The sequence below is a fragment of the Drosophila takahashii genome, chromosome 2L (genome assembly GCF_030179915.1).
Source record: "Drosophila takahashii strain IR98-3 E-12201 chromosome 2L, DtakHiC1v2, whole genome shotgun sequence".
Classification (NCBI taxonomy): Eukaryota; Metazoa; Arthropoda; class Insecta; order Diptera; family Drosophilidae; genus Drosophila; species Drosophila takahashii.
In genome coordinates this window covers 10001568-10062515 of record NC_091678.1, presented here as the reverse complement: position 1 = coordinate 10062515, position 60948 = coordinate 10001568, and the positions used below count along the sequence as shown (strand labels likewise).

The 60948-nt window shown below is 40.2% G+C and overlaps 5 protein-coding genes and 1 long non-coding RNA gene across 13 annotated transcripts; 3 read left to right on the top strand and 3 right to left on the bottom strand.

Moving 5' to 3' along the window:
* Nucleotides 1-406: 406 nt before the first annotated feature.
* On the bottom strand, nucleotides 407-11419 carry nrv2 (nervana 2). 3 transcript variants are annotated; one of them, XM_017144669.3, is made up of 8 exons: nucleotides 11269-11419; nucleotides 8164-8498; nucleotides 6288-6804; nucleotides 1739-1879; nucleotides 1557-1676; nucleotides 1050-1342; nucleotides 818-986; nucleotides 407-753 (listed from the first exon to the last, which is right to left on the bottom strand). In XM_017144669.3, the coding sequence occupies exons 3-8, from the start codon at nucleotides 6430-6432 to the stop codon at nucleotides 650-652; spliced, it is 972 nt and encodes a 323-aa protein (XP_017000158.1). In that variant the 5' UTR covers nucleotides 6433-6804; nucleotides 8164-8498; nucleotides 11269-11419; the 3' UTR covers nucleotides 407-649. The 3 variants fall into 3 exon arrangements, with proteins under 3 accessions (XP_017000158.1, XP_070074311.1, XP_017000159.2); XM_070218210.1 differs by lacking the exons at nucleotides 8164-8498; nucleotides 11269-11419 and adding an exon at nucleotides 7599-8019; XM_017144670.3 differs by lacking the exons at nucleotides 6288-6804; nucleotides 8164-8498; nucleotides 11269-11419 and adding exons at nucleotides 3100-3285; nucleotides 4223-4343.
* A 213-nt stretch (nucleotides 11420-11632) lies between these two features.
* On the top strand, nucleotides 11633-12263 carry LOC138913763 (uncharacterized). The gene is made up of 2 exons (XR_011419602.1): nucleotides 11633-11907; nucleotides 11968-12263. It is a non-coding gene; the product is annotated as an uncharacterized lncRNA (long non-coding RNA).
* Nucleotides 12264-12389: 126 nt separating this feature from the next.
* On the bottom strand, nucleotides 12390-16021 carry LOC108059405 (male-specific sperm protein Mst84Dd). Of its 5 annotated transcripts, none has more exons than XM_070219687.1 (5): nucleotides 15898-16014; nucleotides 15796-15839; nucleotides 15405-15734; nucleotides 13034-13226; nucleotides 12390-12600 (listed from the first exon to the last, which is right to left on the bottom strand). In XM_070219687.1, exons 2-5 carry the CDS (start codon nucleotides 15820-15822, stop codon nucleotides 12590-12592), a joined length of 561 nt encoding a protein of 186 aa, XP_070075788.1. In that variant the 5' UTR covers nucleotides 15823-15839; nucleotides 15898-16014; the 3' UTR covers nucleotides 12390-12589. The 5 variants fall into 5 exon arrangements, 3 of the variants coding, with proteins under 3 accessions (XP_070075788.1, XP_017000140.1, XP_070075787.1); XR_011420661.1 differs by lacking the exons at nucleotides 12390-12600; nucleotides 13034-13226 and adding exons at nucleotides 14770-15034; nucleotides 15091-15208 and having other exon boundaries at nucleotides 15452-15734; nucleotides 15898-16013; XR_001770025.3 differs by lacking the exons at nucleotides 15405-15734; nucleotides 15796-15839; nucleotides 15898-16014 and adding exons at nucleotides 12657-12820; nucleotides 13302-13449 and having other exon boundaries at nucleotides 13196-13244.
* Nucleotides 16022-16336: 315 nt separating this feature from the next.
* Daao2 (D-amino acid oxidase 2) lies at nucleotides 16337-17854 on the top strand. Its single transcript, XM_017144653.3, has 4 exons — nucleotides 16337-16561; nucleotides 16617-16829; nucleotides 17111-17407; nucleotides 17472-17854. The coding sequence occupies exons 1-4, from the start codon at nucleotides 16359-16361 to the stop codon at nucleotides 17782-17784; spliced, it is 1026 nt and encodes a 341-aa protein (XP_017000142.2). The 5' UTR covers nucleotides 16337-16358; the 3' UTR covers nucleotides 17785-17854.
* A 247-nt stretch (nucleotides 17855-18101) lies between these two features.
* On the bottom strand, nucleotides 18102-19324 carry LOC108059407 (uncharacterized). 2 transcript variants are annotated; one of them, XM_017144654.3, is made up of 4 exons: nucleotides 19124-19324; nucleotides 18957-19067; nucleotides 18728-18841; nucleotides 18102-18671 (listed from the first exon to the last, which is right to left on the bottom strand). In XM_017144654.3, exons 1-4 carry the CDS (start codon nucleotides 19201-19203, stop codon nucleotides 18170-18172), a joined length of 807 nt encoding a protein of 268 aa, XP_017000143.1. In that variant the 5' UTR covers nucleotides 19204-19324; the 3' UTR covers nucleotides 18102-18169. The 2 variants fall into 2 exon arrangements, with proteins under 2 accessions (XP_017000143.1, XP_070072261.1); XM_070216160.1 differs by having other exon boundaries at nucleotides 19120-19261.
* Nucleotides 19325-38801: 19477 nt separating this feature from the next.
* On the top strand, nucleotides 38802-57821 carry sens-2 (senseless-2). The gene is made up of 5 exons (XM_017144671.3): nucleotides 38802-39966; nucleotides 49105-49903; nucleotides 50425-50820; nucleotides 51429-51610; nucleotides 56665-57821. The coding sequence occupies exons 1-5, from the start codon at nucleotides 39519-39521 to the stop codon at nucleotides 57021-57023; spliced, it is 2184 nt and encodes a 727-aa protein (XP_017000160.2). The 5' UTR covers nucleotides 38802-39518; the 3' UTR covers nucleotides 57024-57821.
* Nucleotides 57822-60948: the final 3127 nt, after the last annotated feature.

Here is a 60948-nt window from a genome sequence, read left to right as displayed (position 1 = left end):
ATGTACAGAGCTTTCACGTTTGACTATGTTAATTATAAATATGGTATATTCTGAAGCTAGCTGTAAATATTAGATTGTTTTTTTTGGTTGACAAAATTGGTCTGTTTTAGTTACATGTATAGCAGACTCAAAAATGAAATCTTTAAATTTTCGTTATAAATTTTATTATCTAAAGATTCGTTTGTTGATTTATTGGAAATGGCAGTTTGGATAAATTGCTGTAAATTTGTTGCATTTGATTGGTTTTATATTCAGCACTAAATGAGATTCAGGCTTGGCTATTTCAATCCTGTACATTGAATTCCCATCTTGGTGTTCAGCTTTATAATCTTAATGTGTAACTTTCATCGTAAAGTGCATACAAAATGTTTGGAATTTAAAATTTGTATATTATAGGCAATGCAAGTCTTGATTATACTTTTTTTTATGTTTAATAACTTGAAGAAATAATACATTAAAACGATTTTGAATTTAAATTACATTCGGAAATCTGAACCTTTCACAATTTTTACTACAACATGTGGTGGTTTGCCTCTGGTAGGATTGTCTTAGACGATTTTGAACGACGTCCTTACCCCTCTGGTACCGAGATTCTTGCTCATCGGAGATTCTGGTTTACATTATGTTATAGGTAATAGTGTGATACATATTAATCGATGAGGAGCTCATAGTGCACCGATCCGATCCGCTCCTTGCGATCGTGTATAATGTTGCGAGCCCAAGCCTTGCACTCGACGTTGATGATGATGCCACCTGGAAAGTAAGGTGGAAGGTATTAGTTCAACTTAATTCCGTTTAAATCTCTGAGTTCACTCACGTTTGGGGCGCTGGAAGTGCACGGCCACCAAGGGACTCAAGTAGCCCTCGGAGTTCTGGTAGGGGTAAAAGTAACCGGGGAATCCCCTGATTGGCAGGTAATTGACAGCTCCAATGTTCTCCTGATCGGCTGGATTCTCGCCCTCGCACGAAACCCAAATGGTGTTTAGCTACAATTTAATAGGAGTAATTCAATTAGTCTGAAAATCGGAAATCTTCGAGCATTAGCTTACCTTTTCTGGCTGTGTCTTCTGGACCTCACCGATGTAGGTCTTCAAGCTCAGGGGCATGGATTCGGGCAAGTCCCGCGAATCGTTGTAGTACTCGGGTATCCAGCCGTAGATCTTGTTCAGCTTGAGGAAAATGCACGGCGCACTCTTGTGGTAACTGTAGTTGTTCTCCTTGGTACAGGGCGACCAGGACTTTATGTCCACATCGCACACCTGACCCTTCGGCGGCGGCTGGTTGTAGTCGCAGTTGTAAATGTTCTGACCACGACCGGGAGTTAATCCAGGTACTTTGTAAACTGAAAAAGGTCCACGGTAAAAGGTTAGAAATGGTCAATGCCTCGAACGAACGGATATCAATTATTTAAACGTTCAAAGTAACTTTAATTGAAAAATATGGAAAATATAATGCATCGAACATAAAATTAAGGATCTGACAATCTAATTAATCCTTTATCGATATACAATGATATATTAAACTATGATAATAGATCCTTATTTTCGAGTACTTACCCGCAAGGAAATCATCCAGGGAGTCTGTCCAGTGTTTGTAGTTCTCGTGCTGAGTCCCCTTGTACCAGATCAAAGTGCTTTCCACATTGTCAACAGGGGGCAGGGGGCGAAAACCCAAACCTGAGATCGTTAAGCTCGATTAGAGATGCAATTAGCTGGTGATTGCGCAACTGACGACTCACCTGGATTTGTGCCAATCAGGGAGCGGTCTAGGGTCCACTTCGGAATGCGAGGATCGAGGGTTTGGAAGAAGGCCCACATGCAGATGGCCACCAGGGCGGCGAGGACTCCGTAGAAGGCCACATAGAAGATTCCGATTTTGGCTGCGAAAGGAGGAGAACGGGAAATGCTTATTGAATTACACCGATTAAAGCTGTTCCCAACGATCCTAAGCGATCCCCAGTCAATTGAACCGATTGAATTAGTTAATTGCCCAGTGGCCCCTCGGTTGGCATGGGTTAAACCGATATAATTGACGACAGCCGGCCCAAGTGGGCTATATAAACAAATGGGGAACCAACCCCATGAGCTGTGCTGCTTCTCAAGTTCGGAGTGGACGGCAAAATGACGCCGAGCTTCTCCACTGAATCATCATCCAAACATTCGCATATGTCTATATATTCTCCGTAGCGCCGCTCTTAAGATTTGAGAAGAGAATTCCCCTAAATGAGTTAATTGCACTCAAGAGCCAACTGGTTGTTACCCGGCTCATGGGTGTGTGTGAAGAGATCGCTCTTAGATCACAGATACTCGTACTTCCCACCTGACATAACCTCAATTTGTCTAAGAAGTTGGTTATCAAGAGAATTAAAGAGTATTAAAGACCTGGGTTCGATACGATACGCTACGTGCAATTGGGTTGGGAAGTTTTAATAGGTGTGAATTTCAAAGAATTCTTGGAAGCCATTCAGAAGTCATGCTTTATTAATATACATTTATTTCTGGCTAAAAAGATATTTGGATTAAAGCTGAAAAATGTGGAATAAAATTTACCATCCGTTCTTTGCCAAGATCTGACCAATGTAACATATTTCCATTTTCATTCTGCTTTACCCCCCATTTCAGCATAATTGCATTGTGCATTTGCCTATATATAGACTCACAGGGCCTTGGGCTTGCCAACTTTTAAATGCCAATATTGGCGTGCCGAGGAAAACCCTTCCCGTACAATTGATGATAAACGCTGAAGCGGACAGCTTAACTAGCGGTAATTGAAAGCGAACAAAAAATAAGATGCCGCCCATCCCCACCCCAAATTGTCCCCATTTCCGAGAGCATCGTTACATGCAGATGTTAATTTGTGCGCCGCCTTCCAAAGCCTCTACTCTGATTTTTACGAATAAGTGCAACTCTCGACACTTCGGGCGGTCTAATGGGCGAGATATTTTCGCGGTGCCGTGCTATTAAAACCCGGCTCGAATTGGTGACAGCGAAATATAACTTATGGTCTTGATTTACAGCAGGCATATGCGAACACAAAAACAAAAAAACATTTTCCTCTGTCAGATTTATGAGACTGCAATAAACACTGCAATAAACTTACCCCATGACGAACGATCTCGGCCCATCACAGTGCCATCCTCGGAATTATATAAGAACTGGGCGAAATTGAACGGTTTGGGCTTCCTCAGGTTGTGCAGATCCTCGTCCACGAAGGACGGACTCATTGGTACGGGCTTGGACATATTTCAGTCGTTGCTTTCGGTGGGTTTTCTTTGGATCTAAAGGCCTGTGTGTACAGTTCGGTTTAATGCATTACATGGGTTTTAAGTTAGTTTAGTAATTTAAGGAATAATTTTTGAAAGAAGTGAAAAATCCATGTAAAACATCTAAACTGAACTGTAAACAAGTGGCGATTTTTATGCCGATATTCTGGCAAGCACTTGGTTTGTTTTTAAATCGTAAATATTTGTGGCAGCGCCAACGAGTTGTACAGATGTACACAAATAGTATTTCACACACACTTTTTGTATATATATTTTTTCTTTTGGTCCTTTGCTCTCTTAAATTCTCTCGAATCTCCTCGCCCTTCCAACCCTCTGGTTGTGCAGAAAAGTTGGCGCCTTTTTTGGCGCTCCTGGGTGAATGAAATGGCTGGCCAAAGAACAGCAAACAGAGAAGTGCATCCGTCAGATACAAACTGCAACTGGTAGGAGGACTGGAATGGGCCCAAAAGGGGGCCGAAAAGGTGGCCTAAATGGGCGTCTTTAGACGGTCGGCGACATGTACGCATTTCCGCGTCTGCAATGCTGCTTTTAATGCCGCATCGGCTTTGACCCGGCATTGAACAGATACAAGAGTACATATGTACATCTGTTCTTTATTTAAGCACATATCCACACCGAATGGTATGTGCATTTTCTTTTATTTTCGCCTCGAAAACACCACAAAACAAACCGTTGCCCTTCTCTTTGCTAGTGAGCATTTGTATCTTTGTATCTCTCTTAGCTGGCGCTCTTAACGCTTGGCCACATACAAACAACCACACCTTTTTGAAGAAATATCGGAGCGTTCTTAAAGACTGTGCTTGGAATTAATTCTATTCTTTCACAAAGAATTCACTACTTTAGGGGCTTTTCTGCGAGAGATGCGTGATGGAATTTTTCACTACTTTCAAGGACTCGTTTATTCCTAATTCACAGGGGAAACTTCACTGAACAACGGACCACAAACTCTGGTGATTGTTTGCAAACGAAACGCGTTTCGACCACGTTACGAGCTGCTCTCCGTGACACGTTTGGTCGCCGCTCAAAACAAATTTCAGACTGAAACCCGAATCTGATGTCTGTCGATACGCAGCCCAAACAACACAGACTTGGCTCGAGTCTGTTTGGCGGGTTCTGCGTTTTTTTTTTCGTTTCTGGTCCGGTTTCTGTGAGTCAAATGCGAGGCTGCTCTCTCGAGCCGAGTTTGTTTTGAGTGGAAAGCGGGCTTTTGGCAGCACTGCACTTTTGCCAACCCAACGACAACGCCGAGTGGAATCGGATCTGGGATCGGTCGGGTTTTCCGGACCGAGATTGGGTTGCGTTCTAATTGCCGTGGAAAAGCTGCCTCCTTGTGCACTCGTTTTAATTAGGCGGTGCCGCCGATTGTCGATGCTACTGCAGTGCATTTAGTGCAAATTGCCCGGGGTTCGATACCAGACCCACGGCCACACTGAGAGAAACGGCAGAAGGGGTTGCCTTGTGGGGCAACTCTTCATTCTTTCCCGTTCTCAAATTAAATTTTATGTAAAAATAATTTTAAAAATTGAAAACGGATAGGTTTTTATTTATATATATTTAAAAAAATTATAATTTTAAAAACCTTTTTAGTCCTTATATCGATTTAATACAACCAATTAAAAAAATGTTCGGGGGAAGGCTAGAAGAGAAATGGCTCATTTAAATATCGCTGGCACGCAAATGAAAGCATTTAAGTGATTCCGCTCAAATTGGCGGACCGGGGAAAGAACTGGTTTAAATGCGGCCACAGGATATTCAGAGAAGTGGGCCAAGCTGAGAGTTGCTATACATACACGCACAGGGGTGGGTTTCGCAGAAGAACTCTGATGAAGTTAAATGTACGATGGAGGGCATCGCAATAGAACTGGATTCATGTGGACAATACAACTCAATTATAAACGATGCTTAACTAACGTCGCTTTAATTTGTGTGCAATTGAAATAAAGATTTTATTAAAAAAATTGGGCCAGTGGAAATTTCTGATTATATCACTACAAAAATGAAGGTATTCTTGTGCTATTGCATAAGGTTTTTGTTGGATAATACTGGTCGACAAAAAAATAGCCCAAGAATAAAAGCTACCAAGCCTGAAAGGATTTTTGCTGTAGATTACTACCTCATACTTGGAAACTTTCCATCACGTTTTGAGAAATACGTAGTGAAAGTTCCAAATTTTCGATTTTTAGGCACTTTTTGCGACTTAATAGCAAGAAAACCCTTCGTAGCCCAGAGCCACTATTTAGCGGAACCTTTTGTTGCATACTTTTTGAATACCAAAATTCCTTTCACCCGAGTGGGGGCTGATATCATCCCCCGTTCATGCTACAATTATATTTGTTTCTGTAAACAATTGAAACTAGATTTTTTAAGTACAAATCGGGATTGCCTGAAAGCTATACTTCCAAGGTATAATCTGGCGACTGATTTATAGAATTAGGGATCTTGAGCGTCAAGGACGAGTCTCTCACGAAAGTCGAAAAAGAAATTATCCAGTAAGATCTTTATACAAGAAATTTATAATGGAAAAAATCTGTCTGCAAGGGGAATTATGGAAAAATGGACATCCCTGACCCGACCCTCCATAAAAGCAAATCCTAAGGGAGGCCTGGCTACGACCTTCCACCGAAATCAGAGGTGGTTCTGGAGAGCGCTGGCGGGTTCACCACGGGCTGATTGCATAATGGCATAATTGACCGATATTGCGGCACAAGTGCCCCCGGGCACACAGATCTGAAGCGCAAACGCCATTGGGCGGGCAATAAAAACACGGACACGGATTCAGACTCGGACTCGGGAAAACGGCGGGAGGCCGGTAAATAGATACATCCACCCACATCCACAATAATCTGCATTTGCCATCAGCGCTAATGCGACGACAAAAGAGATTCTCTTGATTAAGGTCAGACTTTTATCAAGACTCTAGACTGGCGACAGGGGTCGTCGTTTACGTAATCCAAGAAATAAGCTATAAGATACAAGATACTGCATTCTAGATTCCAGAACTCACCCCAGCTATCCATCGAGCGTCCGAAGTAGGAGTTGTCCTCGGAGTCGTAGACCATCTGCTTCAGGGACTTCTTCTTGGGCCTCTCCGGGGGCCGCGAGTAATACTGTTGGAAGCCATCTATGCAATCCTCGGTTATGGTCGGCATTCTTCCGCGCTTTGGCAGCTGCTGGCGCTTCCTCAGTTCAACGGGTAAACGGTTTGAATGGAAGGATCGATGGGCGGGGATCGCTTGGTTATCGGTTCGGTATCGGCAAAGGCAAACGGCAAACGATAACGGTAACGGTAAACGGTAAAGGTGGTATCCAAATGAGCTCCTGTGTAGATCCCGGGCAAGGCTCGGTCGGCGTTGGTCTTGGTCTGGGCTTACACACTGGCCACGATGATGGTGATGATCTGACACTATGAATTTGCGCTGCACACTACAAGTTGACACCGCTGTGCGCCGCGCGACACTGATCTGAATTTGACAAAGAAAGACCAAGCAACGCCGAACCGGGGGTTATGTGTCTGAAAAAATCTGAAATCCGAAATACGCAAGTGTCAGGGCTTAATCAAATATTTTGTGCATGTGTGCGGAAATACGCGCTGCGGTACCGAAAACGGGGATGTGGATGCGAATGGGGAATGGGATTGGAAGTGGGATGCCAGCACTAAGCTCTCCATTTTCAAGTCGGGAAAGACGCAAGTCGCGGCGCGTGACACAATTTTTCATTTAATTGAAGTCTAAGATCGCGGTTGCTGGCTGGCTGGCGGCTGACAAATCCAAATCTAAATCCCGGCTCGTTGCCGAGTGGCTGGCGAAAATTAACTATGATGATCGTTCCACTAATTGCCGCATGAAATATGGCTTCCTTTGGCACTGAGCGCATTTTACACTTTAAGTTCGACCCCACCGATGGTTGCATTTGGACAGGTGGAACCGCCATTGGAAGATATGCCCTCCGATTGAATTGGAAATGAATCGGATACTAGGGCTAGACTCGCTCGGAATGCGTTAATGATCGTCAAGTACCATTTCCCGTCTTACGCCCACTAAAATTCATAGACATGTGCATTAATTAAAAGCCCTTACGTCAGGCCGAGAAGAAACAATAAAAATAAACAAATGCCGCTGCATGGCTCAGTAAGATTTCAAGCGGACAACATTCAAATACGATAGCTATCGACAATTCCGAATAGCTTTTATCGGTTTGCAACTCAGCTAACGCCACCCGACAGGCAATGGCGGTACTACCGACGAAGGTTCGCGTCCCCGCTAGTTATCTCTGTTCAAAAAATGTTGCCTAACCAAGGAAATTTGTTGGTACTTACTAATACAACCATCTATGTTGTTTTGGTGGAAGTCCGAACTTGAAGCCCCTTGTTCCTCTATAGATAGCCATTGGAATTAACAATAGCATCAAGGTCACCAGAAACACCGTTATGACCAGGAAGATAGTGATTAGAGTCGTGTTCTCAACCATTGCGCCAAATCGGATTGAGCTCCTTCTCGAATTGTCGACAAATTTGGAGACCGACGATTAAAAACCGACAAAAAACCCTAAGCCAAGTGTAGATTTAGTAATTCGGCGATCGAAATTTAGGAACACGTAAAATACGATCATAAGCGCGAAAAACAGAACTAATACAACGACAGTTAGGATAAAGGCCAATTGTTTCGTTTCCATAACTTCTTACGTTTTGTAAGTTTAAGTTATGTTACACGCAATACTCGACGACGGCTGCGATAAGACTGAATGCCTGACCGATCCCGACGCCCAAACGTATGGGCACTAGATCGAAATTTAAGTCAGAGAACGGTTGATGCCTAACACTGAAACTCACGCAAGCCCGAAACTTTTCAAAGGTTACTTAGATTTCAAGTAAAGAGACTTACGATTTTTAGCCCTCCGCTGGGGGTGCATCCTCGGGACCACCCTCGACAGGTTCGAGGTCAATCGCCTCTGTTTCAGGCTCTATATAATCAGTGATTTCCATCGTAGTGGGTGCTTCGGTCGTAGTTGAAGTTGTTGTTGATCGGGTGGTTAGGTAAGGATTGTCGATTATAAAGTAAACAAAGAGCAAATTCATTATGACAAGGAACAGAATTACTGTTATGCCTATAAGAGCCAAGACAAGTTGCTGATTCATGATTTACTTGAACAAACTAGGAAAACTAGGTATCACAGGAGCTGGTTTTTCTGGAAGAGGTAAACTTCCTTCAATGGGATCCTAGGAAAAATTGAATTTATTTTAGTTTTATTTTAATATGCTGGTAAATAAAATATTTGTATCGCCTGAATAAAATGTAACAACGTTATGTTACTATTGATTTGATATAAAAGTCAAGGCATTCTTGGTTTTAGGAAAATTTCGCCTTTTAGAAATCATATTTTTAAGTTATTATTTTTTATGAATAATATGTGTAGACTAACACTAATAATACTAATACTTTACAAAATATGAGCTTTGTAAGTTTTTTGCTTTTTTCGTTTTTCTTTTGAAAGTCCGTGTTCATCGTTATTTCTAAACACCGATCGTTTTCAAGTTTGTCGCCTATTTTTACGTTAAAAAAAAACTCGTCAATGCACAGTGGACCAAAAAGTTTATTTTTTGGCCAAAAATCTGTTTTTTCTTTCCTAGAACAGTTAGAAGGAAGCAGTTTTTTGCGTTTTTTTCTTAAAAGATTGAACTTTCCAACGAACTAAAAGTAAAATTTTTTGGAAGTTTATATGATGTAGATAATCCAAACCAAAGTCGGAAAATTTTACGTACTTTTCGGTTTATTATTTTTAAAAAAATAACTAGAAGGCGCACTCAATCCATTTTCAATCACGATAAAGTAGGAGATAAAACAAACTAAAAACAAGAGAGAACGCTATAGTCGGGTTGGTGTCCCGACTATTTAATACCCGTCACTCAGCTAAAGGGATTGCAAACGCTGTACTCGGGTTGGTGTCCCGACTAATAATCGCAACTCAGCTAAAGGGAGTGCGAGGGAGATAGATATATATTGACAATTTTAAATGAGTATAACTTTTTAATGGATGGTCCGATTTGAAAAATGTCTTCTACATTTCGATAGGTATAAATATACACAACAAAAATGCATTTATACTTCTCGGAAATCTTTAAAGATGTCGGCGCAGGACCCATTTTAAAATCGTTAGTGGGCGATTGTGGGCGTTAGAGGGGGCGTGGCGCTCGGCTAAAATAAACTTGCGCTGCGTAGGAAGCCAAAGAATATGTGTGGGAAATCTCAACCTTCTAGCTTTTGTAGTTTCTGAGATCTCAGATTTCATACAGACGGACAGACGAACATGGCTAGATCGACTCGGCTAGTGACCCTGATCAAGAATATATATACTTTATGGGGTCGGAAACGCTTCCTTCTAGCTGTTACATACTTTTGCACGAATACAATATACCCTTTTACTCTACGAGTAACGGGTATAAAAATTAACATCACTAAAAAATATTATGTCGTTTAAGATTTATGAATCGTTAAAAACTGCAACTTTCGGAGGCTCCCACATCAACGTTTATCAAACAATCGATTTAAAAAAATGTATATTTTTTTTCTTGTTACCTCTTAAGTTTTATATTTAATTTAATTTATTCATTTGTTTTATCCCGATGCGACAAGACTAGGTCTTATAAATTAATAATATTAATAATAGGGTATTTTATAAAACTTAAAAGCTAATACAAAATTAATAAAGAGGAATACAAAAAATAAACAAAAGAAAAAATAGTTACATTTAACATTAAATAATTAAAATTAAACAGAACGAGTGTAATAGTAATAGTATTATGATGATGTTTTGTTTTGATTTGTGTTTTGATTTGTTTAATGTTAATTTGACGTACTCTGAAGTCATCACAAAAGTATGCTACATTTATATTTGCATAGTCCAGATTAGATAGATAGATATAGATTTTGAAAATACCATGATCGATTAGTAAAGTAGATTTAAGATGTTAGTCACACTAAAATCAAATTTTTTCGCGCAAAATGTTTACTAAAACCTGAAGAAAAAAAAACGACATACTTTTGGGCTCTCTCTTAAAGCTCTTTAAAACAGCTCGACTTCGAGTTAAGCCTTCAATTAAAACTTAAATTACCGAAACTAATTTGGGGATGGCACTCAAAGGCTCTTAAAAAGCAACGTACTCATTTTTCAAAAAAAGCCGTAAAAATCAACAAATACATTTATTTTAGGAAACAAGTAAGACATACGACCTATATATTTATATCTTTCTTTAAAACTTTGGCATAAATTAGTTTAATGTATTATGAAAAGGAATTCAAACTTAATTAGGTCGTTTTCTTAAAAAACAAAAACGTATTTTTGGCCAAAACTTGGACCGGCTGGCCCAGTGTGCAATGTGAAAAATGTTTATTTTTTTTAAACTTAAAAAGTTTTTTTTGGAGCGAATTCGCGAATTCGACACGATTTTTTTAGTTAAAAACGCATTTTAATTTTGAAAGATTGTACAAAATTCTTAAATTAAAAAATTATATATCGAGCTTCCAAGGGGGCGCCTTTTTAAATTCTTAAATTAAATATAAAAACAAAATGGAAATCCGATCATTTTAGTCGGAGATACAGTGAACACAACAACACTATTTTTTTTGAAAGTGTTCCAGCTATCGTTTTGACACCGATACATATGCCGATAGTATCGGCTTAATAAATTATTGAGTGTTATTTAAATGACTCTTAGTAATATGCAAAAGGTTTGAATGAAATACATCTAACCAGTTTTTATAGAAAAACTCGCAAAGTTAGTTAATTTTTGATGTCAAAAAACCCTACAGAACCTTTAAGTAAATCCATTGTGTTCAGAGTTATATTTCGTTCATTTTTTTGCATTTTGCAAGGGGCTTAATTTATATTCGTATACTATTTCAAAAATGCTGAAATTACGGGTTAAAAAATATGTTTTGTCTTAAACAAACAAAAACATGGGTGCCTATTTTTGGGTTAGTTATTCTTACCGGGCGCCTGCCGAATTTACGAACATCTTGCCTCCATTCTACGTCTAAGCAAATATACGCGATTAGAAGAATGTCAACAATAACAACAATGCCAATAATAATCGAGAAAATTATTATTATATATTTTGCCTCCATTTTGGTACTCAGTAGCGTATTATGATTTATATAATTTTGAAGCGAGTTTGAATTTCCTTGTATCACCAGTTTCTATTTTACTGTTCCACTGACTAAACGACTTTACCGATTTTGACAGGAAAGTCATGGAACTATTATAGGAAAAAGTAAGCTTGTTATAACTTATAATAAGCAAATAATTCCCAATCGCATTTAAAAGAATAGCTATACATATTCGCTGAAGAAGTTAAATTAAGAAGGACTCCAAACTATAACTGTGTTGAAACATATCTATTTACTTTTAAATTTTTTCAAACACCGTGTTCCTTATAGTAAAAAACTTGTTCTTAAGTTTAATTATCCCAAAAAAAAGGCTGAGATATAGGAAGCTATGATCCTACTGAAAAGCCATTCAAATGTTTAATTTTTTGTCACCAATCAGTATACTTGTTACTTTCCGTTCAAAGGGTTGTGCTTTGCTTATCTGTAAATTTGAAAATTATAAAAGTATTTTAGGAATATTTTGTAAGTATTATATATCCATAACATAAAGCAAAATCCACAAACGTGTTCTTTATTTTGCAGGTGCTGGTGGCGCTAGTATACTTTAACGATGACGGGCCCTCAGGCAATCGTCGTTTATGGCTTGATTGGCATTCTGATCATTGTTATAGTAATCATTTCTATTATTTTGATCGTTGGATTGTACATAAATGATCCGAATCGTAGCACAACTTCAAATATGACGTCAACTGAGGATGACTGGAAAACTACATGAGATGCGGAGAAGGACGGATCACTACAATAATTATTTTTAGATTGCAAAATGTTTGTTGGATTTTAAATACATAAATATATCAAATTATTTTTTTCCAACGTCAGCTCCTATCAATATTTTTTGCATTCTTGTGGTTCGCTTTACAATTTTACAAAACAAATCTGGGACCAGATTTTCACATACATTTTAACTGGATACCCAATTTGCCCAATTCCCACCGAGTAACAACTTATTATCATTATTATTCAAGACATTTAATTTTAATTTAAAGCCTAAATAAGTCCAAAAAAATATCACAACTGGAGGTGTTCTTGTCTGGCCTTTCTGCAACTTTATCCATTCGGTTACCAACCAAAATACGGCGCCCGAAATGTCTGGACCCACTTCCGCACTTTCAGCACTCCATCTGAAGGCTTAGCCAGGACCCACTTAGAAGCCACCTGAAGGATGAAACGAGTAAGATTTGATGAGAAGGGCAGCTAGAGCAGGTACTTACACGACAGGGAAAGTGTGGAATGGTAGGGATTAGTTTTAGGTCAGATCTTTCACGACCCTAGCAACAGCATTTGGGCGGAGTATTGTAGCAGTGGGCCTTGCACGGAGCACACCAAACACAGGGCGCGTTATCCTTGTTCACAAGGTAGCGTCTGGGGCAGGGGGCTTTAGGAGAGGTTATAGGTTATAGCTTACAACCTGGACTGATCGCAGGGATACCAGATGCTGTGGCTCGCACAGTTGCCCCACATGCCACGTGCTCCTCCTTTGATGCCTCTACATTCTCCAGACTCGCAGACGATGGGCAAACAGACGGACGGACGGATGGGTGGGTGGTTGGATGGATGGATGGATTTGTGGGCTCGGGACCAGACTTACATGGATACGTTGGGGGCGTGTTATAGTAGTTCCAGACACGCGGATCGGGAATCCCGCCCTCGGGAAGAGGGGGGCAGCACATGCCCGGGGCAGGGGAGCACGGAATGGGCGAGGGGGCTCCGCAGGGCGGACTGTGCGGGCCACAGCAGGGCGTTTCATTACAGGGTCCACAGCATCCACATCCGTTACACATCTTGGGTTCTTTTTAAAGCTGCATGCAAAGAAATCTAAAGATGCTCATACTTATAAGAAAATATTCCACACTTACTATTTTGGTTGAGTAATATTCGAAAGGAAAAATACAATTTGGAATTTTGATAAATTTAGAAGCCGAAACGACTGGTCCGAGGGTTTGATATCGAATGAGGCTAGCTTCTCACCGGGCCTAGAGCATGCGTTTGACGTTTTCGGTTCGATTTCCTCTGAAAGTCATGGCCAACTTTATGGAATCTCTTGGCCTACTTTTATTAGGCCAAAAAGCAAAACTCTCGCGAGGGAACAATTGCATTTCCCTTACCTACCATTATATTTTAACCATTTAAACCATTAAATGGTCAATGCACTGTAATGAATATAATAATATGCAACCATATGAAATAAGTAAAATAACCAGTTTTCATTATACCCTTGCAGAGGGTATTATGATTTCAGTCAGAAGTTTGCAACGCAGTGAAGGAGACGTTTCCGACCCCATAAAGTATATATATTCTTGATCAGCATCACTAGACGAGTCGATCTAGCCATGTCCGTCTGTCCGTCTGTCCGTCTGTCCGTCTGTCCGTCTGTCCGTCTGTCTGTTTCTACGCAAACTAGTCTCTCAGTTTTTGAGCTATCGGGACGAAACTTTCGTAAAAGTCGTATTTCTATTGCAGGTAGTATATATGTCGGAACCAACCAGATCGGACAACTATATCTTATAGCTCCCATAGGAAGGATCGAAAAAAAAACGGAAAAAAACGGAAAAAAAATTATAGCTCCGATGTTTTTTGAAATATTACCTTCTACTCTTGGGAATATTTTTTTTTATATATTTCTGAATTTCGGTTTTTTTGTTTTTTAAATCGGAAAACTATATCATATAGCTGCCATAGGAACGGTCGAAAAATTAAATGGAAATTAATGGGAAAAAAATTATATCTTTGTTGGTTTTTATTACATTCCCTTCTAGTCTGGGATATGACTATTTTGAAATATTTCCGAATTTCGATTTTAATTTTTAAAAGATCGAACTACTATATCATATAGTTGTGATAGAAACGATCGAAAATTTAATGTGAAATAATAAGAAATTTAACATTTTTGCGATTTGTAAATTAATAGAATGATCTGCAAGGGTATATAAGCTTCGGCTTGCCGAAGCTAGCTTCCTTTCTTGTTTTTCATTGATTTTAGTCACATGAAGAACAGCCACAATTTTCTACATCAACGATCCAAAACTCATTTGAACTTTCCGCACGTGAAGTCCAACTCGCGATTACATTTATAAACATCTATATAAAGAAATTGTTCTGGTAATTCTCCCTGCTGAAAATCCTTTTGATCAACCACCCAGGTCTTTTATTTTCTTTCCCAATGTAATATTTGACGTCATAATCAAATTTGAAAGTGTATTTCAACCCAAATTTAATTTTAAACGATAGCCATTAATAAAAATTCAACAAAGATATATTTATTTTAAATCTTTACGAAGTGTCCTTTTTGCTGGGCCACCAGCTAACAGAAAATCACAAAATATGTTTATTTTATTTTACAATTTATAATTTATTGCCGAAGAAAATTCCAAAAACCTACAAATGATTTTGCGCTTAAATCAAGACAGACGAACGTATTTTACACTGTTGCGCCACATGTTTCCAGCCATTCGATGGTTCCGGGTTTTCGCGCTCCGAGCTCCATCTTGATTTAAGCCACCTTCAGTTTATGATCAACCAAAAGAGCGCCACACAACATGTCCCGTGAGGATCCGATCGCATCACTTGCCAGGAACTACTTAGAAACCACCTGCAGGATGAGATAGGCAATGGGTAGTGAATGGGGCAGATGTCACAGCTACTTACACGCGACGGAATGTGGAGGGTTGGGGGTCAGTCATGGACTTGGAGCCTGGCTTCGCTTTGATCCCGACTCGGGGCATGCTATCCTTGTGGACGGATCAGCGCTGTGGGCATTAAGCTTCTGCAGGAGGACATAAAGCGTCACCAAGGGTGTTATTCTTCCACTCGCGATGTGTGGCCCGCACAGTCGCCACTTTACGATTCCCCAACGGACGGACAAGCGGACATATGGACGGACAAGGACTGGAGATACGGACAGAGACCTGGACCGGACTTACATGGGTACGTCACAGGTGAGTTACAGTAATTCCAGACACGCGGGGCAGACTGTGGGGGCCACAGCAGGGCGTTTGAGTTCCATTACAGCAGCCACAGCAGCCGCCGGCAGCACGACCGCCACAGGCACCGCCGTTCGGAGCTCCGGTAGCCGCACAGCGCATCCGCTTGTTGTTCACGCCCATCGTCATGTTGGCGTAGCGCAGGGGAAAGGCCGCCGGACCGCAGGTGGGGAACGGGAAGCACAGGCAGGCCGGTCTGCCCTGGCAGGCGGACCGCGGACACTTGTCCTGCAGGCCATTCCGCTTCACGCAGTCACAGGTGGTGTACATGATGCCGCAGCGCAGCTCCCGACTGCGGCATCCACGCGGCTGAAAGGTGATTGGATTGCATTGGAGGTCAGATGGTTATAGGAGGATCCAAGCTACTCACCTCCAATGATCCACATCCGTCACACATGTTGAGCCCGTCGAGCGCTGCAGCAGGACGAAGGGATTAAAAATATGTGTACCCTATATGCTACCCCTAACTTACTTTATTTTGGCTAAACTATTTTCGAAAGAAAATTTGGAATTTTGGAAATTTAGAAGCAGGCCGAAACGAAGGGTCCGAGGGCTAGAAATCGAATGGGGATTGCTTCCCATATCCTAGTCCATATTCGGTTCCGTTTGAGCGGATACGCAAGGCCAGCTTGTTAAATCTCCAGCCTACTAGACTTTACAAAATATTATCAGTTACAAAACATAACCTTTCTTTATAGAATGGCTTATTATATTAAGGATCACTTTCTAAAAATAAAATTAATTCCATTCCATTTAAATGCACTTTTCCCATTCTAATCTTTATAATTCCGATGCAAACAGCCAAGAAGCTTCCTCTTTGTTGCCGAAAGCTTTGTTATCAGCTACTGCGAGTTAATAGCTCTCAGATCTGCTTAGAAGCCTGATAAGAGTTTTTAGTTTGCTTTGAGTTGCCAAGCTAATCGGATCGCAGCAATGATGAACATTGCAGTAATCGGGGCCGGGGTGAATGGTGTGTCCAGTGCCATTAAGATATTGGAACACTACAAAAGAGAGGCAAAGTCACCGATAAGGGTGACGATTATATCGGAGGACTTCACGCCCAACACCACAGGCGATGGATCGGCGGGACTCTGGGGTCCCTATCTACTGGGCGGCACTTCGCAATCGAAAGTCTAGTAAGTACTTCGAATTCTTGATTTCGTATTTCCATAAAATATATTTTTTGAGCAGCAAATGGTCGAAAAGTATGCACAAATTTCTGGAGGAGATCTGGCTAAGTGGAGATGCCGGAGAGGCTGGTGTGTGTCTGCTGCCCTGCATTCGGCTGAACACCTCCACGGTGGACACCGTTGAGGATTTCTGGCGCGACATTGTCTATGGAGCCGAGGATCTGTCTCAGGAACAACTCGCTGCCTACAATAAAGGACGCAGCGTTAAGTTTACGTAAGGATTAGAGTTTATTTAATTTAATTTATTTTAAATAACGTCTTTATGATTTTTTATAATTTGAAGAATAGCTATACCTTTAATTTTTCTGATATATATTAAACACATACTACAATTATTTTATTTAAAAATACTTCAATAATATTACTTAATATACTCAATATACTTAATATTACTTATTTGTTACATTTTGGTAGCAGTTGCTAAACCCTATAGTTCATATTATTTCCTGGCTAGTCTAAGCTTATAATTGATTAAAACTGATTCACTATTTCCAGGTCAGGCCTATCCTTCGTTACCTACACCTCGGAGCCCATTAAACTGCTTCCGTATTTGATGAAGCGTTTCGCCCGCAACGGAGGAATAGTTGTTCAGAAGAGGATAACAGACCTGGAGGCATTTGTCGCCGACTCCGATTACGATGTGATCGTCAACTGCTCCGGCCTGGGCTCCCGAACTCTTCTCAACGACGACCACATGTACGCGGTGCGTGGACAAGTGTCCCGGGTGAGGGCAAACTGGATTTTCTCGGCCGTTCTGGACGAAAGCGACGATGGCAACTACATTATACCCAAGTGAGTAAGGGGTTACCCCCTTTAAAGGCAACTAAATGGCACTGCTAAACCATCAAAATCGTAGCACTGAGACCGTTGTCCTGGGCGGAACCCATCAGGAGCGGGACTACAACACTCAAGTTTGCCCCAAGGACAGGCAGTTGATAGTGGAAGGCTGTCGCCGGTATATTCCTGGTCTGGAGCACTCGGAAAGCCTTTTCGACTGGGTGGGTCTTCGGCCAGGTCGCACCCAACTGCGACTGGAGGCGGAGCGCCGTGGCCGGAAGCTCCTTATCCACAACTATGGTCACGGCGGCAGCGGGGTCACCTTGTGCTGGGGCTGTGCCGACGATGTCCTCGATATCCTGCTGGCCGCCAAGAACGGTTCCAAGTTGTAAGTCCCAAAAAAAATGTAAAATAAATGTAAAAAATGCTGTAAAATATAGATCGCCAATATAGACCACCTGATATTACAAATGTTGCATTTTTGGCTCACAAATGTATATGTAAACTAATATAGTTGAAATAATATGAACCTTTTACTTGTTTGGCATCACTTTTCACTGTGTAGGCATAAGGTGTTATTATTATTATCGCAATAGCAATACGATCCCCATATTGATACCCTTATCAACGACCGCTTGTAAACGTGCCCTCTTTCCACCCCTCTAAAAAAAATCGCAATTAACTACTTGTAGAAGGGAGGCTGAGGAAATTCCGAGGGCTAAGCCCGAAAGTAGGCACACATGTATTCAAAAAATATAAAGACAAAGAAGTAGCAGCTCAAAACTCGTCGTCGTGTCGCTTTTCGGCAGCCTCCTTGGCCATTTTGGCATCCAAGGCCTCGTGAAACTCCTCGAATCCGGGCATTTCGACGTACTTCAGAATTGGACTGACGGGCAGTTCGTAGAGCAGCGCGTACATCTCGTCCAGTTCGCGCAGGATATCGAAGGGCCGCGTATTGCCCACCTTGTAGATCGAGTAGATGGTCCGCCCGATCTCGTCGTACTCGATCAGACTAGTGGCCTCCTGGTCCACGGAGCTTAGGGCGATGAAGCTCACCCGCGGCATGTGCATGTGCTGGGCCACATAGCCGAAGACGTCGAAAATGGTCATCAGGAAGTCCCGGTTGAAGTACAGCTCGTCCGGAAAGGCAATCTCATGGACCACTAGCGAGTCGTAGGTGGTCATGCCAAGGTTCTTTTTGGTAGCATCGATAAGCTTCTTCTTCATCATTATGATCTGCTGGAAGAGATTCCGGGGCATCGAGGAGGGAAAGAAAACCCTGCGAGACACAAGTCTGTTAGTTGGGGAAGTTTGGAAGGGGTTGAGTAGCCATACCAGGAGTGCCACTCCTCCGTCATCCATTCGAGCAGGCCCACTGCCTTTATCTGCGTCTCGTCCTCACTGATCATCATCACCGAACACTCGTTTCGCAGAATGTGCCGCACATATCTTAAATAACAAATTATATTAGGATTAAGCCAATGAATTAAAATATAATAATATTTTTGTTAATCAAAAAATATATCATGTATATAGATTTTTTTTAATGATCTTGAATTTTTACTTAGAATATGTCTCCTTCATGTCCGGCAGATCGAACAGTCCCAGACTCTCGTAGACCAGGCTTTTCAGAAACGATTGAGACCACATGAACTCGATCACCATGTCGTAGTACCTAAAAATATTATACAATTAGGCGCTCGCCTTCTACTTTACTTGCACTATACATGCTTTGAGTTGATGTCAACTATTTGCATTCCCTCGAAAACATCCCACTGAATGTCGAATCGCAAAGTGCGGATATCGTCCATTGCAGCTGTCACTTCCAATTTTAACAGCACTGAAGATTTAGTTGATTAATTATATGAATTTAAAGGGGAAAAGCCGAAAATACAAAATTAAAGCTGAATATAACAAAATATTCTGAGTTACTAAAAAAATAGAAATACAGAAAAGCAAAGCATACTTTTTGGGTGGATAAAAATTACTTACAAAACAACTGAAACACTTAATTAAAAATTTCACATAATTATTAATTTAAGTGCTTTTACCAATGCATTTTTTATTGTCGATTTTGGTGCATACTAAAAGAGTTATATTTATAATATTGGTATCGATACGCCCAGGAACATAAAATCTAATAAGCTACAGAATACTTCTTTCAGTCACATTCTCATGGCTTGTAAAACTGTTTAGCATATTGTTTCCGAATACGATGATATTAAATTGGATTTTATTCATATGCCAGAGGAATAGCCGTAAATGTTTATTTCTACAACAAAATGTAAATTTCGTATTTTGAATAATGTCATAATTAAGCGAATATACAGGCGGTAACAATCATGGGAGATACGTGTAAATTTAATTTGTCTAATGTCTCAATTTGAATAAATTGCCACCACATAAAAGCAAATGCAGCCCAAAAGAATGTAAATAACAATCGCACCCATTTGTGGGTGAAATTCGGTGGAAGGCCGATATAATGGAAAAAGGACACGGGGCTGGGGAGCTGAAACCCAAACCAAATCCACCCTAGCCAAAAATAAAAGAAAATATTTCCAAAGTGGAGACACGTCCTGGAATACACCTTGGATTCCGTATTTTAAAATTCAAAGACCATCGGGTGTCATTTACTAGGCAACAAACCAATTGGATAACCGAATTTGGCTCGGATGCTGGGATCTTTGACGGGGGGATTCGTATTCTCCAAGCTCAAGCGCATTTTTAAATGTTTCACATCCTCGTCCGTGAGACAATTGGATATTTAAATACAAGCGACACTTTTAATGCCCCGCATCGGGTTTCGGTTGGACCGCTGCCATTTGTATCTGCGGCATATCTATTCCGGACACGTATGCCGACGTCTCATGTCGCCCTGATAAATTCAATATTGAAAAGAAATAACTTAATTTTTGACATCACTCGGCTGGGGAATGGAATGGGCTGTGGATTGCTGGGGATTGGTTTAAAAGTACCCACTTCTTGTTCAGTTACATTAAGCAACGGCTTTGGAAAACAGCGTAATACCGGGCTAAGTCCGCGGTGGACTTTATGATGTTGCATAAAGTGTGTCGGGCATAAAAACGTCTCATTTGGGACTCATTTAATCCGCCAAATTGTTTGCACACACTCGCATTCGCCACACCCACCGCTGCGCATCCTTTTTGTGCCGCAAAAGGTAAACGATTCGGGCCAACAACAATGGCGAATTTGAATTCATTCGAAAATCGCTTAACGTCAGCCGGATGGTTTAGCATGTTTTTCAGCAGCACACCTGCACATTCCCTTGGAATCGCGACCTGGGTGGTTGGGTGGTTCGGCGTTTCGACGGTTCAGCGGTTGGGTGGTGCCATTGTCAGCCGTGACTTGCATTCGCCAGCGACATTCTGCCGCCGCTTTCATTTAAAATCGAAAATACAAAACGAATTGAAATGCAACCGAAATGGAAAGGAGTCGGTGGGCAAAAGGTAATGACACCGAATTCGCAATATTCTATGTCTTTTAAAAATACCTTTTATATTAATAATTCTAGTTAGGATGTAATTCGTTGTTGCTAACATTTGTAAACATTTTTGTAAGCTAATTAACCGTTTTTCCTGTTAATTTTTGTATCTCATTAAATTTAAACCGGGGTAATTACTTGTTTAAGGCCAATACAAATGAAATAGATTTCAATCTTTTTATTAAAAATTAAAAAAAAAGAGTTTAATGTATATGATAAAAATTGTGAATAATATTTAAGTATTGAACTGAGTATTTATTAATTCATTCAATATCCTGAATAAATAATTACCCTTTGCTTTCCGGCTCTTTAACCCTTGGAAGGGTATGCCGGTGAAAACGCCACTTGATTGTGTTGGCTGAAAAAGCCGGTTGACAATGAATGGCGGGTTGATTGGGTTGGACTGGGCTGGTTTGGATTCTCGTGGAATAGGAAGCTCTGGGAGATGTACACTTGTTAGCCGCAAGGTGTTCGCAGCCTCATCATCAGCATCACATTCCCATCCCTTCCAAAGTGGGTGAAGTTTCGCTGTTGTCGAAACGCAAACAAATAAACAAACAAGTTATCAGCAAGGGTTCAACAAAAGCAAAGTGCTCAAAGTAATTCAAAATACAGTGGAAGGAGTTTGGGGAAGGAGTTTGATTATCTCCCTCTCTTTCCTGTAGTTGCATTTCCATTGTTTGATTATTTAGCGTTTTAATAGCGTTTAATCCGCGTTCTACGGATAAGTATCTTTCTAATTCAGTGCTCTGCAGATGTTAAAATACATCTCCTATAAACTTGCAAACTTTTCCCAACAATGATTTTCTCGTTCTCATTGGGGAAAAATTCCATTTGTGAAGTGATCATAGCTCATAATTAGGCTTGCGAAAACAAATTAAACTTAAATTTTCTTAACCGTCTTGGTTCTGCACGGCCTTGGCTTATTTTGGGTCCCCGAATGACTCCTTCAGGGAACTGAGAAGAAGCATCTCTCAAAGTCTTATAACTCGTGCTGCAAGCCAAGCTTGTTTCAAGCCAAATGTTGCTACATTTTAAAAAATATTTAGAAAATACAATTTGAAACCTATAAAATAATAATTTTTTAAAAAGAAGCACAAAATATAATTTTAAAGTTATCATAGCAGCAAAAAAATGTATAAAATAATACAGAAAATTGTGGAGTTAATTATAGTTAGTAATCTGAAAATTTTTAACCAGCCAATAGACCTTTATAAATATAGGTAATATATAATTTAAATTAAAGTCGCACATTTTTTAGGTAACTGGTAGAAACTCTTATTTAATAAAAATTGGGATATCGTTTGTAATACCTCTTCCATGTTAAACATATATAAATATTTTCAGATGATTTCTGATTTCTGTCGGCTATTTTTGGTAGTCCTTAGCTTCGCAACACAGCACAGCTTCGCCGCCTTTAAGAAAGACGTTAAGCAACTTCCACTTCGGTTTTAACTCACTTAGGTCGCTTGCGACTTATGCAAAAGTTTTCAATTGCCTCTTATTACTGTTGTTGTTCTTGCTGTTGCTGCGCGCTTTTTATTGCCGCGCTGACTCAAGTGAAATGCAAATTTATTCAAAATGGAGGAAAATGGAAAAGTTGGCTGTGTCTGCAAAGTCCAAATGGAAGGGCTACAGCCATAATTAAATATCATTTTTTTGCATTTATATTTGCATTATAGCCAACCATTTCATTTTATTTTACTCTTAATTTGTTTTGCCTAGATAATTCCGTTAAGGTCTGTGAAAGTGGGAAAAATGTGGGGATTCAGCGATTGGCATATGAAAAATATACTTTTTCCCATTAGTAGCACGCGATTTTCCAATAAAATCCTAATGGGAAAATCAAATTCTTGGAGAAAAGAGTTGGTTGGCTGGCAGCAACGGAAAATCAGTTACAACTATGGACAGTTATCTCAGCGGGTCATCTCCACGGAAGGACAATTATCGGCGGACATGCTAATTTGTGCGTGGCCAAAGGACTCTGCGAACGAAAAAAAAAGTGGCTAAAGCAGAATACCTCAATATTTGTTGACGGAACGTGATTTGGCGCATTTGCCGTCGCCGGACAGAAACGGAGCCGACGAACAACATGCGACCGCGCCCAACATGAGCACATCCAGAAGGTTAGGTGCCACACCCACACGAATCGACTCTCAAAACCTACAGGTACACCGAGAAGAAAGATAAAGATTTTATAAAAATAAATTGAATGGAATATTTCCTATATCCACATCTAATTATACCCTTGTAGAGGGTATTATAATTTCAGTCAGATGTTTGCAACGCAGTGAAGGAGACGTTTCCGACCACATAAAGTATATATATTCTTGATCAGCACCAATAGCCGAGTCTATCTAGCCATGTCCGTCTGTCCGACTGTCCGTTTCTATGCGAACTAGTCTCTCAGTTTTAAAGCTATCGCGATGAAACTTTCCCGAAGGTCTTCTTTCTATTGCAGGTAGTACATATGTCGGAGCCAGCCGGATCGGACCACTATATCTTAAGGCTCCCAATCAAATATAAGAAAATTCATTGTAACTTTGTAGGAAGTAGGCGTTTTGATTCTTGACTACTTAAAAACAAAATTGAAATAAATCGAAACGCTGAATCTGGAATCCCTGGAACTGCACCGAGTGAGTATTCTTTTATCTACAAGGGTATATAAGCTTCGGCTGGCCGAAGGTAGCTTCCTTTCTTGTTTTTTTGTATTTTTAAAGGTAAGCGTAGAAAATATAAATTAGAATGAACAATTAGGAATTTCTTTAACCGGTTATCTGTCCATTAATTTCAAAAATACATCAACATCCCTGACAAAATAATCAAAATCGCTGTTCTTTTGTTTTCTGAATAAGTGTATACCACATCCAATCAAGTACTAGCTCAGAAATTTTTTTATTAAAAACATTTTAGAAAAATTATAAATTAAATAAAATCCTGAAAATGTTGGCGCTTAACAATTTGTTTCACTGTACATTGGCACAACCTCCCGCGGTGCGTTTTCCCTGAAATATGCAATACGTTTTGTCCGAGCTGAGCAAACAGGCGCTTCAACCAGAGCCGTCCTGATCCTGAAGCACCCAAGCGGATGGAACCACGAAGCGTATCCGCTGAACACGCAAACCCAAAGGGTTAATTATTTTAATGCCTTGACGCGAGCCACAGGAATATAGCGTTATAGCCTTTTTAACTAGACTATTGAAGCGCCATCAAGTCAAGGTAAATACTGGATACATTTGTGCGAAAAGGAATTTCAAGGTATCTGCAACCACTCAAGAAAGAGCCACCATCTCTGCCGCAATTTATCGAAACTCCGCCTCCGAAGACGCGGAAAGACCACACCCTCTGTTTTCCTAGGAAGTTCAACGTCTTTGATGTAAACTTTGATAAAAAGAAGTTGTCGACAAGGAGCAGGAGCAGGCGGTCCTGGCCCCGAGCTATACCTTTTCAATTTTCCGCCTCTGAATTGGCTTTACTTTTTGGGTTCTCCCTAATGGAGTCTGAACCGAATCTTTATCCCTTAACTTTTGGGAAGAAAGAATAAAATGATTTCCCTCGCCCCATGACGCCAATTAAAGTCATTTGTCTGCTAATTATAAACTTATTTTCAATTAATCAAGACGCCAGTAACGTAATGCCAATACTGGCTCCTTGAGACCACTTCCACATTTTGGGGGCGGGAGAAGGTCTAAGGGGCGGGGCAACCGCGATGTCAACGCCAATTGATTGCCGACTCCTGACATTGGTCCTTAAATAATTCATCAGGACATCGCCGTTGCCGTTGATTTCAATTGATTGCGAAGTACCGAGCGTCTTGTTTCCAGCTCCTTCGTGTTTTGTGCCCACTAAATTATTCCACAAAAAATAAAGGAACGAAGAAAACATCAATGGGAATCGCTTGGGGACACCAGCATCGTGATCATCGTCATCATCAACAGCCTATCCACCTGCCATTAACTACGCTTAACCTGACAACATCCTTAGGCATCTTCGGGCTCAGTACACCTATAAACATTAACTTGTCAATAAAGGTAATTCATTATGTCGCACTCGAATACCCGGGGGAGCAACTCTGCGGCTCCGCCTCCGGAAGGACACGTATTTTCTTGTTCCGGCCTCTTCCTTTGAGAGCTTGACAGTCGCACTCGACGGTGGTAAAATATTCCATTGGATAGGTAATAAAAACGCTTATTGCTCAACGTTTGGCCGCAGCCAAACGCGTTGAGGTCGCAGTTGCAAAAACTCTAATGGAGCTTTTATTGGCATCCGTATGATGTGGTTCTCTGGCGGCCATGAACTCAGCACAGCACCTGGTTAAAAAGAATTTCAAGACTATAATATGTTTATGTGATATTTGTGACAAAATACTTACTTTATAAATTGATTGGTTTTAAAATAACTTTAGGAACCATTTTTGGGCTTTTCTATAATATTCTCTACCATATTCTGTATTATCTAAAATATTTCAGAAGTAAATTTCTTAAACAAAATTATTGGTTTCATGCAAAATTTAATATTTTCGTTGTAAGTACCTAATACAATTTAATATTATTTAAGTGGCCTTTGGATTGAAACTTTCAGAGGTCCAACGGTTCATAAAAAACAAAAACAAGATTTCCTTTTCTGTAGAATTGTGTTAGAAAAATCGAAATGAAAATATTTAAATATTTATATTTATTTAAAATATACAAATGAAGTTGATACAAGCCCGTCTTATAATCCCATTTCACCTCCAGAGCTTTCCACTTCAGGGTTTGCAGACTTGTTGGTACTTTTCAGACTGGACTGGGATGCTGGTGCTCTCGACACTCGCGTGACACGTCAGATCAATTTTTCGAAATATATTTTCTTCGAAATTTATTTGCCTGTCATTAGAGTTTTTGCGGAACGTGCTTTGGTCGCATTTGCAAGTGCTCCGCTGGGGACGACTATGTTCGACATGGCAAAGCCAACGAAGACCAGTGGTTGGAGCGAGGGATGGACGAGGCTGCGGAAAAACAGAAACCGGCTATGGAAAACCAATATCGGTGGAAGCAGCCAGTCGCCAGGACGCTGACATCTCCGCCGTCGATTAGAGAGCGGGGGACACTTTTGTATCTGTATCTTTTGGATACGTGTAGCTGGCAAACACACACGTGTGTGTTTTATGAAAATTGCATTTCAATTGACAAACACGGGCGAGTGGAGCATAAAATATGGCAATTTACCTCCATCGTGCTCAACTCTTTCGTGCTTTATGCCTCCGTGCCATATTACGTTGATGAAATTGTTTTCGTTTCGACAATTTTCGTGCTGTGTGGTAGCGGTGGAGTGGTTGAGTAGCTGTAGGAGTAGGATATGGATGTGGGTGGGTGCTTCAACGTCTGTCCAAGATATTTATTATTTTATTAGCGACGTGTGTTGGCCGGCCGTCGTTCTTGGGAGTGCCACAATTTTCACGGATAAACCCCTTTCGCTGTTGACCAAAAACCCCGATCCCGTTAGGCTATGATAATTAAGTAATGGCTTCGCGGCGACGGCAGATGGACACATCCGGACATCCGTAAGTGTTGCCCACTCGAGCGTTTCATTTATGCAAACAGAATTCAGGATACTTCGGCTTGTTAGTATTCGTGTATTATTCCTTGCCCTTGTTGTATTCCGATTACTAATAATTACTTAAAATAAGTTACATGAAGCTTAAGTTATTATGTATGCTATATTAAGTTATTTAATTATGTAAAACCGTTTCCTTAAAATTTAATTTTCAGCGATATCTTTTTGGATACAAATTTGATTTAAAAAGCCGAAAACTACTTATGAATATATGAAAAAAATTGTAACTAATATAATATGGATGGAAATCCAATTTGAAAAATATTTTTTATAAAATCCGAATCTAGTTATCACATTCAAATATTATTTATAAAATGCCAGTTGATGCAGTCTTAAACTAATAACTAACTTAACTAATTATACCAGTTACTCGTAGAGTAAACGGGTATATTAGATTCGTGCAAAAGTATGTAACAGGTAGAAGGAAGCGTTTCCGACCCTATAAACTATATATATTCTTGATCGGGATCACTAGCCGAGTCGATCTAGCCATGTCCGTCTGTCCGTCTGTCTGTCCGTCTGTCTGTCTGTCTGTCTGTCTGTCTGTCTGTCTGTCTGTCTGTCTGTATGAACGCTGAGATCTCGGAAACTATAAAAGCTAGTAGATTGACATTTTGCATGCAGATTCTAGGAGTTCCTACGCAGCGCAAGTTTGTTTCAAAAGGCTGCCACGCCCCCTCTAACGCCCACAATCGCTAATATACGATTTTAAAAATTTCAATATTTTGGAAAAGTAAAAATGCAGTTTTATTGTGTTTATCAATACCTATCGAAATGTAGAAGAAATTTTTTAAATCGGACCATTCGTTAAAAAGTTACGGCGGATCAAAGTTTTTCTCCATCTCTTTCGCACTCCCTTTAGCTGAGTAACGGGTATCTGATAGTCGGGGCACCCGACTATAGCGTTCTCTCTTGTTTTAGCCATATAATCTTTACTTTTATTCAACTTTGTTGTCCCCAAAAAGCCATAATTGCTATAAACTTTACATAAAATCCAGATTGTTTATCGCACCGCTCGCGGTATCCGTTCAACCAAAAACGCCTTGAGTACATTTCAAACAATTCATTGGGCAATTAGAAGCGTTTTCGATGGCCACAAAACGATTTGTTAAACGATTTTTATTTATGAATTTATGTGCACATGCCACCTCAACAACCACCAGCTAGCCACCAATCGATGATAAAAGACTTGCGCCCCGATAAACCCTAAAAGCCGCAGAAGTTTGGCATTCGGAGTCAGGTGATGGTGATGGTGAGGTGAATGTGATTGCCTTTTATGTCAGGTCTGTAAACGTATGGACTCTGGTCCGCTTAGTATATTGGTGGCCATTGATTGGCTTCGCCCGTAATCGCACTGCCTTATCACTATAGCTTAACACCTTTCGTAAGTTCGTAAGTAAGCTGGCCAACCGTATTTTTTATCACCATATCTGGACAGTTCAGTTAAAAGTCGGGGAGTGAATGGAAGTGTACTAAAGTGGACTAAAGGGCAAAGTTCACAGAGCGGCATGAAGCACAAAAGAACTTAGTGCTTCCTAATTGCGCACTAAATTAACTGAAATCAACAGCAAAACAACAGAAAAAAACTGAGAGAATAAATAATAATGAATGGAAGGCGAAGTGGACTCGAATCGGATCGTAAAGCCGTCAGCGCACATTGAACATGAAATGCACCGCCAATCAAAAAGGCGCACATAAAAATTACCCACTGAATTGCCGAAAAGAAATTAACTCCAAGCTCATTTATACTCATATACCCACCCTCGCCCCAATAAATGGGTATATTCTACGTACTCTTTAAAATTGAAACTCAACTTGGGTGTCTGCCATATCTGCTGGCACCGCCTCTTGTGTCAAAACTGCTGCTGCTGATTTTCAGCGGGCTTCGAGTCAAGAAGCGAAACATTTCAATTCGTCTCAGTGGGAATTATGGCTAAATGGGTAGTTGGTGGGGATAGTAAGTAGTGCAAAGGCCTTAGGAAGAATACACAGCCTCTTAGTGATCAAATATTGCATATTTTTGGGGTAATTTCATATTATTCCCATATTTTTTTATTTTAATAAAATATTAGGTACTTTAAGATATTTATTTAATTTAGAAACTGATAAACTAAGTTTATAAATTTATTTTCTGTAAAGTTTAACTTTATTGAAGCATACTGGTAAAGTTTAACTTCTTTGAAGCATACTGGAAAATCAATATATATTTTCAATGTATTTGAAACTGCAATCTAATAATATTACAGACAAATTTTTGGTATAAAAGTTATAATAAACGAAGAGCTAATGGATCGCCCACCCCCTTGTCCACCCCCAAAATAAGTGGCTCTATAACGACGGCCGCAATGTCATTGAAAAAGCATTTTCGGCCGCGACTCAGCGCGATCAATTTAAATTAAGCCGAAGATTTTGTTTTAATTAAAAATCTTCAAATACGCTTAATGACAATTAATTGGTCAACATCAGACCAGTCATCGCCATCGGAATCGGAATCGAAATCGTCGCCCTCACATCGACGGATGGATGAATGGATGGATGGATTTTGAAGGGCAAGCTATCTAGAGGGACGGAATGGAGGATCTCCGGCCAGATGGCCAGAAGTCACGCAACCTTCATAAAGCGATCGGAATCGGGGCTTTTCCTCTTTGAAGTTACAGCTGCTGTTGCGTGTTGCGAATGGAGATTTCTTCGCCGATTTCAGTTCAATTGAAACAAATCGAAACAGAGCGAATTCAAAGGGCGCCACCCTGGAAGAATTCTTTTTCTGGTTTGATCTTTCGTATTTTAACCTACGCACTTAACTAAGTGGGGAAGAAACCCCACCTAGTAAGCATTACTAACCTTGTTACGTTGATAAATGGCTTCGCAACTTGTTATTAATTTTACAACTTCCAAACCCACATAAAAAACGAATAGTTTGCCACCCCTTTGGATGAAGTGAGTGTGTGTGGGTTTTAATTAAGCCAAGAAAGGTGACTCTAATGACTAGTTATGCACTCTGTGGCCCAATTGGGGAAATGCACACGATAATCTGTGAACTTTACACTCGACAATGGGCTAGGTGCCATCACCCAATTCCATTCCTGACCGGCTGACAGTCCCCAAAGACAACACAACTGATGGACTGCTGATGACATAATATGCAAATAGAATGCCACAAACCACAACCAACAACACGGCACATAAAATACATCCTTGCACGCCCCAGGAAATCGGGGGGTGGTAGTCCTTCTTAGTCTGACCTGTGAATAGTTTTTAGCTTGATTTCTTCAGGGAATTTCGTATCCGAGCTGACAAAATGAAGGAGTTACTGTGCTTACAACGATAATAGAGATGGGAAACCCAAATAGCGAGACTATATTTATGGGTTTATTGAGAGTGGTATTTATTTTAGAGAACTTTTTCTCTAAGGCATTTAGATAATTTTTTAAAAAAGATTTATTCAATACACTTAAGTATATTCGGATTTATGTCTCTGATAATAATGTAAAAAGTTCCAAAAGAGTTAAAATAATATTTATTATTTAAGAAATGTTAAATTTTTCTGAGGGTACGCTACCATCTCTAAAAATACTATAACATGCTTACTTACTGGTAAAGGGCCTTGCAGTTCGTTTGTCTCCATTTCGCTTTCACGTTCCCGTGGCCCTAGTAATTTGCTTAATTACTTTAACTTGTAAATAGAGCTGTGAGGATAACGACTGCTGCTGAAGGTACAATCAGAAGAAAGGTGCGGGCTAATCGCACCGCTGAATAAACGAACCGGGCGAGTAGCGGTATTATTAGGTGACAGTTTTGCATAAGCTAAGCGTTTTGGCTGTAATTAAAATAATTACCCCTTCCGTTTAACCCAGTTTCGAGGTTCGCTGCTCAATTTTCTGCATTTCGGTGGTCCGTGTCTGTCGGTCTGTTCCACTTCCACTTCCACTTCCATTTCTATTTCCATTTCCATTAGCTGGGCATTGTGGCCGCCCCGAGCTGTTGCTATTATGTTGTCACATGTGTACTGAGGCATAAGCGAAGCGATTACGAATTCCGGAAGGGGTAAAAACATAAACGTAACCGGAACTGAGGAAACAGTAGCAACCGCATAAGGACATCACGCCTTGCGGCGCTGATTGTTCCTTTTGTTGCCCCGCTTCCTTGTCGTAGGTTGCCGAATTGGAATCGAAGTTGAGACTTACCCTTTGATCCCAATACCGCTCGGTGGGAGGGGAAGGGGGAGGAGAGTCAACCCCCCATCGACATCGGCAAAGCGACATTATCCCATAATTATAGGGCCACCGTATGCTGAACTGGGACACGTGCGCCTTCTGTTCTGTTCACTTGAGCCAATATTTATGCAACAATTTAACCGCAAAATTTATTAATGCCCTTGCCAAATTGTTTTAAAGCTTTGTTAGCCGTCGAACCCTTTTTCCGGTCATATAATGTGGGCAATTTTCAGATTATCAGATTTTTGTTTTGCCTTAAACGGTTTCAATGATTCTTGCGGAACAATTGGAAAGTAATTTGAAGCTTGCGAATGAAATCAGATTCAATTCCAAGCCGAGGGTTTTAGGATACACCATGGATTTAAAAACTAAATATTATTATTCTATATTCAGAAAGATCTTTATAACCGTTCTACATCATTTTATTAATAATTTAAATTACAATTTTTTAATTCACTAACGGAGACTATACTTGCATCTAAATTTCAAGAATATCATTTCAGACAACAGCATCCAATGTATTTCTCTTATCTTGCTGTCTGAATCCATTTCCATGAACAGAAATCGCAATAACTATTACGACTTCTGCTCCCATTTGTTCGTCTCGCTTCTTTTCAGTTCCATAAAAAAAGCAAATAAAACAGTTAAGAACAATTAAGTTTTTGAAATCATGCAAAAGTTCGAAAATGTCAAACTCCGAAGCGTGAGAAACATTTTTGCAGTGATGTTGAATCAAAACCCCCGAGAAGGATAGCGATATTTTTTACAATTAACGAATGCGACCCAGCTTGGGGATTGTGGGAGACAAAAAAACTGCAATGCACTGCAAGAAACTGTTGTGAAATTATAAAAATAGATTCTTATTTTTAGTAAAAATAAATATTAATAATGTAGCAACTTCGGTGGAATTTTAAAGATTTTTTTAGATGAGCTATGAGTAACTTACCAACATTTGTAATTTCACGAAATATTCCTTGTAGTGAGCACTGACAAGCTCAAATCGTTTCAGTCATGCGATTTTTTCCCTCAATCAAACCCAACCCGGCTCCATCTCAATCTCCAGTCCGATCCGGTCCGGCCTGGCATTGGTGTCCGGAACGTCGTGTATCCGTTGCCCATGGCTGTATCTATATCTGTATCTGGATCTGTAGTCGCATCGCAGTCATGTCACCCTTTTCATTACGTTCCATTAAGAGTGTTGGGGGATTAATTGAATTTAATTGATTTGCCAAAGCAGACTAAATTGGCCACACTGTCTAGATTCCGGGGGCAGCACCGCAACAGATACTCGGCCCAGACAATTATCCATGAGATACGAAAACGAATACTCGTACTATCTGTATATACATTACACCCGGAGCGAAGGAGACTTCGGGTATTGGCTTCCATCTCTGTGTTGGTTGGCTGGATAAATTAATGAGCACATGAATTCGGATTCCCACTTTGGGTGCTACAATAACATCAGCCGTTGATCATCCAACAGTGGTTGCAAATAGTACACACACTCCAGCACACCGAGATGTGGCCTATGCACATATGACATCATCATCATCATCATCGTGGGCAATCGGCAGCTTGGCTTTTGTGCGGGTGCCTCAGTCCGTCCTCGTATACGTATTTGTATTTGTTGTTGTTGTTGTGGCTGGCTTAATTACACAACGAGCTCACAGTTTGAGGTTCAGATACTTTACTCCCTGCGGAGGCGTGAGATCCGAGCAAATGGAGCAAATGGCCGGAGTTGGAGCTGGTTGGCTTTTCAAGTAACCGCGTTGACACTTTTGACAATGCAACTGGTTAATTATCTAGATTGTGGGTGCTGCTTGGGCCAATTAATGCATGCAATCAACTTCTTGAATCTAAATATAGATCCTAATAAGCTAATGGGGGTTTGTTCCCATTTTATAAGCTTGGGGTATTCAGGTCCTTAAACAACTCTCTTAAGAAACATATTTAGTTAAAATATGAAATTGTTGTAAAAATACTGCATATAAATATTTCGATAACAAAAAGTTTAAGAGGTTTAAAAAATTCCTAGTGGTTCTGCAAATTCTGATCCAATGATAAACAAATATAAAAGCTTAAAAATAAATTCCCCATCGTTGAAATATGACAACTGCATTGGCATTACATTTTGAAAAATTCGAAACGCTTAAAGAACTAAACAAAAGTATTCATAATCTTACGATCTTAACGATATCCATTTCCAATTTTAGAAAACGTCTACAAATTGATTTAGAAAACAAAAAAATATAAAGCCAAAAGATTTCCCAGTTTAAATATCGCTACTATTTGTATCGAGCCTTTTCGTAATATCTTAACAAAATATTCACGCTTATTTCCTTTTAATTTGCATAAGAATTGTTTTCTTTTAAAAGTTTTAGAACAAATTTATTTAATAAAGTAGTCACTTACGTCTATTTCGAGTCTGGGTTTTCATTGTGCCTTCAAGATCTGAAACACTCCTTTTCGAGATCGAAAGACAAAGCATTAAAGATTTAATTAGATTCATTTTAAAAAATAAGTTTCCTATCTTCGATACCCCCGAAAAAACAATTCTGGAATGTCACCGTTTATTGATTGCTATTGGGAGCTCTGATCCCGATCAAAGGCACCTAAAATGTTTACATTAAAATCACTATTTAATTATTTAAAAGCTCGGTGGATAGACAGAGAGCGTAGAAAAGGAGTGACAGGAATAGCGTGAACATTGTACATATACTGCTATGTATTTTTTTGGCTCGCTTAAACAAATAAAGCTGTATGAGAGCAAATATTTTTGTTCGATTTGTATCCGCCCAGAACATGGCTCTGGAATGTGTGTTATCGGCCAGAGTTTTCCTCTGTTTTCCCCTGTTGTTTTTCCATTTTTTTTTTTGGCATATGGCTGCACTCCTTTAGCACACACGAGGCGGCGACCGTCCACCCCACCACCCACCGAAGAGGGGCCTTCGCTGGGGCCACCAATTGGGGGCTCAGCAGAGGGGCGGCTCCTCCCACTCGACAATGGAGCTCTCGACAATCCAATCACCGTCGACTCGCCACTGCGCATGGTGGAAAAGGGGAGGGGCGGATGGGTGACTGCGATTGCGCCTCTGTTTTCAGTGATAACAAATCTTTATCGAGGCAATGGTTGCTTATCTGGACACGAATGGAAAATCAATCGATTCAATCGAGTTTCGTTTGTTTGGTAATTAGCTTTTGGACAATGTTGTTGCTTCTCCTTCTCTTCTCCGCTCACTCGTTGTATTTTTTTAGTGCGTATTTGCATTAAATATCTCTGCCTTTGTTGGTCTTGTGTGGTTAGAAAAAATACAAACTTTTAAAAAAAATACAACGAAACTGGGACAGCAGCTTTCACTAACAATATATTCGCGAAATTTAAGCGACTAAAGAGAAAGTGAAATATTTTGTAGGCATTTAATTTTCGACTGATAAAATACGATCTTAAAATATAGAATAGCTCTTTTTATGTGGATAGGAAAGTCAAGAACTATTTTCAGAAGGAAAACCATATAATATTTACATTTAATATTTATTTTATATTTATATTATATATTTATTTATATTATTAAAATTAATTAAATCTTTTGGCTTTTTCTTAACGCAAAAAAAAATATTTTGCATAGGTCACAATAATTAAAAAAAAGTTTACATCTATATTAATCTATGAATTATGTAAAAAGAACATATTGTAAGGGATCCTTTGTTGTTTAAAAAATAATTATAATCATTCGATAAACAACTTACCATGTTCTTACTGATCTCGGCCAGAATGACTATTCCGCTGAGAATAATGACCCTTGCTGTAAACTGTAGAAACTTACGAGTATATCGAAAAGTTTATCTCGAACCATAGCCAAAGGTAGTCCCGGCAAACAGACGTAAGCCATAAACATAATTACAACTTATCAATAAAAGCGAGCACTAACCCGGTAGACTCCGTGTCGCCACAAAACTCATTCCACCATTCCCTTTATCAGAAACAACCTATTTGCTTTCCGCTGGCTTGGCTCTACCTCGAATGAGCCGCGTTTACATGTTGTAAATTATACAAATACCGATCAACAAAGGTGCAAACAGAAACTTCAGCCAAGTGGGAACTTGAAGAGATCGGTGGCTGCACTGTACTAATCATTATTATGCTTTAAAATATTTTTTAAGATTTAGAAACCTTAGATATAATATCCACAGTAATTTAAAAGTTACTTAAGGTTTTAATAAAGTAATAATAAAACACAAAAATGGTTTTATAAAAGCGTCACTGAGCCCATATAATGTCAATAATTACAATAAAAATTGCTGTTTGGGTAAATCGTGGTACCATAAATATTTGTAAATAATTCTATCCTCTTCCAGCGATCTGTGCGTGGTATTACTACTTAACCGATATGCTGCAATGGCTCGGATGGCCGGGGGTGCTATAAAACCGGAGTTTTATTTCAATCTGCCGCCTCCAGGTTAAATATATGGGCCTATCGACGGAAAAGCGCAATCGATCTGTGACCCACCATCGGACGGAGTCGGCTCCCCCGATTAGATAAGGGCAATACCTCCCCCCACCTCCTCGAAGGGCCAGTGGCTCCAAACCGCCTGCCACGGTTCAAAGCCAGAGCCGGTAGATCCGGGGGCAACGGCAGGGGCTGCCCCAACCCAGCCCCAGTAACCATCAAATCATTTGGCCAAGCGCGTCCTGTTTGTGCATCCCCGATCCAGAGGCAACCATATCCACAACCTAACCACTGGCCTATCTGAGCCGAGTGGAGCCCACACGAGCAGCCGACAACTATCGATCTATAAAGAGGCACTAAATCAACAATAACACCGCCGCAACACTGAGTGGAGTAAGAGCTATAAATAAATTATTTATAGCTTCGGTGGTGGAATATTGCCACCACACAGAGGTAATAGATGGATCGGTCGGCGGTATCGGTTGGGGTTAGGAATGAGTTTGCTATACGGCTGCATAAAGCGGACAGAGGTGGAGACCATGGGGTTTATAAGGAACTGCACTGCTCTTCGACTCTCTCGTTCCTCCGTACACAGTTACTTTTTACTTAATTTCGGTTAAAAATATTACAAATCAAAGTTTTTATCTTGTACATATATTTATCCTTCCCAGAGATCGAAGCAAAAACTTCTGTGACCTTAAAATTCCCAACAAGTTCTAGCTACGCACAAGGTTGGAAATCCTTGGAATTTGGAAAAGAATTTAGATAGTTTTCTCCAGAAACCTTTTACTCGAGAATTTCTTCAGTTAGGTTTTGTAACGCTTTTCACTGGCGGAATTTCGTTCTGTGTACGAGAATAGAGCGAGCAAACGAAAATTACTTTGATAACCGATTGTGTGTGTTGATAACTGATAGCCATGTTATTATTAAGGGCTATTAAAATTCTGATTGAAAATTCATGTCAAAAATATATTTTATTATCCATTGTAAAACTTCATTTCGGTTCTTGATTACAACCGGGCAATATAGAATCCAATCGAATCGTAACGATTCGAATTGTTTAGAAACGATTGCCTACACTTCTTTGGTGATATGGCAAAGCGAGTGCATAGATAGCGTTTTCATATAAAAGCCGGTAGAGTTATCAGACTACTATATATTTGATGTCTGGCTTTATACCTACTCTATGTAACTTTCTTACGGTTTACGGGTTTTCCAAATGACATCGACACTTTTATATTTGCTACCATTTTGGTAGCTTTTTGCTTACTTCAAGTGATGAGTTGAAGTGAAGTTTGTTTTCATAATGATGGCAATATGGTTACAAAGAAATTAAAAAAAAAACTATTTTTTGTATTGATTTTTAAAATCACTATCGACTTATTTAATAGGTTTCTGTTTTCAATTAAAATGCAAAACATTTTGAGTTTGCTGTTATATACAAGTTATCTTTTTAAGAATATTCCTACATGATATCACGAAATAATTTAGAAAACATATCATTGAAATTAGATTTAATCCTAATTTTTAACTTGACTTTGACTTTGTAGAGTTGCAATTCCATTGGAAATAACGATAGTTCCAAATCTTCATGTAAGTTGTCATAGAATGGGCATATATTCTTTTTCAGCTAGCCCACTCCGTCGGATTTTAATGGACTCACGTCAATCTTTTGCGCATATCAGTCAGATTTGTACTTGGTTCTCTAATTGGATCTAGAGCACAAACGGAGTGGGAGCGGCATTAAGTCGATGGGAATCGGAGCGGAGAAAACTCCACTTGTTCACACTCCATCCTCGACGCACTAAATTTGGTGTGTAATTCTTTAAATCGTTGCCATGTGTTGGGGGAACGATGCCAAAGCCAAGTGACACAAATAATTCGAAGCTGGGATCTGGGACGCCCAGAAATATTCAAATCTGTGGCAAAGACTGGAGGGAAAAACGGGAGCTCATAACACTTATTTATGCGGCCGATGAAATGGGAACATTAGCTCTTTGTGTTTTGTAAATATTTGTCATAATTTCGAGGGGCATCCAACGACATGTGCGCTCCACCAGAGAACCAGACGATATTTTGTTTTCAGAGCATTTAAAAATGTCCCACTACCACTGGGCATTTGTTTTCAGAGTTGTGCTTTTAATGTCGCAATTAAATGCATGAGTTTTAAAAAATTAGACGGCTGTCAAAATTGTCTAATTTATGGCGCACGAAAAGCTTAGCTCCAAAAAGTATCCCCAAATAATGATATTTCTGGAAGGGCAACTCAAAGAACAAGTAATTTATAAACTTCACCAATTCCATGTTTGGAGGAGCACCTAATATTTTAGAATTAACTAAATCTTACACCTTTTCAAACTGACCATACAATCAACTGTTTATGATATTAATCAAACGACCTAAAGACAGTTTTCTGACTGTTTTATTTGGCCAAGATCTCAATTTTAATACTTAAGGTAAGACTTACAGTTCGATCATCTTTAATACTCTTTTATTGACTTGGTATTAATGGAAAATATATACTTATTTCTTTGTCTACCTGGTAATTACTTTTACCGATTAAGTATTAAATTTTCCTTATAACTAAGGCAGACATTTTAAGGAGACAGGAATTATTAATGTATGATTTCGAAAACAATCAATTCTTAATATTCAAAAAACTTAGTAAGACTTGGTTCTAAAACTATATCCAAAATACATTTTATTGTCTGAAGCAATTAATTCAAATCAATATTCCATTGCATTGTTTTCTTTTTATTCCATAAATTTAAAAGTTCTAAACTACTCAGGTAAGTTTTTCTGGATTTCATTAGAAATCTATAGTCTCCAAGAATACATTCTTTTAATCCGCATCTACATACCTAGTATAAATACACCGAAATAGGCAATGGAATTACAAACTTGAGGCTATAAATATAATTGAATGGCGAACAATAAAAGGTGAAAACCCTTTAGATCGCAAAAAAAAATCATACAGAAATAGCCATTCGGAGGCAACTCTTGCCCCCAGGAAATCACTTAGCCACCGTTCGCCGAGGCAGAAACCATTTGAAGTTAATGGCGCAAAAACCAATCGCGAGTGCCAAGTCAAAGCTGCCAAGGGGAAAAGGAAAAGCAAAAGGCAATTGGGGGATAGTCAAGTGTGAAGCATGCGGCATTAGTGTTTGCGGTGGTGCCAGGAGGAACCACTTGAAATTAAATGGCGCGGGGCACTTCAAACGCCAAAGACAACAGCGATTACCAAATCGATGGCGGTTCAGAAATAAAGCGAACAAAAAAACACAAAGGAAAAACCTAAGGGCCCGCCTCCAAAGCAGAGCAGGTAAACCAAAGGCCAGCAAACACGCGCCCAGCACACGCACACGCACCACCTACTCCTCCCGCACCAGCACCCACTCCACCATTGTTCGGCGGTCGCATTGATTTGAACGAATCAAAGCGGTATGCGCACTAAAAATACCAACAACAAGCTACCAAAAAGTCCAGATTAACCATGGCCAGCTGGAAGGAGGCGTGGCCAAGAGCGGGATGGCCTCAGCGGCAAATGGTGGTGGCTGTTCCGATTCCAATTCCACTTGGTGGAATCTCCGTTCCGCCGTTCCAATTGGAATCACAACGCCACAGCGTTGTCCCGCTCGCACTTGCAGTGCGGCATGGCGAGGTGGTGGTGGTGGCGAGAGCGTTTCCGCTGAGTGGAAACGCCGAGTGCCGCCGTCAGTCGCCTTCAGACGCTCGCTGACAGCGGTAAAATCGGAATCGGAGCAATAGCCATCCGAACGGGGAAACATATCGCATGTACAAACACATACATACCGAGATATAGAATAAAAAGCAACGAGTGCCGTTCCCTCTCGCTGAAGTCCCGCTGTCGACGTCGACGTCGCTGCCAAATCTAGGGAAAATCGCAACACTTGGCATAGCGCATATATGGCTCCGTACTCCGGATCCGGCTAAAAGTCAAGTGCAGGCAGAGGAGGTAGTTTTCGGTGGCAGAGCAGCAGCAGCAGAGTTTTCCAAGCTCGGCGGCAGAGATTCACTCTCGGTCGGGCGCCGGCGTCAGCGTTCCACGGGATCCGTGATTAGGTTTTACGGTCTTTCAGTCCGCTCGATGACGCCGAAGCCAGCAGTTATGCTCCCAGCAGCCGAAGCCCAAGCCCAAGCAGCATTAAAGCCCTAAATCTGTGACACTTCCTTCCGGTAGCCACGTTGCGTATACGCCACCGTAACCCAAACGGCAATCGCATGCCGTCGCGTAAAAACCAAACAGTTTCAGTGCCAAAGCCAAAGAACAAAAGCCAGCCAACCAAAGCTTAAGTTAACAAAAAAAAAAAGAAAGAAATAAAAACTAAATCAGTGCTAACTCCGATATGGACGTGGCCAAAATGCAAGCCACTTCCGGTCAGCATCTACTGCATCCGGCTGCACCGCCCGCCCACCAACACCACCTGCCCCTTGACTACAGTTTGGGCAACTTTAAGCCAGCCATTGCGGCGGACTTTCCCGGCTCCTTCCTCACCAGCCAGCAATCCTCGTCGGCCTCAAATTCCGCTTCGAATTCCGCCGCCTCCTCCGCCTCGCTGCAGGTGAGGGATCTCAGCGCCCTGACGGCCATGGCCACGATACCCTCGCCCACGCAGCTGCTCCACCAGCGCATCCAGATGTCCGCGGACGCGGCGTTGGGCCACCACCAACAGCAGCCAGCCCACAATTCCAATCCTCCGCAGCCGCAGATGCCGCCGGCCTCCACATCGCCGCACGAATATGCGCCCATGTCCGCCTTCAAAGCGGTGCTCCCAAAGAAGCGAAACTCCGACGGTAAGCCGCAAAAACTTTGCACACTTAATATATATCTTTTAACCAAGTTTTATGTTTTTATGAAAATATATCAAAATTGATAATTATTTTCTATAACGTGTAATTGTTTTTTACTATTTCTTCTTTTATCATAGACTTTCATGATACAAAATTGTTGCCAAAAATCTTAATTTAAATTTGTAAAATATTTACAATTAAAGGAATATAAATTTAAAATTCTGTGCCACCAGTTTTTATGTCGTTAATAATGAAAAATTGATTTAAACGATAAAATTAACTTATTCATGATTTCATTTTTAAAACAGTTATTATATTTATGTTAAAAATAGCAAAACAACAAGAAAATGCCAGTTTACCTTCACCAAAGATTATTTGATTATCTCATTTAAAAAAGAGGTCAGCGTTTTTTATGTGAATTTTTTAACTGTAAGAATTTATCCTCTTCTCCATAAGATTTATTTTAGAATCCTTTTAAATTATAATTAAAAACAAGTTAATTTCTAGTCACTTTATTCAAATCATTGCATTCTTTACCATTAAAAAAAACAAGATTTTTCAAAAATCCTCATAAACTTTTCATTATTCAGTTTGATTTTATTCAATCAATTGTCACCAGTTTCAATCAATGATAATTCAGAACTTTCATCAATATCAACATTGGTCAAATTAAATTTTTGTGCAGCCTCCGAACAGATTGGCATAAACCCATGCATCCCCACCACATTTCATATTCCCCGAGTTAATTAAAAAAAAAAGGAAAACAAAGAGAGAATGAAATCGAATCCGCAACGAGCAGCGACAAATCCCCCAAAGGCGTATCAAGGGGGCAATGTAGGAATTTTTTAAAAATTTATTTGAATAATGTGTGATTTTAAAATATCGCACTGGCCATGTTCCGAGTGGGAGCCCAAAAGGCTGCCCGGTGTCAGTTTAATTGGAAAAAAGCCCAAGTTCCCGGCTCGGTGGAAGCGTGGAAAACAGAAATTGTTCAGGGGCAGCAGGAGCAAATATTCATTATTCCGTTTGTATGTGAATGTGTGTGTGTATGTGCGCGGCGCTTAATGGGCAAATCTTCTGTGCGGACATGGGGCGGAAAAATGGATATCGGGGATTGAAAAATCCATAGCTGGACCACAGATACACAGATACGGATACCACTGCGAACGGCAAACAATCAGACAAACTTGTGGATACACAGTTCAGTTCAGTTCGCTTTGGTCCAGTCCAGATACAAATACATATGTACGGATGGTTTGTGTATCTCGTATCTGTGTGCAGACGCCGTTGTCATCGCCATCGCTGTTGAATTTCAAATATGAGCATTGAATGAATGAATGAGTGCCACAGGCTTCAGTGTTGTCACATATGGACCTTAAAATTTTGCTTTGAAAGGATTTATAGGGGAGAAAATTGTAATAAATTATGTTAAACATTATTAATTTTTCATCAAAATAAAAGAATTTTGAATTAAAATAATGAATGCAATCCTCGAGACTGGTCATTTTTTTAACGTTTTCCTTTCTTTACCATTACAAAAATTAAACTCAATATATGTATTATAATAATGTTAAAAGTCAGTAGCTTTTCCAGGACAATTTTGTTGCACACTTTAATACAAATCATTTTTCTAAACACCATATTAATACTGTAATCCATTAAATTTCTGACGAAAGTTAAGGCTTTTTGGAAACACATTTCCCTTAAAGAAATGCACATTGACTTAAATTTTTGCATCTGAACCGATTGTTTCCCGCCTTTGGTATGTTTTTAAAACTCCAATAAAAACATTGGAAAACATATTTTCGAAAAATCCAGAAATCCGCAAAAAAGCTATATTGGCAACTCTGTCCGTCACATATGTGAGTGTCCCTCTCTCTCACTCATTCTCTCTTACATCCCATATTTCCCCACTCATACACACATACACACAGGGCAGCGACAAGCGGATTTCATTTACCGGCATTACATGTATCCAACGGATATGTTTTTAGCTCTCCACCGCTCCCAGCACAGACATGGATATGCGGAAAAAGCACAAACACACGCAGACACATTCGCACACTGAATTTTCAATTCCGTTTGCCGCGACAAGCAACCCGCTTTCCCCACTTGTCCCTCCTCCCCTTTTGCTTTCTCTAGAGAAAATGAATTTCGCTTTGTTTGTTGGAATATTTTCTCGGTTTTTGGTGGGACAATATATTGGTTGATGTGGCCGAAGTTCGCAGGGCTTTTTGGTGACTGATTGGCCCCTCCTGTTCAAGAGACGGGGAAACTTTATTGAAATCTGTAGTTTAAGCTCTTAAATTCAGTGGATTAAAAAGTGGGCTATACGTGTACCCTGAAAGTAGGCTTTAAATTTTTATAACGAGATTCTCTAGATCGTAACTTTACTCTTACCCATTAAGTCACAACCTTGCCCCCAAAGGTCAGTCGCAAATATCGTCTCGATTTCCCATTAGCCCACCCACCCATGAGTGGATGATCTTAATTATTTTTTTGTCATACGCCCCACCGTCGTATGACTCAATTAATAATGCCCATTGCCGATTCTCGATCTAATGCGTGGACTGGAAAACGAAAAGAACTTTGACACCGACTCTCGTGAGTCACGAATTAAGTTAAATTGTGAAAATTGCCCGGACCCAGACTAAAAGCCGACTAATAGTCTGGAAGGGTTCATGGGTTAAATAGCAGCCAGCACTCAAATTACTTGAACACAGACCTCAGAGCAGCATTGATTCATTCCCAGTTAGCTACGAAAAAAAAAAGTTCGCCCCCGCGGAGACATATTTTTCCGGTGATATCAGCCTAAAAATCAGAACGGGTGCCACCGTTAGACATATAAATTAAAACTTCTGATTTATGTTCAGCGCCTATCGAGTTGTAGAGGCTTTTCTTATATATATGGTGCCACGAATACGCCGATATAAATTTAATAACAAATTTGTTAAGCCGTTTTCAATCACACCAAACAATTGAACAATTAAAAAGGCAATCGACTTATCACACAGAATAAATAATCCGCTGCCAAACAAGCTGGAGGTTTAGTCAGAGTTCGGCTTATCTCTAAGAATTATAGCAAAACTTGTGTTTGTCAACCGAGAACTGATTGGTTTCCCAAAAATTATAAATTAAAATCAGTTTTTATAGCATTGTGCAAGCGAGTTATACTAACTCAGAATACAAATCAGTGTTATATCTATCATATCATCATCTATCAGATAATTTTCAGTGCATTCACAATTCGAAACGCCATATCCCTTTCACGAGTACGATCGCAAAGTACATTATTGATCAATAACAAATTGTCGCAACGAAAATCAGAGCAATATTTATGAAATATTTACGACACACGTCGTAATCATTGGCAACTCATCGCCTGTCATATATTTTTCAACTTCTCACAAGTAGACGAAAATTGGGCATTGTAAATCTATAAAGATATCCAAAACCGAGCCGAGCCAGTCAGTCAAATAAAAGGAAAGCCAAATCCACACCCCGTGTATCTGAAAGATACAAATACAAAACAGAACAGAACAGACAGCCGGAGGGTGAGAGATAGTTAACTACGCACACACACCGCACACGCGTTATGATTTACGATCCGAGGTAAATACATAACGACATCTAAACATGTCAATATGCTCTGTGGCCAGTTGTAAAATCGAAAGAGTAAAAGTATCATAAAATAAGCGAGCGACCGATAAGTAAACAAAGGCCAGCCATCCGCAGGCCACAGACATAGTTCGTGCAACATTAAGAAAGTACCTATATTATTATTATAGGGCAGTTCGGTTCGGTTCAGTTGACTTCCCTTCCTCAAACTGTTGTTATTTATGCCCTCGATTGCAGACCAGTCCAGGTTTATCATCATCGCTTGAATGTTTGACAAAGAAAAATCAATTTCCTGGGCAAAGGAGTAGAACCAAAACCGAACCCTACCCCGTTTGCCATTTGTCACGTCCGTTGTTTGAATATTGAAATTAGAAATGCCCCAATCGATTCCCGCTGCTGATAGTATGAAGAACTGCGATTTTCGATATCGAATTTGTACCGCCATAAAAGCTACCAGAGTAGATATCGGCTTATAACAACAATAAACAGTCTGCACATCAGATATCAGCTAAATTTGAACAACGGACAATGGGAGTCATGTGTACCTTTGGACCCAAAAATCAAACCGAATCGAGTGAATCAAATTGCCGCACAAGCTATTTAAAAATACAGTTTATGATTTTATATATAAATTCATATAAACGGAATGGAAAACTCCATTTAAGAACGTTAACCCATTTTATTAGAATTTCTTAATGGGTTCTCTAGTGCTTCAATAAAACACAATACAATCATCTTTGGGGAGAAAAGAGTGAAAACCGTCGGCTGGCTTGAACCAACAATTAAATTAAATTTATCAGCGAAAGGAAAAAGGTTCGGAATTGTAGTCTAAAGTTTAGATAGCCTTCTGATTTATTGCCCCAGCGATAAGCAGCTGGGAAAAGGGTGCAATATACGATCGGTTGGGGCACACTCATTGCATTGCCATTGGAATTCCGAGGGAGGAGTAGGGAAGTCGAGAGTTTGGGAGGGCAGAACCTGATTGATTTGCAGTGTAAAAATAAATAATGTAATTGCAATTGGCGACATTCGCGAGACGCTTCAAAGAAACACAGCCGACGGTTCGGGACCAACAGCTGATAGCCTAGCTATATGTCGAGTGTTTGGATACGCAATCCCCATCTAATACCACTCAACGAGTTGAGCTTATGCGGGCTAAAGAGCTCTACTCTCTCTCTCCGCGAACTGATATGCTATCGGTGGGGTAGGCAATCGAGCAAATCCAAATCCAAATCCAAATCCAAATCGAAATCCAATCCCAATCGGAAACCCAATCGAAATCCGAACCCAAGTTGAAATCGAAATCTCAACGAATCCGTAAATCATGCATACACATTCGCAGGCATGCCAACAGACCAAATCATGGCCTAATCTATCTAACCGTTCACAGTTTATGGCCCTCTTCTGGCCATATCGGCCGGGCTCTTTATTATTTATACTCTGCGGTTTTTATTTTTTGCCATTTCCACTTTCATATTTGCCGAAAGCGGAATTTGTTTTTATATTATTACGACTAGTCGGCCCCCGACTACTGTTGCCCGGTACTCAGCCGTCGATTTAATCGAGTCGATACGATACCTTCAAAATACTTTGCACCCACTGCGGCGCCTCTCGATTTACTGATTTTGCACCTACAAGAGGGGTTGTAAATTACGGGGAAATGTGAATATGTTGAGGCTAAATGAGCTCATGAGTTGACTTGGGCATGTGTAAGAATACACTGGGAATAAAAACGGTGTGTTACAAATATTATTTAAAATAATTATAAAGAATAAGATGGATGCAAATAACTTAAATTATATTTTAAGGATTTGTATTCGGAATATTTCCATAGATTTTATAAACTATTTAATCTAACAATTTTAAAACCATAAAAACCTAATATGATTTTTAAAACTTACAAAATAAGTAAGTTCAAATTAAAAGTAGGAATTTAAATTTAAATGAACTTTACAAAAATCGCTTAGCAATTATCAAAAGTACCAAGAGCAATAAGAAATATTTCCAAAATATTTACAAAACAATTTTTATAATAACGGCCCCACACAAAATTTCACGAGCTGCCAAGTAATTATAAATGAAATTCCAACAAGAAAGGAAGCTACCTTCGGTCAGCCGAAGCTTATATACCCTTGTAGAAAGAATACTCACTCGGTGCAGTTCCAGGGATTCCAGATTCAGCGTTTCGATTTATTTCAATTTTGTTTTTAAGTAGTCAAGAATTAAAACGCCTACTTCCTACAAAGTTACAATGAATTTTCTTATATTTGTTTGGGAGCCTTAAGATATAGTGGTCCGATCCGGCTGGCTCCGACATATGTACTACCTGCAATAGAAAGAAGACCTTCGGGAAAGTTTCATCGCGATAGCTTTAAAACTGAGAGACTAGTTCGCATAGAAACGGACAGACGGACAGACGGACAGACGGACAGACGGACAGACGGACATGGCTAGATAGACTCGGCTATTGGTGCTGATCAAGAATATATATACTTTATGTGGTCGGAAACGTCTCCTTCACTGCGTTGCAAACATCTGACTGAAATTATAATACCCTCTACAAGGGTATAAAAATTAACAGCTCCTGCAGGCGGAGCCGTTAACCCAAACCAAATTGTAATGGCTGCAAATCGCCCCAAAACAATAATAATCCTGGGGAAAGCCCGACAATGGGCGGAGGGACACAGAACAGGGCTCAGGATAACAATGATTTCAATTACCATGCAGTGTCGAATAATTATTTTACCTTCTCCCGTTTTTATGTGAACAAGTGCGTGGAGTGCGTGAATATTGCTCCCGGGCGGATAAAAACAGATGAACGTCGAACCCGGAGGGCTGGGCTGTGGGCGTTGGGTGTTTGGGGTGGACGAGGGCTATGTCTATGTCTAATGTGCACAAATTTATGACTTTACTGCCGACCGTCGAGGGGTCGTTGATGCTACTTTGCCTGCTACAGCCTCCAGCGGCCAAAGGACTCGCCACCCTGGAGCGACATCGGGCACATGCTTAAGCTCATTATTATCGTTTAAACAAGTCGCTCTACGTGAGCCACCAAGAGCCACTTGTCCTGCTCCTGGCTCCTGTCTCCAGTCTCCTGGTCCTTGGGGTGGCTTTTGGCCCGCTAGTTTGCGCCGAACGTTAAACGTTTCCAATTTTATTTCCTATATATAGTAGGTATTGCGTGGGCATGGCCTGAGCTCCCCTTGCCATCTCCTCCCCTCGGTGGTTGTGCGATTGTCTCGTCCTCCATTCGATTCGAATTTGTTTTTGGCTGGTGGAAATGCTCTCGGGACGATTGCGTACATAATTAGAAAGAAAGGGTTGGGTTGTACCGGGTCACATTTGCCATAATGTCAATGATTAAAATTTAGATTTTTAGGGGGAGGATAGGATGTAGTTTGCCTGGCATAAGGTGGGTTTTGTAAATACACTCAGGCTCCTGAGCAATATTGAACAAGAACAGTATTTAAAAAAATTAATACATAACTTAATAATTTTTATTTTATTTTGTTTTTATTTTAGAGAAATATTAGGGAAACCATAATTACGAGTCTATCATAATTTGAAAATGATTACGAGTATATTTTACAACGAATTAATTCTTTAAAATAATTATTTAGGATTATTTTTAATTCAAAAATTGAACTAAATTACGAATGGTATAAAAAGTCTCTTTATGTAAGAACTATTAGAAAATATCCTTATATTTCCTAGTGATTTTAGGTTTACATGGTAATGATCAAACGAATCCAAAACGGTATGGATTATGTGCGATTTCCATATTTAAAAGCACTTAGAAGCAAAAACCAAAATCCTAAGACCAAAGTTCGAACGAAAATAACAGCAGCGGGAATTGCAACAACAGCAGAAGGGCAATAAAAACACTTGACACTCTGGCAGGAAAGGCAGGAAAAGCGAGCGGGCGAGCAGCCACCCCCCATTTGTATCTGAGTATCTGATGGATACGTTTTTCCCTGCCTGCGTTTAGTGCGTGGGCTTTGTTTATATTTGCTTGGCTTTGCGTTTTGCCGCCTCACTGACTACGGACTACGACTACTATGGCCCGGAATCAGAGTTCCGCCCCCTTATTTTCCGCCTACATCCCCCTGACGCCCTGGCAGTTACTTTTATCTGCGTGGCGAATTAGAATGTTGTCAAATTGTTATTCTTTTGTTGCGATGCGGATTCATTCATTCATTCGATTCGCCTCCGGCCTCGTCGCGGTTTTCACTTGGCTGGCATACGGAATATGGAATACGGAGCACGGCATACCCCTTTCCCTCCCTCCCCTCCCCTTTCCTTGCTTCCTTTGCGCCTGCGTCAATTTGCACACGCGGAATGTCGCCGGAGTCGGAGTTCCTAACCCAACCCCCCGGATTCCCCGATTCCTCCAGCCCACTGTGTGTTTTTTGTTTTGTCATGCTCCATTTAGCCGAGTGCGGACCGAACAGATGTTCTATTTAAACGCACATTATTATTATTTCATTTCGACAGGCGATAGACTCCGAGGATGTGTATTTTGGGCTGTGCACCAGGCAAAAGTTTTGATTTTCTCTTTCTTTTTAGGAATCCATTATACTTAATTTATTTACTTATTACCGAAAAACTAAGCATATAAACTATTTTTTAATATGGTTACTGTTTGATTTACAAAACCAGTTAAAAATATTTTTATGAAGTTAAAACTTTTTTTTATTTTAATAAAAATATTTTAAAAAATTGTGACATTAAAATTTAAAACTGTTGACTTAACTTACAGACGAAAGGGAAATTCTAGCATTTCTCACCTCAATTCATTTTTAAGTAGACACCATTTAAAAAAAAAACAGTAAACTATCATTTTGTAGGTTGATATAAGGAGTTCTTGAAACTGAAACTCTTGTCGGGTGGCTGCTCCTGTCCAGGGGCGTGCCGACTTCAACCCTGAGCGCCGGCGCCGCATCCGCACACGGATTTGTATCTGTGTCCGTGGCCATCATCGCTGGCCAAAGATTTCGGGGTGACGATGCCGAATGATGACGCGTTGATGTCAAATGCGGAAAGCGGTTCATGAGAGGGGAAGGATTCGTTGATTAGGGTGAATTAATGGTCATGTAAGGTGGATTAGGCGATTGAATACGAAAATAATTACATTTGAAATTCGATATGCTGCCAACTGGCACACATACGAGAACGTTCTTGTGTGTGAGGCTGAACAGGTGGATTCGCTTCCCCCTTTTTTTCAGTGAGTGATTGATGATTTAGCGTACGCTTTGCTCTGATTTTACTAAGCGATCTTGCCAACAGAAGGAATTTCTTCTTAATGGTGCAGTAAAATTTAAATGAATTTTTTTTATTTATTTATTTATGTTTCGGTATATCTAAAATCATTTCTTTTTGTTATCAATTTAAAATCAACCCCTCCATATAAATAATTTTTTTAGAAAGGTATCATCTATATAAGTTATTATATAACAGTCATTTATTTTTTTATCATTTAGTAAAAAATATTATTTTTACCCTTCTTCTTCTTAAATCTTCCAGATGCCTCGCTAGCGTTTAGCATAAGCAGACTGGTCAAGACTGAACAACTGACGGCCATGGCGGCGGCGGCCGTTGGCCTGAAGCCCCCAACTTCCCTGGAGGACAACAACAACTCAATCTCGATGCTGAGCAAAAACCAGCAGATGCACCAGCAACACCAACAGCAACAACAGCAGCAGCAACCGCATCTTCCCCAGCGCTCCAAGCCGGCCTTCATCAGCGCCAGCGAGAAGCTGCGCCGTCAGTCGCGATCCCGCTCCAGGTCGAGATCCAGGAGTCCCTGCTCCTCGCAAATCGACATGGATGATACGGAATCGCACCATTCCCTGCACTCCCGCTCGCGATCCCGTTCCCGCTCCCATTCCCGCTCCCGCTCCCACTCGAGCAGTTCGTCCGTGGAGCTGGAGGTGGACTCGCCGCCCGGCAGTCCGAGGATCAGCTCACCCAGCGGCACCTCTGCATCCGCCTCCGAACTGCTGATCACGGCCAATGGCGGTGGTCGTAGCATAGGATCCAAGAAGTCGGACCTCTTCTCCGTCTCCGCTCTCCTTCGACGGGACGAACCGCCGGCGAGACGGACGCCCCGCAGCCCGCCGCTCGGACATCTGGCGGCCAGTGGACTGGCCATGCCCTTCAATCCGCTGGAGGCGATGCGACAGGGCTATCCGCCCAACTACGATGCGGCCATGTTCCAGCGACCGCTCTTCTCGCCCGCCCTGCCCTTCTTCGCCGCCGTCGCCTTTCACCAAGGTCAGCAGCAGCAGCAACAGCAACAACAGCAATCCGGTCTGGGAGCAGGGTGAGTACTAGAGAATACTTTTAATAAAATAGACTGTTCCATAAAGATCGCAGGATTAACAGAGAGGCAGTTAGATACCAAACATCAATCGATTTCAGCATAATTGTTCAAGTTTATATTAAGTTCCATTCTTAAATTTCGATAATAAAATAAAACTGCAACTATTTATTTATTATTTTAATGCAGAAAATATAAGAATATTTTATGTAGACACTTTTAGTTAAATTTTTTTACGTTTCATTATATAAGGAACAATTTAGGCCAATATTAAGAGCTAAATAGTTTATTAAATTTATGAAAATAATTTAATTGACCATTTAAAAACTCAAACAACCTATAAGGTTTATAAAATGCTTTTAAAATATAGTTCTGAGTTCTAAGGATTAGATGAAAATACATTTTAAAGCACAATTTCATTACCAGATTAGCTCCATTTTCCCTCTTTCACCATGCAAATCTAGAGACTTTGCCACTCGGGACCCATTTTAATTAACTCGCCTCAATTAAATGTGTTTCCGCAGCTACCATCCGGATTCGCAGGAAAATCTCTTCCGTCTGCGGAGTCTGATGGTGCCGCTCCAATCCGCCGGACAGAACAACTCCTCGGCGGCAGCGGCGGCGGCAGCAGCTGCGGCAGCGGCCGTTGGCGTGGGCGTGGGTGTGGGCGTGCCACCTAACGGCGGTCATCTAGGCCTGCCCCACTCGCCCCACCTGCACCACTTCCACCACATGGCCGCCAAGTGGCCGGGGCTGCACCAATTCAGCGACCTGTACTCGTGCATGAAGTGCGAGAAGATGTTCTCCACGCCCCACGGCCTCGAGGTCCACTCCCGCCGGACGCACCACGGCAAGAAGCCCTACGCCTGCGAGCTCTGCAACAAGACCTTCGGCCACGAGGTCAGCCTCAGCCAGCACAGGTATGTGTAGAATGCCACCACAGAGTGATGAGGGGGGTCTGCATGCCAACACTTTAAAAATATTGGGCAAAAATCTTATAATTTAAATTACCTACATTTAAATATCCATAACTCAATCTTCAGGATAATTTATTAAGAAGTATCAAAAAGAAATAAATTATAGTAATCTTCATTGTCAATGAGTAAAGATTTCCTTTAATTTTAAGCAACAATAACCTTTTTATAAAATTTAAGAATGTTAAAAAACATAAAATGTTTATCATTCCTTTTTTCAAATTCAGTTAGTTAAACATTAAAGTTTATTTATAAATATTTAAATACAATATACCTAATATTATTGTGCAAAAAGCAATGGCCTTTTTTTATCTATTATTTATTTTTCTCACTGCAATATTGTGGTCTTCCTGCCTGGGACAATAGCGGACACTTTGCATTACTTAATTTAGCCAAAATGGCTGGATTTCAGCCTGACCAAATGTTTGCCTTTGTGGCTGTAGTTAAAACACGTCCACTTCCGCCTTTTGGGACTCACCGGACCTTAATTACGGTGACGCTCTTTACTGGGACCCCACTAATCCCCCACCCACCTCCACCCCTCTTCATTCCAGGGCGGTGCACAACGTGGAGAAGGTGTTTGAGTGCAAGCAGTGCGGAAAGCGCTTCAAGCGCTCCAGCACCCTGTCCACCCACCTGCTCATCCACAGCGACACGCGGCCTTATCCCTGCAACTACTGCGGCAAGCGGTTCCACCAGAAGAGCGACATGAAGAAACACACCTACATTCACACAGGTAAGCAGTTCAGTTCTGCATATAAGGAGATTTAATTTTGTGGTGCATATATTTTAAAGAAATAAGACCATTCCAGAGAAAATATTTATTTTATTTCTTTAGTGGACTACAAATTCATTTACATTCATTTTTAGGCACTACTTTTGAAGAGGATATATAGAAGTTATGTAATGTTATGTGGAATTCAGGGATATTGTTTTTCAACAAATTATCACAGAAAATAATGCATTTGCGTTAGTAAAATAAAAGAACTGTCTGAAATCTTAAATGCTTCAGTTAAGGGGGTAACGTAAATCACAGATATTCTGGGGGTGTCATGCTAAATTCTAACCGAAAACAAGGGGGACTTTAAAGAATTTCGCCATAAACAATAGCAGTGAATGTGGGGGGGTTTCAAGGGGGTTTGAGAAGCGTCGCCATTAAAGCACTGAACGAACCACCCCGAAAGCCGCAGTCGCCAGTTGCAATTACAGTTGCCATCGGCAGAACCAGATATGGCGAAATCTCGGGGGGCGTCGAAAGGGGGGTACGGAAAAAATGGAGCAGACGACAGCTGAAAGAGCACCCAGTTTGCTCTCCGGAAATCGCAAGGGAGATACTCAGGGTGAGAGAGCGAGAGAACGCGGCTAGTGATAAGAATCTGAATCCAAAAGAATCCATCTATATACTGGAAGGCCCGCACACAGATACTCCAATACACACGCACACACCGAGCCAGAGAGAGTGAGAGCGACAGCGAGCGACAGAGAGAGAGAGAGGCGGGCTGAGAAATCACAGCCGACCAATGAAAAATTTAGTCAAGAGATTTTGATTTTCTGTTTTATACGCGCGCACTCACACGAATAACAAATACGAGGCGCACACATCGACACCCTGCAGTGGTGTAGGTGCAGGTGCACACACACACCCCCGGAAAGCCGAAAACGAAACGGAACTGAAACGCCATTGCGAAACGGGGCGAAAGGGAACTGCCAAAGGGGAGAAGGTCGCTGGGTGGGGCCGGCACTTTAGCATCGATTTCAAGTTCTTGATGGCTACGTGAAAATTTCGAATCTCAAAAGCGATTTGTTCTAGTTTTAGGACGTACAAGCACTGTACCATGAAATAACATTTCTTTTGCAGTAAAGTAAAAGCTATAAAGATAAGGAACTTTATAAGGAAGTTTTCCGATTCTCATAAAAATAAATCAACTAATTTCAAATTAAATAAGAAAATACTATTTTCTTAGATGGGCCTAAATCTTGTATTCCAAATCAAGAGTTTTTAATGATAATAATGTCTTTTTTTCTCTTCTCAATACTTATAGAATGGTTCTTTTCGGAGCAAATATTTTGTTTATGTTTTTAATACTTTATTTAACATCAGCTTAGACCAAAAGCTAATGGCAAAATATAACATTTTTCGACCACCCATTACGTTTCAATTCATTTGCTGCAATCATTTCTAAATTACTGCAACTGATTTCAATCCTATATACGCCCATTGGACCATTAAGCATAAAAAGCGAAATTCCTGTTCGGCTGGAAATCAGTTTACAAATGGCAAGGATAATAACCTCTAATAAGCAGACTTCCCTCGCTGATGCGTCTGGTGAAATCAGTGAAAGAGAAATCAGCACCCCTACAAAACCCACAGAGACATGCAGAGAGAGAAAGAGAAATATTCCAGACATTTTTATCGTTTGCCGTCTTCGATGGACGTGTGCCTCCCTCTTCCTTTTCCTCCAGTGGCCCCAAAAACATCCTCCTACTCCCGCCCCCGCCAAAGGCACATGTGGCTATGTTGGCCCCAACATTTCAAGATTTTCCATCCAAGTGCCTTGGTTTTTTCTTGGGTTCTGCCCGCTTTGTTTTGCTTTCCTTACGACTTATCCTTAATTTTCTTCCTTGTGTCGAGACGTGTTTCCATCCCAGACAGCAGATTTTTCCTCTTTTCATCTGATGTGATTTTTCGGAACCATTTCTTCGGTTTCTTCTGCATTTTCGTATTTACTTTTTGGCAAAATGTTTTATATGCTTAGTCCGTGCTTTGCCCGCATTTCCCTCGGTTTTCTCGCTTTTTTTGTGTTTCGCTTTTATTTCCTTGCCTCAGATTTTCGTTTTCGTCAATTTATGCGCTATAAAAAGACGGGGGAAAAAACATTTTAGGTTTATTTTATTTATTCATGACTTTTGTTTTCCATTCCAAAGTTCAATCTTAGTGTGTCTGAGGTGCAAAAGGTGATTTGGGTGGAGCAAAATCGATATTTTAAAGTGAAGGAAGGCTTTTAAAGTCGTGTGGAGGTATTTCTTGGATTTCGGTTAAAACAATTTAGATTAGAGGACTCACAAAAGATAATAATGCTCTCTGAAAAGTCTATTTGATGATTTTCATCGCCCAATCTAGAAATAATAAAAAAAGAAAAAGTTGTACTTGTCTTACAATGTAGTACAATTATTTTTCCTGTAATTTATTTAAGTCACAGCCAGATAAAACTCTTTTCAACCTTCTTTGACCCTCTGTTAGTTTGTTTTAAACCATTTCCCAAATCAAACCAAAGCAATTTTCCCCTTTGTTTCGCCGTCGCTCCACAGGGCGTATGCGTGATTTGATTCCCACCGCTTAGCGAAAATTGCCAAGCCACCAAATATGTTGCGAACGTGTTGAATTAGGAAGGAAATGCAGAGTGCAAGGACGAAGACTACAAACTAAAGTTAAAAATGCTAGAAGACTAAAAGGAAAGCCATTCAGAAGGCAGCCAAGATTTAAAAGTATCTCCACAATGTGCTGCAATAAAATGCCCTGAAAAAGAAGGCAGAAAAAAAAGCTGGCCCTGATATGTACATAAGTTTCGTGAACTCGGGGCTGTAGCCTCGAGACCAGGTCCACCTACCCCACTTTTCTTTCCAAATTACCGACGGCCGACGGGATTTTTCTATTTCCTTACTTTTTCCCTTTTCGTTTTTTTTTCCTTTTTGGTCTCGTTAGTGCTCGTGGGTCGTTTTGGCCGTGATAAATAATAAAAGCTGCTCTATAATCTCTGCGACTACGTGACGTTATTTGTGCCGATAGTGCACGAACGTGCCCCGAGCCTTGGACCCACGAGAAGGAACCCTCCAGATTCTGCATCCAGGCATGCTCGGTGAGGCCAACTGAGAGAAGGCTCCCGGCTCCTGACTGCTCAATTTTACTGTTGCTTGCTCGACCTTCCATTTTGCCAGCCACCCCACCCAAACACCCACCCACCCAGTCCTCCTGCTCAAGGAAAAGAAATCCTCATGCCCCGGGAGCTGAAAGTTGAATCAGAGCACATCCCTACGGTCGAATGTTTCACAATCACGTCGCTGCAATTCCATTATATACAACGAAGCTGTCTTCCGTTTCGTTTCGCTGGATTCACAGTCCTCTCTCTCTCTCTCTTTCTCTTGGCCTCTCTCTCTTTCACTCCCCTTTCCCCCTCCTATATACCCGTATCTCTGTTTATTTTATATACACTTTCCCAATTCTCGGTAGGGAGCTACCCAGAGTCAGGTCCTCACAAGTTAGCATGTTGTCGTCGTTATTTTGTTGCCGTCGCCCCCAATCTCATGCTATATATGTTTATGCGAGTGTGTGTGTGGGTAAGTGTGCAAGAGTATGGGTATAGTACATAAAGTGTAACCCAACAAGTCTATGCCACTATCTCCATGCAATACAGGGCTACAGATAAGAGCCAACTATGTGACTACCATTATAAACACCAGAAAAATGTGGAAAAGGGAAATAAATATAATCAAAGTTTTTGTATAACTGGGTAAGAGCGGAAAAAATAGGTTCCAATTAGAAAATCAAATAATAATAGTATAACTTTTAATTAAAAAAGGATTGTATTGTTTTTTTCAATTAAAATTCTTTTCCTAAATGGATTATCAAGGATTATCCTAAATACAATAGATAAAAAAGAATTCATACCGTCATCTGTCTACCATTAAAACTTTTCCTAAGACTAATGGCTGCTTGCTTCATACTTTTAAAATTACATTTATACTTTCTTCATTTTCATCTGTAATTTCCGAGATTTCATTATGACCGGCGAAATTTTCATGACAATTCTGGCTCCAAAAAAATCGTTTATTTGGAAAGCAGCTTTCCTCTCAAATCTCTAATGAAAAATTCAACAGCATGAAAATGAGCAATAAATGGGGTATAAAGCGCAGAAATGGGGGAAGTCGTGAAAAAAGCACAAAAAGAAAACCCCACAAAATTACTTTAAAATGTTATCAGAGTGAAGAAAAATTCCGTCTTTAAATAAGAGCGCAACCACAGAACATCACACTGATGGACCAAAAAGTTTAAATTTAAAAAACTCCAGGACTTTCCTTCTCTGACTCTGATGGTGAGTGGAATAAGGGCGGTGGATGTAGATTCTGCCTGCGGTCTGCGGAGATGACTTACATGGAGTCTTGGGGTCCAAATGGGTGGGTTGGGGAATGATGCTTCTGTCTGGCGACGATACGCTTTTTTTTGGGGGTTGACGCTCGTGTGCACCAAGGGGAGGAATATGTTGGGCCATGAAAGCACAGAAGTTGCTAAAATGGCGCACACTGGTTGAAAATGCAGACAAGCTGTAGTCAGTTCAATCTCAGGCGATTCCCTTAAGTCGGAACAATAATATCATATCAAAATTTTATATTTTTAATCACATTCTACAAATTTCTTAAATCTTAAAAACAGTTTTAATACTTAACGCTAATAGCAGACTTAAACCCGTTTTTACGGTTTTATTAATAGGCTAAAAAAAAGGTTTAGAAATAATTGAAAGCATATTTTATTTATTCTTTAATGTCTTAAAATTAACATTTAATCTTTTTTAAAATTTTCTAGTGATTTGTAAAATTATTTTTTATTTAAACCTTTCTTTTTCCTTTACTATTAAAAATGCGTAGCCACATATGGATATGAATAGTATTATCTTAGATATTAACACTTTTAAACACAGGTTTATTTTCTTAAATTCAGAATGAATGACATCGATATGCATCTAAAAATTTGTCCTATCCTCACCACTAACCTGTTTTATCCTTCCATCATTGCAGGTGAGAAACCGCACAAGTGCCAGGTGTGCGGCAAGGCCTTCAGCCAGAGCTCCAACCTGATAACGCACTCCCGCAAGCACACCGGCTACAAGCCCTTCTCCTGCAAGCTGTGCCACAAGGCCTTCCAGCGAAAAGTGGACCTCCGGCGGCACAAGGAGACCCAACACACGGATCTGCGCGTTCACCTGGGCAAGGTGGACTTCATGTCGGCGGCGGCTGCAGCGGCGGCCTCAGCCGAACTGGCGGGCTCGGTTCCGGCCGGAGTCTCTGCAGGGAATCAGGGAGCCAGTGCGGTCAACTCGGCCGGAGCTCCTCCGATGGGGGCCCTCAACTGCCAGAAGGTTTCGCTACTGGTATAACATGAAAACCAATCCGAAATCCAAATCAACCGCAACCATTGTGCAATAGATGGAGGTGAAACGCTTCGTCAGGCATTCTCCTCTGCTTGAAACTTTAAACTCCAAAGAGAAAAGATTAAAACAATTTAAATAATTTTAAGCCAGCCAGTTAAACAAGAAAAATATTTCCAATGTTGCCAAAGAAAAAATAAATAAAACTAGCAAAGACAAATTAAAATCAATTAATGCAAGCACTACCTATAGTCAGTCTCAAGTTCTCATTAAAGTGTAATCATACCAAACATACCAAAGCTATTCCAGAGCAAAAGAAGTTTCCAGGTTTTTCTTTATGTGTATGTATGTCAGTTTGTATTGCTGTGGCCCGAAGGCCAGTTAAAAATCAAAATCAAATTAGGAAACTCCATCAATATGAACTGTGCGTGTCGTACTTTGTAAAATGTAACAAAATAAAAATCCAATATTATAAAGAAAATTCGAAAGCGTGAAAACAAAAGAAAAATGTTCCAAGCTTTCGCATCTAGATAGTTGTGAAATTTTAACTAAATCGCTGTATTATGCAAACTATTTTGATATTATATCATTCCAATGAATTTAGTCTAATTAATAAATTTTTTAACTTATTTATACATATTATGTGTATGTATGTAAAAACCGCTAAACAAATTTATATATATATTTTCATTTTAATGTTCAACAAACTAATGTATGTAATATTAATATAACAATTATAAAGACGAAAATTAATCTACATTTTAAGTATTTTTATGTTTTCAAAATAAATTGAATTTATTAAGCAAATTTGAAAGGCGAGTTCCTTTTGGTGTTGGGTTTAGATAATTTTGACTTTGAAACCATTATTCAAATTTGAAAACCAAAAGGTACACATTACACAAAGTGTCAATAGGAAGTTGGACAACCTCTTTTCAAATTCATAAGACAAACTGAAAAGGGAATTCGAATAACCCTGAACGTCAACAGGCATATTGAAAGATTAAAAACTCATACGTATTATAAACAAGAATATTCAAGCTGGTATGATTAAATCATGAGTGGGTGAAGCCCCCTCGAATTTGTTTTCTATTCCCCAACGTGTCCAGCCGCAGATATCAAATATCACGTACGAGACGAGGGTAAGCCATCAAACCACCAAGCCCACATTTTCCAGCCAACTTCAATGCCATTTTCCATCTTCATCTTGGAGCTCGTGTCTCTCCCAAATTTGACAATAAAAAATATATAAATTGCAAACGGTGAACCCTGTGAGCATAAGCTATCCTCTTCTCCTCCTAGAAACGGACTATTCCCAAGTCTGCAATTTGCACAGCGGCAAATTGTCTACTTTGCAAATGGAGTTGAGCTGAAAGCCAAACCAATTTCATCAATAAAAAATATTTCTGTCTACCTTACACAAAACGGTTGTAGCTAAGTTACTTTTTCGTTGCATATGACAATTTCTACAAAGATAAATAAAAAGGGCGGGTACGTGAGTATCGAAATTCCTGTGGTAGCGACGAAATGTAAAATGAAATGGTTTAGAAAATATGTAGAAAAAGCTACCAAGTAAAAGGAAAAATGTCCGCTCACCTCTTCAATTTTTGTTTTTATTGCAATGTGTTCTGTAAACTAGGACTCCCAAATGTAAGTATTTTATCAAGTTGCTTCATACAAAATAAAAAGAAATTCCCACGAAATATGTTTGAACATTAGCAGTGCTGACGACGTTTATGGAATCTCAAATAAAAATTAATAGGAGTTGACAAAGCGAATAGTTCGAAGGGAGAAGTCGTATGTTAATTTATGCAATGATCGATAACATCCTGCGATTTAATCAACAAACGTTTATGCCGCCCGCAACAAAAGCAAAGCCCCAAGATCAAACGACCCAGGGCGAGTCGTCGACCGAGGCGTTGGTGATCATAAAACATTGATCAATCAATCTTAAACGATCTGAAAAAGTCACAAAATCAGCAACTTCCGTCGAGAGGCACGAGTTGAGCGAGTGGAATCGAAAATAGTACGGAGCTGATCTTTACATTATAATTATTGATTGAGCGAGCGTTTTTATGATTGCATAAAACAAAAAGCAAAAGTTATGGAGTCACAATGCGGGTTCTTTTGAACGAATTAAACGCAATTAGCTGAAGGTACTTCAGGCCCATAATGGGGCGGGAAATCGGTTCCGTCAGGATCAGCTCTTTCAAAAGTGTCTGTGTTTTTAAAGTCATTCCACAAGACCATCGTATGAACATCTGCGTGCCAATGAATTTACTCAAGGCGATCTTAATGCGAATTTATTGCCGCCATCATTATGGCTGTGAGACATGAAAACCATTTGGGGCAATGACTAAAGACTTTTCAACAGCTTTGCACCCTTTTCGTATCATCTTCCCGTACTCGATTATGCTGGCCTTTTTCGTTGCGGATGAACACCAACTGGAACATCGGGTAAGACAATGGATCTTAATTGCCTTTTATTTCTGGAAAAAAGTATTATTAAATTACTCAAAATTTTGTGATCAAGGTGGGAATAAAATTTTTTCAAGAAAAGAAATAACAAAAGAATTCCGAATATACTAAAAGGTTTGCGAGTTATCTTAATATTTTTTCAAACAATTTAAAAATAATTTTATATTTTTAAAATAAGTAATTGATTCAAGGGAAACACTTGAAGTTTAAATCGGAAAAAGTTCAGTATAATCTCACAGAATATTGCAGTATCAGCTTCATAATCACTTATTGTAAAAAATCAAAATATATTAAATGTTTGTGGGGCTCCCACTTAAAACCCCGACTCCATTGACTTGACCTCTTATCGAAGTGCCCCTGAAATCCATTTCATTTTCCCCCCGAACTGACTCAGCTGGTCAACTCGGTGGCGAAAAAGTCCCTCCCCCAGATGGACACTTAATGGGAATTGCATTTTTATTACACAAACAGACGACGAAATGTTTATTAATGGCCCAAACACACAGGGCCATCGAATCATCGCCATGACAATCGACTGCCAAATGCAGTTAAATTGATTCCGCCTCCGATTGCCGTAACTGCAGCTCTAACTAAGTGTAACACTATAACTGCAAATGTTGTTACAAGGCACACAGAGCAGTGAGCACCTGCTGACAATTTCAAGTGCAGGCCGGGCAAAAGAACAACAACACGCACAACTGGAGTGATTTTCCGGTGGCAGTTGAATCCGACTGAGGAAATCCTCCCCCTTGATTTCGCCATAGCGCCAGGCGAGGAAACCGCAATTGTAATTCACGGATGCGCAACATCGGGCAGCTTCCCAAACTAATCGCTCGCTCAGCGGGATCGGGTGGTGGCTGATTGCCCTGGTGGTTGCTCCTGCACTGGGAGAAATGGGTAAACAAAAATGTATTATCAAAAAATGAAATACCAGAGTGACTTTTATGCAAACAAAAAAAACAAAAAGCTTCAAGTAATTATTTTCCTTTGATAAACAGAAAATGAAGTTTGTATCGTACTTTTAAAGATTTATAAGCTCTTACAAATAAAATGATTTTATAAAAAGTCGTATAAATGAAATGCAGAAAAAGAAGTACACCTAAAATGCTACATGGCTAAATAATAGGAAGTCTCTTAAGATTTATTCTATAAATTCCATACATATTCCATCCTAAATATCACCATTTTATTTTTTCGCAGTGTACTGTCTCTTCATGCGGCGCTTGTTGCCAATTGAATATCTCAATTGTTGCAAGGCTGAGGCTGTTCGCTCCTTCCCGCTGCGTGATTATTTAGCGAAGGGAGTGCGCCTTGCCTTGACAAAGGCAAACAAAACGCCCCGCGCCTCAGCGGAATCCCACTGGACTAATTCAGCTGTAACCCCGTTGATATCCCTTAACCATTTCCCGCACCCTCGATCGACTGAGGAAAGCGCAACGCCTGCAAATTGGGCATTTTC

Excerpts from the sequence above, each read along its gene's own strand:
- sens-2 (XM_017144671.3), top strand. The coding sequence starts at position 39,519 with ATGGACGTGGCCAAAATGCAAGCCACTTCCGGTCAGCATCTACTGCAT. Across the intron at positions 39,967-49,104 it reads AAAGAAGCGAAACTCCGACG|ATGCCTCGCTAGCGTTTAGC; the intron begins GTAAGCCGCAAA and ends TAAATCTTCCAG. Across the intron at positions 50,821-51,428 it reads GTCAGCCTCAGCCAGCACAG|GGCGGTGCACAACGTGGAGA; the intron begins GTATGTGTAGAA and ends TCTTCATTCCAG.
- Daao2 (XM_017144653.3), top strand. The coding sequence starts at position 16,359 with ATGATGAACATTGCAGTAATCGGGGCCGGGGTGAATGGTGTGTCCAGT. Across the intron at positions 16,830-17,110 it reads GGACGCAGCGTTAAGTTTAC|GTCAGGCCTATCCTTCGTTA; the intron begins GTAAGGATTAGA and ends CACTATTTCCAG. Across the intron at positions 17,408-17,471 it reads GGCAACTACATTATACCCAA|CACTGAGACCGTTGTCCTGG; the intron begins GTGAGTAAGGGG and ends TCAAAATCGTAG.
- LOC108059407 (XM_017144654.3), bottom strand. The coding sequence starts at position 19,203 with ATGGACGATATCCGCACTTTGCGATTCGACATTCAGTGGGATGTTTTC. Across the intron at positions 19,068-19,123 it reads ATAGTTGACATCAACTCAAA|GTACTACGACATGGTGATCG; the intron begins GCATGTATAGTG and ends TAATATTTTTAG. Across the intron at positions 18,672-18,727 it reads ACGGAGGAGTGGCACTCCTG|GGTTTTCTTTCCCTCCTCGA; the intron begins GTATGGCTACTC and ends TGTGTCTCGCAG.
- LOC108059405 (XM_070219687.1), bottom strand. The coding sequence starts at position 15,822 with ATGTGTGACGGATGTGGATCATTGGAG. Across the intron at positions 15,735-15,795 it reads ACGGATGTGGATCATTGGAG|CCGCGTGGATGCCGCAGTCG; the intron begins GTGAGTAGCTTG and ends ATCACCTTTCAG. Across the intron at positions 13,227-15,404 it reads GCCCCCACAGTCTGCCCCGC|ATGTGTAACGGATGTGGATG; the intron begins GTGTCTGGAATT and ends AAAGAACCCAAG.
- nrv2 (XM_017144669.3), bottom strand. The coding sequence starts at position 6,432 with ATGCCGACCATAACCGAGGATTGCATAGATGGCTTCCAACAGTATTAC. Across the intron at positions 987-1,049 it reads AGAAGACACAGCCAGAAAAG|CTAAACACCATTTGGGTTTC; the intron begins GTAAGCTAATGC and ends ATTAAATTGTAG. Across the intron at positions 754-817 it reads GCACTTCCAGCGCCCCAAAC|GTGGCATCATCATCAACGTC; the intron begins GTGAGTGAACTC and ends CTTACTTTCCAG.